General features: G+C 37.2%; 5 protein-coding genes across 6 annotated transcripts; 3 read left to right on the top strand and 2 right to left on the bottom strand.

Annotated features, from left to right (window-relative positions):
- Window positions 1–5564: 5564 nt before the first annotated feature.
- LOC137729972 (uncharacterized) lies at window positions 5565–11432 on the bottom strand. The gene is made up of 11 exons (XM_068469023.1): window positions 11303–11432; window positions 10998–11110; window positions 9803–9908; window positions 9057–9155; window positions 8881–8946; window positions 8621–8737; window positions 7775–7849; window positions 7199–7301; window positions 6812–6859; window positions 6012–6133; window positions 5565–5912 (listed from the first exon to the last, which is right to left on the bottom strand). Exons 1-11 carry the CDS (start codon window positions 11384–11386, stop codon window positions 5814–5816), a joined length of 1032 nt encoding a protein of 343 aa, XP_068325124.1. The 5' UTR covers window positions 11387–11432; the 3' UTR covers window positions 5565–5813.
- Window positions 11433–26107: 14675 nt separating this feature from the next.
- On the top strand, window positions 26108–27602 carry LOC137727294 (B-box zinc finger protein 20-like). Its single transcript, XM_068466157.1, has 2 exons — window positions 26108–26620; window positions 26928–27602. Exons 1-2 carry the CDS (start codon window positions 26435–26437, stop codon window positions 27414–27416), a joined length of 675 nt encoding a protein of 224 aa, XP_068322258.1. The 5' UTR covers window positions 26108–26434; the 3' UTR covers window positions 27417–27602.
- Window positions 27603–29849: 2247 nt separating this feature from the next.
- LOC137728719 (kinesin-like protein KIN-7D, mitochondrial) lies at window positions 29850–41178 on the bottom strand. 2 transcript variants are annotated; one of them, XM_068467467.1, is made up of 25 exons: window positions 40499–41178; window positions 40262–40359; window positions 40006–40095; window positions 39732–39784; window positions 38234–38299; window positions 37605–37658; window positions 37204–37263; window positions 36961–37039; window positions 36790–36857; window positions 36287–36343; window positions 36090–36194; window positions 35660–35764; window positions 35388–35495; window positions 35147–35281; window positions 34876–35055; window positions 34268–34483; window positions 33472–33612; window positions 32933–33052; window positions 32798–32848; window positions 32584–32631; window positions 32291–32437; window positions 31181–31894; window positions 30500–30629; window positions 30299–30409; window positions 29850–30174 (listed from the first exon to the last, which is right to left on the bottom strand). In XM_068467467.1, the coding sequence occupies exons 1-24, from the start codon at window positions 40837–40839 to the stop codon at window positions 30324–30326; spliced, it is 3252 nt and encodes a 1083-aa protein (XP_068323568.1). In that variant the 5' UTR covers window positions 40840–41178; the 3' UTR covers window positions 29850–30174; window positions 30299–30323. The 2 variants fall into 2 exon arrangements, with proteins under 2 accessions (XP_068323568.1, XP_068323569.1); XM_068467468.1 differs by having other exon boundaries at window positions 35147–35278.
- Window positions 41179–54232: 13054 nt separating this feature from the next.
- Window positions 54233–58027, top strand: LOC137729654 (D-ribulose kinase). The gene is made up of 9 exons (XM_068468651.1): window positions 54233–54347; window positions 54455–54723; window positions 55329–55468; window positions 55550–55802; window positions 55909–56041; window positions 56227–56315; window positions 56666–56943; window positions 57468–57537; window positions 57659–58027. The coding sequence occupies exons 1-9, from the start codon at window positions 54260–54262 to the stop codon at window positions 57854–57856; spliced, it is 1518 nt and encodes a 505-aa protein (XP_068324752.1). The 5' UTR covers window positions 54233–54259; the 3' UTR covers window positions 57857–58027.
- Window positions 58028–58862: 835 nt separating this feature from the next.
- LOC137728115 (signaling mucin MSB2-like) lies at window positions 58863–64220 on the top strand. Its single transcript, XM_068466996.1, has 2 exons — window positions 58863–61061; window positions 61716–64220. Exons 1-2 carry the CDS (start codon window positions 58863–58865, stop codon window positions 64218–64220), a joined length of 4704 nt encoding a protein of 1567 aa, XP_068323097.1.
- Window positions 64221–72089: the final 7869 nt, after the last annotated feature.

The following is a 72089-nucleotide window of genomic DNA, read 5'->3' as shown; positions in this document are numbered from 1 at the left end:
AAACTACCCATAAAGTTTAGGGACCATAATTACAATTAAGCCTTCTTGTTTTAATAACATCACATGTAGAGGTAAAAAGGTCTTTCCACTGTTTTATGTTATTTAAAAATTAAAAAAAATTAAAAATAAAAAATAAAATAACCCCTCTTGGCCCTGTCATCCATGCCACCCACCACCTCCTCCTCTTGGAGAGATATTTCAGGGTGGCCGAAATATAAGACAGCATGTCATATGTCATTATATAATTAGAGGAACTTTTTTTTTCAAGTCTCTCCAGTTATATAATGACATGTGGTGTACCATCCCGTATTCCGATTGTACTAAAAAAATCTCTCATTCTCTGGAGCCCCCAACTTCTACAAATCCTAACATTTGCTTCCTACCCAATTATTTGCTAGGGGACGAACAGGTGCCATGAACGTACGAGGAATTCAAGCGATTTAAGGTCCTCCTAAAAGTAAAGAGAAATACTATTATACTTTTATTATCCACAATAAGGGGTTAGGAAGTAGATTAAGCCTCATAATGGACTAGCTATATAATTTGGGTCGAATTCTTCTTCGATGAGAATCAAACATAAGACCTCTCACTTACAACTGGAGAAAAGTACTAGTAAGTGACCTCAAGTCTGTATTGAATATACTTAGGCTTGGAGTCAAACAAAGTCCATTAAACTCTATATACAATATACACCTCTAAGGTATGCAGTGGATTTGCGGTGTGGTTATTGGCACTCCAAAATAGTTAACATGTACTCTTCCCGTAGACAAATTTAGGAGAAAAATAACATTAAAAGAGTGCAGAATGACTTTTTAATAGTGTCAATAACAGCTAAAAAAAAGAGAGAACTTGTGATGTACAATTCAAATGAAGCTTTTATGGAAACCCCAAATTATCCAATTCAAAATTAATGAAGCTTATTATTTGTCATTCTTCTCTTATGACCACGATTATTTACATGAAATTGCTAATTCCTTTTCCGTGACAAATCATTTTAAATAGGTATATAAGAGCAACTCCAGCGTGACAAAGGCCGATAAGGCAACTTACAATTGAATCCCCCAGTGAACAGTAACTACCTTTAATGAACAGTAACTGCGTTTTGTATCTCCACCTCTAAACTGAATATTCATGGCAATAGGCAATAAAATATTAGTATTTTTTATTTTATAAAATAATACAAAATAATTTTATTTGTAATTTAGATAAAATTTTTAATCGTTCTCGTTGCTCCACCTGTCATTATCCGAAAAGACAATTTTTGATGATAGATTTCGATAAGATTTTATCCAATGCCGTCGTGCCACTTGTCGTTACCTTTTCAGAATTGTTGAGGATAGATTTCCGATATGATTTTTAACTAATCACGTCACGCCACGTGTCACAATCTGTTTATAATCTTTGATGATAAATTTCGATTAGATTTTTAATGAATGACGGTATGCCACGTGGCATTATCTACAATTTAATCCTTTTTTTTTTCCTCCATATAACCCACCATCCATCCTAAGAAATCACACACCAAAATCAAAATCTCTATCATTATTCATAGTTTCTACTTCCTTCTTACAATGTCTCATTCAAGGATGTTGTGGGAAATCAATGAGTAAGAGAAATAATTGTTTAAGCAAGGGGAAGAAATGTTCAATCTCCAGGTGTGCGAATATGAGATGGATAAGGAATAGGATGAGGAGCGTAGAAGGAGAGATAACAAAACAAAAAGCCAAAGAGCCTCACATTGTCGAGTCATCCAAGATGTGGTTCAAATCTCCAGGCTCAGCCGTTCCACAAACATTGATAGAAGTAAGCAACGACGAGGTACGGATCTCTTGGATGATTATTTTGTCTGTAACAGTGCATTCCCTGATACGTACTTTAGACGTCGTTTTAGAATGGAACAACATTTGATCAACAAAATCATGATTGCTGTTTGCAATCATGATTCTTACTTTGTGCAAAAGAATGATGCTTTTGGTGTTATGGGTCTCATTTCTAAGCAAAAAATTAGTGATGCCTTGCGGATGTTTGCATATGGAGCATCTGCAGACCAAGTGGATGAGATAACGAGGATGGAGAAATCAACCATTCTTGAGTCCCTGATGAGGTTTTGCTCCGCAATCGAGTCTATCTACACCACAAAGTACTTTCGGAGACCTACTAAGATAGACTTGCAAAGGTTTCTGAAGAAGGGCGAGATGTGAGGTTTTCCTAGGATGATTAGAAGTATCGACTGTATGCACTGGACCTGGAAAAATTGTCCAAGTGCATGGCAAGAAACTTATGGGGACAGAAAATGAGCAAAAAGTATCATTTTGGAGGTGGTGATATCATTTGATACATGGATTTGGCATGCCTTTTTTCGTGTTCCGGGAGCACAAAATGACCTCAATGTCCTTACCCAATCCCTAGTGTTCAACAATGTCCTGCAAGGAAAAAGACCAAGAGTCACGTACTGGGTCAACGGACATAAGTACCATGGGCCATACTACCTAGCAGACGACATTTACCCAAGGTGGTCATCGTTTGTCAAAACAGTGCCACGTCCGCAAAGTGCAAAGGAAAAACACTTTGCAAGCTGTCAATAGGGGTGTAGGAAGGATGTGGAGTGTTGTTTTGGTATCCTCCAAGCTCGTTGGGCCATTGTTAAAGGTGTTGCCAGAATGTTTGATTTAGAGTCGCTTCGATCCATCATGATGACATGCATCATTCTTCACAACATGATTGTGAAAGATGAGTACGATTATAATGTCGTTGATGAATATGAGCTAAACACGATGAACAATTCCATAACACAAATATATTGTGCTCATGACGCCATCGAAGAACCTGTGCAACACGAGCCATTACAAAGGGATGGACGTTACAATGAAAGGCTCATTCAACGATATACTTCACTTTAGGACCCATATATGCACAATGCCCGGCAAATTGACTTGATAGAGCACCAGTGGGAATTGAAACAAGCTCAAGAAACTTAAGTTCATTTAGTGTGTTTGTTTTTATTTGGTGTATTTATTTAATTTTATTTGGTCTGTTTTTGAAGTTCATTTAGTGAGTTTTTATTTATTTGGTGTGTTTGTAATTTTATTTGGTATGTTTATATAATTTTATTTGGTATCCTTTGAATAAAGATTCTCTTAGTTTAAATAAATTACCAAATCAAATAAATATACTCTTAGTTTAAATAAAGTACTAAATTCAATAAATTGGAAACAACATAAAATACTCTATTCAAAAAATAAGAAATTTCAACCCAAAGTGATTGGAAAATTATGGGCTCCTATTAAACACAAATTCCCTAGTCCCTCGTGAATGGAAAATCATCACCTAACCAATTTGTGGTGCTAGGATCATCTCCTCTTGTGGCACTAGGACCATCTCATCTTGCTCTCGCTTCTCTTGCACGCCTCCTTCGCACCACGTCCGCTTTTTTCGAATTCCAAAAATATTTAGAATTTGGAGACATCACCTCTACAGGCTCATTCATAAAGTCACGATTTTGTTGAGCCCTTCTTTCTTCTTTAAGCTCTTCCCTTTCTTGCCTAAGTAGCTCTCTTTCTCTCTCATTAGCTTGAAATAATCTCTCAATAGCTGCAGTTTTTGCCTCCTCTCTATCCTTATCAGGCTTAAATTTAGCCATTTCCTATGCCAAAGTAAATTCACTTTGGCAAGCAAGTTCTTCCATATATTTTGCATAATCATTCTTAAAAGCACTCCCCTTTTCTCTTTGAAGTCTTCTTACCTTGAGGCCTAATTGGATAACAGGTCGACCCCGACCCTTGTTTAAGGGGCGTTTCCGGCACTTCTTCTGTGTCGATTTCATGAACATGTGAGGCACGATCATGCGTAGAGTGTAGAGGGGTGCTGTTCATGACAACTTCTGGACCGACATGCACAACTCTAAATTTAGGACAATCTTTGACAATATTCCAACATTCCCACCAGGTGAATGATTTGTTTTTGTTTTTGGTTTTGGCATTATACCAAGCTTGTGCTTCAAGTGTCTACAAAATGCTGGAGAAGAAATAATTATAATCAAAGTAGCTAATGTAAATATGGGTATAGTACAAACAAACAAATAATATATTGTTACCTGATCCACTAAATTTTCCCCACTTCGAAGATTACTACTAGCTTGTGCCAAGGCGTCTCTCCAAATACTAAACGATTGGCTGAGTATTCTCCAATGACTGGACATTGATTCTTTCGTTCTTTTCCCATCAATTTTCTCAAGAAAAAGGGTATGAATAAGCCTCCACACTTCTCGCAACTGCATCTCATTACCCGTAATCAAATCATGAGTAGCTTCAACCCAGCAAGAACACAACGTAACATCTTCAAATAAGCGTCCAATTCGTACTTGCATCATTAGTCATTTTGTTGGAAACCAATTGGATTGAAACTTTGAGAGAAAGATTGGAATGTGGTTGAAAGTATTTGAGAAAATATGAAATTGTGGTGTAAGGTAGAAGATAATGAGAAGGTATTTATAGAAAAGTAAAATCAATTTTTTTTTTAATTTTTAATTTTTTTTTCTGATTTGTTATTATTTTTTTATTAATTTATTATTAACTTAATTCATTTCTGCCGTTGGATTAAAAAAAATTGAAAGCCAAGCCTCCAGATTGTGCCACATGGCACAATGGTAACATATATGAATTTTTTTAATGTGAATTCTATTTTTTTTTTAATTTTTAAAAGCGAAGAACGTGGATCGTTAATCTCAAATCCAACGGCTGATATTGCGGAAGGTTTCAAAAAAAATTTGGCCGTTGGAAATCCAACGGTCCAAAAAAAGTAACCATTGAAATTCAACGGACGAGAACGTGCCACATGGCCACCAACAGTAACTTTTCAGCCGTCTGCATCGCGGGCCCCATAGCTTGAAAAGTTGTTGGGGATGCGCCCCCACGCAAGCGTGTTATGCACTCACCTGATGCAAATTTTTTTAAATCATGGCTGATGTCAGCCTGACATCACATGACCCTCAGGCTCTCAGGCCACCGATTCAAGTCGGGCCTCTCACTCAGGCCCCACCTCAACCCAATCGCCCGCATGAGCTGGAGCAAGGAGCAAGGAGCAAGGAGCTGGGGCTAGTGGGTCCTATTCAGTTGCCGGTCCATCGGGGCCATCACCTCTCGATGAGGTGATATTTCTCTCCCTATCCCATCTACCACACCCAACACCCCTTATCAACCTCTCAGTCAAACGTGGCTGATTGTATTCCCCCTTCGTAAATGTTTGTTACTTCGATTTCATTAATCACAATATGTGTACAATATAAGTGATATACAAAAGTGTAAATGTGGTAGGATTCATTACAAATGTGAAACTTAATGCACAAGTTATATAATTTCAAATAACACTACCTATAAAGATTTGAAGGTATGACTAAGATCAATGTGCTGCTTGTGGGCAAATAAAACAATCTTAGAATTTATCTACTACTTGAACAACATAGCTTCTCATGTTTTAAAGGAAAAAGATTTTTAAACTGGACATATGTTGATATTATATATTGCACCAAATCTACCGTCTGATTCTGTTAAATTTCATGATAAAAGCATTCATAATTGTATCCATTGGATTCTTGCCAGACAGAAAAAGTGCTAAATTGGATAAAATTTCTTTAACATAGAAAGATACTTAGTAGAACAAGTATTGTGACCATTATGTAAGCATTAGATCATTACCTGAGAAGGTATTCACATCTAACTTAATTGTTCATCTTAACTTTGGGGATGTAGCATACCAGTAATCCCTTGTGATGCCCAAACTTCAAGTTCATACTTTCAAATCATGAACATGTACTACTACAGATTGCCCTGAAGTACTTGGACAATTTGCTCTGCTCTGGATTGGATTCCGTTCAAATACTCCGTAAGAATACGCTGCTGGTATGAACCACCCTCCTGAAGAAGAGAAAAGAACCAAAAAGGAAAACAATCAACATCTGGAAAATAGAAATTGAAACGTTGACAGGTTATCCAATGACCAAGGTTGTTTCTCACTGTTCGGATCAGAGTCCGCTCAACCCTTTTCTTAATGACAGCATAGAGTTCCTGCGGAGAAACTTCCCCTTTGCCAATTGTCAATCCATTGATCAGCAGCCTGTTCCATTCTTCCTCAGGAGCTGCAACAAATGAAATGTCCATGAATGAGACAGATCTACCAGACATGAGATCGAAATAAGTAGGTTTCTGAGTTAACTGTTTATAAATTTAACAGAAAGGTCAACCAACCTCCCCATGCTTAGTTTAAATGATCAAAATGCACAGAGAAAGTAATGTTCACAGCTCTGAGGCATATATAAGTTAAGCTGACAACCGATTGTATAAATAATTGACGACAAAATTCCAGCACAAATACTAAAAATTCTAACAGCTAATTCTTCCAATTACCCTTGTAAGATGATTAGGATAAAACAAACGTTGGGTGCCCTCAATGGCCTTGAATCCTATACTGAAGCCCTATATGTCTCTATTACACGGGATTCTCAATCACTTCTTTCAACATTATGATCCCACATTCAGGATATTCAACATACTAGAGTCACAAATATGTTGCAAAACCCTAAATATATTCCTTTAGACGACAACAGCTAGAGACACAGATTCGCCAAGGCCAAGGAAACATCATCAATTTATAATGCAACAAATTCTTAAAGATAAAGTAACTACTACTGCAGAAAACATACTAGTAAGTAGTAAACACTGAAGGTTAGGAGAACAATCTCTTTCTTAAGAACAAGTAAGCTTTCAACAACCATATATATAATGACAATTTTTCTTTTATAAATGATGGCAGACACCTTTGATTATGATTTCAAGAAGCTTCTCGGGCTTCAGAATTTCATCCCCTGCAAATAGTACTGTTATTCAGAAATCCGAACTCTAAGATAAAACAAGCACAATGCAATGTATTAAAAATATAAATATTGTTTGCTCTAGTTCTATCATGTATAGCAAAATTTGGTTTGCTACCTTTGCAAAAGTGTCCCCCCTGGGGGCGGCTCTAAGCCCTCCCTCTTTCCCCCTCCTCCTTTTCTTTTTGTTTGGACAACGTGCATAGGATTGGAAATAGAGACACACATAAATTATACGACTGAAAATGCATGTTTATGAGATGACACATTATTTGGTTTTATGCATCCAGCAAATGATATCATGTGCAAAGGCGATGTGGCCATTGTAATTACCTTTCTTTGCATAGCTACGTTTGGATAGAACAGTAGAAGCATAGAGCTGCAAAACCTTTTGTAACATAGCCTCAAACCCTGGCTTATCCCCATCTCCTTTCGCCTGAAAATAACTAACAAAATACATCACAAATTGAATCATACATGAAAATCTTCATGACCAAGAAAAAAACAAATCATAGCATCCAAGCAGAATTCCAAAATAGGTTTGAATTTGAATTCTGAAGTTTTGTATGGAACTTTATAAATTAGCATGTCTCAAGCATCAAATGGAAGAAATTGTTCATGAAAACAAGATATCAAGGACAACACTGTGGAGCTGAGTATATTCTAGTAGCATCACTTTAAGTTAAAATGGATGAAGAAGAAGAATATGTGAATGAAAATACTGAAGATAACTTCTTATGCAATATAAAAATGCAAAGCAAAAACCCACAATTCAAATTGTCAAGAAACTACAATTCGAGGGCAAGGTGAGAACATACTAGCACATTACTACTACAAGGATGAAAGATCCTATGGTTTGAAGAAGAGTATATTCAGGCAGTAGCAATTTAAGTATTAAAACATACTCACTTGTCGTAGTTGCGCATTAACTTCTGCAAGAAAGCCTTCATCTAGTTGCCCTTCTTGCTCCCTTTGGAATATTTCCTGATAATCAAAAAGGAAAAAGATTGAACAAATTGAACAAACAATATAATGAAGAAGAAAAAAAAAACAACTTCAGATTACAATTTGTTTTTGATGGAGCATTGAATCCCAACCAATTTGGTAACGGAGGAGAGATCCACAACTTTGCATATTGATGTTTAAATACCTAAAGCGGGGTGGGGGTGGTATCGATTTTCAACACGCCCCCTCATGTGTGACTAGAGAGAGCCAAAGACATAGAACAATTTTATTAATCCAATAAATTTTGACATGGATGAATTGCCCACTCCAGTACCATGTTAGAGTTGCAGCACAAAATGAAACTAATTGATTCCAGGTGAAATGGAGATGCCAAAGATTTTTAAATGAAGATGCAACCCCATGTGCCTTTTTTATATTCACAATAGAATTGATGAAACATGATTTGAAACTAAATCAATGACCTAACAATAGCAATTTCAGAAAATGCAGGGAACAAATTTAAACAGGCAGGAAGGCTTGTTTAGTTCTCAAAAACATCTTCTACATATGGCAAAAGTGTAAACATCTATACAATCATTATCAAACCAAAGCAGTAATGCAAGAGAAGCAAGTAAAAATAAAGCTAAAATAAGTTGATAAAAAAACTTACTCCAAAGGTACATAAAATGATGAAAAAATAAAACAAATTCAAATTCTGCCAACCAAATTGCATATATTCAACAGTGAGTACCAACCCAAAAGAAAAACACTGCAATAAATTAAAACAAAACAGAAGAAAGAAAGACGCACTTTCTCCATTAACTTAAGAGCCTCAGGATCTCTAGGAGGCCATTGAATTTCTTCTACAACATCCACTACAGGTTTCAGAACTCCTTTGAGGACATCAGTAGCTGAATCTATCTTTTCCTACAAGGAAAGGAAAACTAGGATATAAACTTGTATTGTACTTGAAACACTTGGGAATACAATTTAACATGAACCCAAAACAAGAACAATCCCCCTTGAATTATGAGGTGTAGAGAGAGAGAGAGAGAGAGAGAGAAAGTTACATTAGTCTTATGGACAAGGCGATCCACTATGCTCATAATAGATATTGCCAACTCCTCGTAGTCTTTCTGAAAGAACGGAAAAGATTAAGCCTTCTTTCACAAACTAGAAAAGGAAGCAGACAAAAAACAAAAATATCATTAAAAAAAAATAGAATTAACCAAGTTCAAAACCGTGCTTTATCATCCTCCGATTTACAGGTATCAGTTCTTGCCGCAAGCCGTATCCAAAAACCCTCGTTAAAAGCCAATACATTTTGAACAACAAGCTTCTGAAGCTGTTCACAAATCATAACAAGCAATAAAAATTTCAGTGATAAGTTTACGGGTGGAAGTCAATGAAAGCTGCGTTGAAGTCTCAAGTAAAGAAATCCATAATCAAACAACGCATATCCCAAAACCCCCTTTTCCCCACATGCTCCATATTATTGAAACTTTATATTATCATACATCAAATGAAAACTAGAAACTCTATTGCAAAGAAATTCAAATATTTTAGCATTCACAGGGCTTACTTTTTTCGTATCATAATCATATACAAACAATTCATTAATTACATACCCTAGGCCTTCACAGGCACTACCAGAAAAAGCCTATTGAAAGAATTGCCTTTACAGTCTTATCTGACGAATCTTAAAAATTTGAAACCAATTGAAACAAAGACCTGTTCTTACTACTGCCATTGGTGCGTTTAAAATTATAATATTAACTTGGTCTCATCCCATGTCTCTTCAAATTTTCAGATAAAGTAATACTCTTTACTACTAGTATTACTTAAGATGATGATAGAATAACTTCTATAACTAGTTTAAAAGTCTCATTACCAGAGACAAGACAACGTCAAGTAAACAAATCCAAATCAGTTTAATTCGTTTCTAAAAAGGAAATAATTGGTGGAAGTAATGTCAATCAGACATCTACATACTTCAATTGGATTTGAATCCCTCAGTTTGTCTATCAGCCTATCCACTTCTACAGTCTTTTTGAATGCTTCTTCGGCATCTTGATTTGCTGCACAGATCAAAGTTCTCCTGTTTTATTAGATCGAAACACACAAGTTTACTATTGAGTATTGTCAACTCCATCAGCCAGATTCATGGACAGTGGAACCATAAAATGGAACAAAACATGTTAGAATATAGAGGCATATAGACCATGGAAATGAACTTTCCAACAATAAACCAATAACACACAACATAACATTTGAAGAGAAAAATCCATAAAACCGAAAATAGAACACACTTGTAAAAGTAGTCCTCCAGAGTCCCTCTAGCTAGATGAGCATTCCTGATTCTCTTTTTCTTTTCTGATACTTAACATGAATAAATGACCATTCTTGATTTTCTTTGTCTTTCTTTATAAAAAGGCGAACAATTATTTATTAACAGCTTTAACTGACCATACTAATCAACTTTTCCCAACTGAAAAACAATGATAAAGAAAATAAAATAAAATAGAAAACAACAGGCAAGAATCATTATTTTAACTAACTAAATGACAACTCTTGGGTTTTTTTTCTATCTTAATATAATAATAATAGTAGACCAAGAGTAGAAAGAGTACGAAAATGGGGATGTATGTAAGCTCCTTCCTTTCATTCCTGAACACTGTCATACCCACCTAGTGATCCCCTAAAAGATATTACTTCAATGTCATATTTCTGAAGTGAGAGACAGAAAGAGAGTATGAGCTCTTTAGTTACCTTTCCTTGCAGGCGTTGTATCATAGGACCATTATATTTGGTTTTGGATAGGGCAGTTTTTTTTTCCCCATTTTTGCTACTTGTGAAGGTATGCCAAAGCTACCACAAAGATAGGATGGGGCTAATATCAGGTTATTAAACCAGTATCTCTAAAGCGGGGACGATGAGGACATCAGATATCAAAGTGTGGAGGTTATCAATTATCAACATCTTACAAATGTCCCACATTATAAAATCAATTATCATCTCACAAATGTCCCACATTGAGAAAATAGAACATCTTCGCATAAGTACTATAAATTATTGAACATCCTTTGCAAAGACTATTTTGTAATGGCAAGTTCTAATGGAAATGGAATGATGGAAAACCAAAGGAAAAGGAAAATCATTACTGAAAGCCAGGAGAAAAAGTAATTACCTTTTCTTCCAATCCATATGATTGTTCGAGCCGAACGGCTTTGGCCTCCACAACATCCCCGCAACATCCCATTTCTTGAGAAATGACGTTGTTAAACCAATGCAGGAAAGCACCTACTCAGAATAGTACAGAAAAAGAAAACCCACAAACTGTCATCAAATATTGACAGAGAAATTACCAAAAACAACAAAAATTACCAAAAACATTCAGAGGTCAGTTTTCATGTTTTCTTTGTACTACATTTTCTCAGAGCTTCATTAGCTTCTATATACGGACATTAAAGAAGAATTGTATCAGGAAGGAACCTGGTGGGAGTGAGAATGTGAAGAGAAGCACCGGCGAACTTGTACGGACAGAGGCGCGGGCGTGTGTAATGATGAGGAAGCCATTGGAGGGAAGCTCGTAGGTACGGGCTGTGGCGGGTGAGAGAGAGGAGGGACCAGTAGTAATGGGTGTTCAAGTTTGTAGATCAAGAGTTTTCTTCTGTTATCGCTTTTGTGAGGATGAATGGATGAGAAGCTTTTGGGCCTATACCATCAAAGAATGCTTTATTTACCGGCCCTTTCATAAAGCCCTAGCTTTGGAAAAGGGCCCGTGCCAAGGTATCCAAACCAACAATTTTCCCAAAAAAAACTACGGTGGTGGTTTAGTGATATTCTTCAATATTTGTAAGTGGAAAGTTTAGTAGGTTCGACTTCCACAAAGTTTTCAAATGCAACTTCTTTTAATTCTGATTATTGATATTGTAAGTGGAAGTTTAGTAGGATCGACTCCCGTAGAGTTTTCGAATGCACCTTCTTAATTCTGTTTATTGATTTTCTCTTAGTTTATTCAATGTGACTCGAAAAAAAAAAAAGTGTTTATTCTTAAAATCGTTGTAGTCACATAATAAGGAATGCCAAAGGAATAATGGTGGGTGGGGAAATTATAATTCTTTTAGAAATTTCACAGGTGATGGGAAAGGTTTGATTCTCCCCAACCCTTTAAACTTGTATCAACAAAACAAATTCATAGAGGATGTCAACATAAGACGGATGAAAAAAATTGGACAAGTGCGTAATAGTAAGGGTCAGTGTGGGATTGATATGCTTTTTTCAAAAAAACTTTTTCTGTTGTGCTTTAAGTATAATCAGCTTCAAAATAAAGTAAAGCTAGTATCTAAACTCTTGAAGGTGTTTTCAATGATGACAAATAGTGGTGCTCGGCACCCAAAGTTGACATCATAACATATGCCCATTTTTAAGAGCATTTAAATATGTGTAATATCTGTCACTTAGTACTACGATCCAGCGGTATTTCTTTTCATTTATAATTGAGAGGTCTTATGTTCGATATTCGCTAAATGCGAATTTAAACCACATTATTTCTAGCCTACTCCCCTCTTAGTGTAGATAATATAATTTGTTAAAAAAAAAAAGGGTTAAGTGTAATACCTATTTTATCTATAGCAAATGACCACTTAGAGTATCTCCAGTTATTTTATCTATTTTATGAAGAAATTTTAACTTATAGGAATATGACTGTATAGGATATGACAATATATAGGGCTATATTAATTCTATTTAGGTAAGAACCCTAAAGTAGTTACAACCGGAACATTCCTATAATACATGCAATAATTACAATGACGATTCAGATTAAGTTTCTCTAACATAACACCATCACCACCTCCGCTGCCACCATTTTGGAAAACTAGACGAGTCTGATCGCACGAGTTTGAAACAAAGTTGATGATGACGAGGCTAATGGAACTTTGGTGAGAAGACAACATGTTAATCAATGGATGAGATGTCACATTTCCTTTGATTATCAGGGGCCACCTTTTCACAGACAAAGTGATAGTCAAGTTCAATATGTTGAGTATGAGCATAATGAACAATTTGAGAGATAGACGGCAACAATTAATGAAGTGGGGAAAAAGAAAAAACATGTGAGGACTTAATTGAGGACGAATTGGTGATGGTATCATGGAGTCATGGTCATTAGGATAATCACACAACTCACATTTTTTTCAACTTTGTCACCCATGAATCGTATGATCGTATTGACTATAATTATCAAATTGGATGGCTTTTGGTCTCTGTCACTCCTACACATGAAATCACCCTCGGCATATAAGTTTCTCAGTACAGCTAGAACAATATATACCTAGCTACTTTATGTGTCAATATTGAAAAGAAAAACTCGGATTTGAGATCTCTTCTAACATTGTATAGAATAATATGACCAGATTAATATAACAGTTTTTTTATTTACTTCATCACGATGCTCTACCAACTAAATCTATTACACATACATATCATGGCGTCCATACTTCATAATTAGAAGGTATTTGATCTAGAACCTTGTCATTTAAATTTTTGCAGCTCTTATTCTCATTTTATATAGTTGCAAGATAATTTAGATGGTCTATTTTCTAAGAAACTTTTAAGGGAGTTTTAACGAAAAGTCCGCGGTATTGTTCACTTTAACGAAAAACCACATTTTTACACTAAAAAGTCAAACCTGATACTATTCACTTTACTCTTTATTTTGTCCTTATTGTTAAAACTTAAAGTTTTCAAACCATTTTAATTAGTTTTTCTAACTTTTAAACAATTTTTAATCTAATTATTATACAACATTGCAAGACGATGAAAAAGTCAAAAAAAAAAATAAATAAATAAAAGGAGAAGGTTCGAGATAAACTGTCGATATCATAAAATGTCGACAGCACCCAACTTTGAGCTGAAAAGATTGAACCTGATTAGCATTCGTATACCGTCACCGTGCTCCTCATCACCAAAATACTTCGTATTTTTAAGGATAAAAACCTAAACTGACGGCACGCCAACCCAAATAGACAATTTGCATAGAAGACTGTTTTAGGAGATCCATAAAGTTTGTACTCAACTTCAAACACTTTGGATGTGTTTGGTTGCCATCACTAGCTTTCATTGGATTAGACTAGACTAAAACTTAAAGCAATACCGTGTTTGTTACACGGTGGGACTACCAGGGACTTGCCTTGACAAAGGACGTCGCCAGACGGTCTTAGCGAGTACCATCGAAAATCATTGGATTGCAAAGACCTTCGCTGCTTCACTTCATCAGCTTCTCTTCGTCCACTTCTCTCCCTTGCTCTATCTATTTGCTTCATCTGCTTCTCTCTCCCTTGCCCTATCTATCTGCTTCTCTCTCTCCCGCCATTCATCAAGCCGGTCGAGAGCGGCGTCCCTCTCAATTGCTTCCTGAAAGCCAGAGCCATTGAGCACGTTCGAGTCTTGGCCCAAGAGATCGACGACCACCATGTGAGCTCACTTTTCATTGCCCTCACTGCATTTTCTCCCTTTTTTGTCCAAATTGAAAGAAAAAATTTGGGATTTTTCGCTGGGTTTGATTTGAATTCCCCATTGTAATTGCTATTGGAGAGATTGGGAACAATGTTTTGTTTTGGGTTGAGGTGTGAAATCCTGTCCCAGGAATTTCACTATTCATTATGTATCTCGTAATTTAAATTCATATTTCATGTTTACATTATTTTTATTACTTAATTTTAATTCCGTAAAATTTTGGGAATTAAATCGAATAGTTATCGGGTTTGAATTTTCATAATTAATCTTTAAGATTCGTTGACCTTTCGAGGTCACAAGTAACGTTTTTGAATAGATCTCGAAACCATGAGCACATAGGTGGAAGCCGTTTGGGAGTCCGGGTTTTAACGGTATAGTTACGGACATTTAAAGTTGTTACTAAATTATAGATTTTAAATTTATTTTGAAACTCCCACCTTCTAGGAAAGGGACCGATGAGATAAGAGAGTGAGGGGCCAATTAGAAATGGGAGAGAAAAGGAGAACGAATCAGGAACGAAGGAAAAAAATAAATAAATAAAGGGACTGGATGCTGCCAGGTGGCAGCAGGAGAGAGAAGAAGATGACGGTGCGGGAGAGAAAAGGGAGGGAAGAGTGACCAATGGGAGGACAGTAAGGAGGGAAAATGAGAGACCCAAAAATGGGTCATTTTTCACCCGCGAACCACCATTTTGACCTGGCCATATCTTCTTCATCCGACTTTTGTTTTGGATAATCTTGGTGTCCATAAAAAGCTCTTGACGAGTCCTGCATCCCTGTAATGTTAGATTTCCATTTTTCCTTTCCATTTTTCTAGGTCGAAGCCATAAAGTGCCGAGGGTTTTCCTGCTAGTTTTCTCATTTTACGGTGATTCCGACAATGATTACCGTCAATCATCACTACCAATAAACTCCCCTCAACCCCTGGAGCAAGGCCCAAGCATTGGATGAGGTGTCGGAGTTTGTTTTGGCGATGAATTGAGGAACACCCATTTCAAGGGTCTCCGGCGGGTTTGGATGAAATTGAGACACTTCCCTGCCGAATTGAACTTGGCCACAGGAATAAAAATTGCTCCCCTCACTGAGATATACTTGCCTATAAAATTTGGTAATTTTTGGAAATTGTTGAATTTGCTGGCGAGTCGGGGCGGCCAATCGCCACCGGCGACGGTGTGGGCAGCGGCGCTTTGGCCAGTGGGCCAACGATACCTTTCTAAGTTCAATTGGATGTCCTGAATTTGTATTTGATATTCGTATGACGTGGTTTGATCGTTTAAACCTAATTTCATTATGATACATTACTTGATCAAAATATGAATCGACGATCCGACCGTCAGATCATGATGAAATTTTAGTCTGTTGTTCAAGAGGCATAATGTGGATTTTAGAAAATTACGGATCCAAAATCCGATGTGCAGATCTTCCGGATCAAATTACGTAGGGATGTGGACCCGACTGTTGATCGAAAGTTGACTTTTGGTCAATAGGTATTGAATCATTTAAATTAGTAGAATTAGTATTGCTAGAGACTCAGCGAAGCTTTGCGGACTTGTCTTGGTGAGTGACTTTAATATATGTGATATGGTTATTACCCTATTTTCTTATATCAGTAGCCTTTTTAGATATGACTTGGTTTTATAAATGTGTTTTCTGTTTTAATATATGTGATATGGTTATTACCCTGTTTTCTTATATTAGTAGCCTTTTTAGATATGACTTGGTTTTATAAATGTGTTTTCTGTTAAAATGTGATTTTATAATTGGCCATCGATCTATTTTTATTAAATGTGATTTGATTCATGGATTGGAAATATTTGTGAAAAGGTGATTTGAAGTGCATATTGAAATGTTTATGAATTGTGTTATAAATATACATTTGAAATGTTGAGAAATGCGAGGGCTAGTAGCGAACCATTACCTTAGAGTCACGGGGTTAGGTGACACCGAATATGCACCATGTAGTAATGGTACATGGATGGTCCTGCTTGGTTAATCTGCAATGGGGGACCATATTATTTATGGATCGCGCTTGGTTAATCCGCGATGGGCGAGCCTTATGGCCATATACTTAGGAGTGATCATGCTTGACTAATCTGCAATGGGTGATCACTGCCTAATAGTTCTGTAGGTGTGACTCTGCTTGGTTAATCAGCAATGGGGGGTCACTACCTACTTGGTTAATCCGCGATAGAGGGTCACTAGTGGTCCTGCTTGGTTAATCCGTGATGGGGGACCATATTATTTATGGATTGTGCTTGGTTAATCCGCGATGGGTGATCCTTATGGCCATACATACTTAGGGGCATACTTGGTTAATCCGCGAAGAGTATCACTGTCTAACAAATTCGTGGGAGTGACTCTGCTTGGTTAATCTGCGATAGGGGGTCACTATCTACATGGTTACACAAGGGTGGCTCTACTTGGTTAATCCGCTATAGGGGGTCACTACATACATCGTTGGATGTCTAGGTGACTCTTTCGAAGTTGTTAGAGACTTGACTATGTTTTCATATTTATGAACTTATATTTGAGGTTTATAAATTGTGATTGATGGTCTTTCTTTTTATTGATTATCACATACTTGTATTATTGTCACTCACCCGAGCTCCGTAGGTTATCCGAATTCTGTTTGGCCGGTGCACCACTCTCATGATGTAGGCATTAATTTTACATATGACAGGCCTGGGTAGATTATGAGAAATCACTTGATATTTTGGTTCCGTTGAGTGGTCCGGAACCCGATGTTGTTGGATTCCGTTGAGTGGTCCGGAATCTTTGCTCATGCTCATTCCCATAAGGTTAGTTTAGAACCCTAGATTCGAGTGAATGAGAATTACCCACAATAGACCTTGTGAAAATAAAATAGATTTACCATATTATTGGTCATAATCCAAGTAGGAAATTATATAGAGTTCCTTGGTTAAATTCGTGAAATGATATGTTATCGCATTGTTTGATTAATGTAATTAATTGCTAAGATCATGTATCTTTGATTCATGAATTGATTGATTGATGGGATTGTGGAATGACCTTGGTTATGGTTGTTATTATTATGATTATTTTGGTTTATCAATGGGCTTGAGAATAATATGTGCTTCGTTGGTTATTTGATATGTTATATGCTGTGGATGGAAGTATTGTGCTGAAAACATGGAATTTATATGATGGATGAAATCAGAATCTTGAATAGCATGTTGGTTTGTTTTGTAGCCTGTACTTGGTAATGTCATGCATGTCAAGCTCTAATAATTGATTACAGAATGCTATGTATTCCTGTTAGAACGCACCAGAATAAATGTCTAAATTAGTGAACGACGAAGTACGAATAGCGTGATCCCTAATGAGGTTACGTAGACAGTCTAACGAGGAGGTTAGATGCAGCCATAAAGTATACGAAAAATTACTATGCGATTCGATTCTCGAATTGTGATTGGCCACATCCCGAAGGCGGGATATATTGAGATACGGGTATTTGGTGATGTCACGTGTCGATCATGGACGTATGTCAGGATTAGGGCGTGACATGAGGTACTTATTCGTAATTTCCTAATTTGTTGATAGGAAGGGCATCCTGGCTTGACGGAGGTTGCTCAATGCATTACAGGGCAATTGGAAATGATAAAGTTGACATTGGAGAGATTGGGTACAATGTTTTGTTTTGGGTTGAGGTACTTATTCGCAATATCATAATTTGTTGATAGGAAGGGCATCCTGGCTTGATGGAGATTGCTCCATACATTACAGGGCAATTGGAAATGATAAAGTTTATCTTCCATTGATTCATTACTTGGTGTATTCTGTATTTTGATTGCATGTGTTTGTTTTTGCATTGGGTTTTGTCTGTTTGGTTTATTGTGTTGTTTTTGCTTCAAATATTGATGGATTTTTGACCGATATTGTTATATGTGGGTCTTTTTACACCCGGTGTTGATTATATGCTTGTGATAATAGGCATTTTTGTGCTGCTTTATGGATTTTCTGGTTTTTTGTTATGGTGAAACTCGAATCACATGAATGTAGCTGTTGTTATTGTTTAAATTGATGGTCTGTGATAAGTTCTTGTTGTATATATGCAGAAAATCCTTCGTGATTGTTAATTCGTGCCGGTGTCGGAGATGCTAGCTGGTGGCTCTAGCTGGTGGCTCTTGACTGTAAATTTGGCCATTGGCGGTGTCAGTGAATTGGGAATGCCATTTATCAATTATATACATCAGAATACAACTGTTGACTTTAGTGAGTAGGTGGTTAGTCTTACTTTGCATGTTTGTGAATTCTATAACATAATATCCTTTAGTTCTTCACGAATGCTAACCAATGACAAATACTTGTTACTGGGATTTTGTTGTTCCTGTTCTTGTGGCCACTCAAGAATGATTTCTTATAGGCTTATGTAAAACATGTGTTAGCTCTAGTGGGAGAATGTAAACTTAATTAGAGCTCATCACTTGTTTTACACGTGCTTAAGGGATTGAAGTCATAAGAGTTTAGGACGAACTATACTTGTAAAGCTATCAGGGAATGTATTTGGATTGATACACAACTATAAGTAGTCTCAGTTTTCATTAAGTTAACTATTTTGATATGATAACTTTGGTTTGTAGTGATAAGGATATTTGTTTATATGATTTTATTAGGATTACATGATGGGAAGTAACCTAATCAAATACCACCACTAAGGATTTATAATAGGGGTCCTGCATTCACATTAATTACGCAAAAGAACAAGCCCCATTATTTATTAATTGCATACAGTAGTGTCGAGTGTAGAAAAGCTCCATTTTCTTAAGCTGCAATGGTTTCACATGGTTAGTGGTTAATTGTATTTGTGTTCATGTTTGTTTCCGCAATAATAATCTTATACTTGATATATTAGTGTAACTTTAGGTTCATAAATGCAATGCATTGTTCTTGTGAGCCCAGAAGTTTCAGATGTCAGCAGCAAGCTTGGTTCTTTTTCTCATGAGTTTACATATTCTGAACACTTCGTAGACTGCGCTGTTGCAATTCAAGCACTCAAGATGTAGACAAGCGGTTGAAGGGCACTGAAGAATATGTGAAGGAACTCAAGTTTAAGCCTTAAGTAGTTGCAATTTGTAAATGTATTGGTGGCTGACAATGATGAAAAAAATATGTAGACTTTCATGTAAAGCAAATGAATGGTATTCTGAATGAAGCATCTTCTCTTGAAAAAAGTTTTTTTTGACAAGAAAGTGGAAGTTTTCATAATTAAAAATAAAAAATATATTTTAGTTTGGGCTAATCCGGCACTGCACTAAATATTTCACAATTCTAGTACTGCTTAGTCCATGCCAAGCCAATCCAGCTTAATCTCTAAAGTTAGTCCAGCCCGAGATAGTTTGGTGCAACACCCTTTATGTCATCACGAAACTAGTAGTGCACTCAAAGTGAGCAAAAAGTTCATCAATGTATTATTTTACTTGATTAGTACTAGATAGATCATCTATTTAAATTGTATTTTGTAAACCACATTATGTAGCGATCGATGACTGTATTTCTTAATTAAATCATTAAAAAAGGTTGTAGCCATGTAAATTTTGGTGAAATAAATACTCACCAACACATTAAAATTTCGACATGTCAAGGCTTATATGGCATATGTCATGTGTCCTCTAAATTGTACACATGACATGCGACTCTCAAAACCGGACAAGTCACCAAGGATGTCACGCTTGGACATTTGGCTGAGTGTAATTAAAGAGTTATCTTTTTTAATTTTTTTTAATTAGTTTTAATGTAAACCAAACAAATTAATTGATTTAAATTTAAAAGAAATGAAAATGTCAAATCGGGAAGATTGGCCAAATTAAGGATGCCAAATTAAGGACGAAAATGTGATTGATTTATTTGAATTAAATTAAAGATTATTTGATCAAATCAAAGATTCTTTGATGAAGTCAAATCACAACCAAATCCAAAAGACTTGGAGAGTTTATAAATTCGAGGATCCATCTAGACAAATAAAGCTCTCTGGAAGACACATACATCCTCACACTCCCGAACACTTTACACACCCAAAAGATTCAGAAAGCTCTTTGCATTCTTTCACACTTTACATTTGCGAAGAATTATCAAGCACCACTAAATGTGTCAGTTCCTCCATCACCACAAGCCAAATTCTTGTGGCGTTCGTAGATTTGAGATCAAGTCACTATGACCCTCAGATCAACAACCTTGCACATACACTTTGCAACCCAGTGATCGAATCAGAGCATTCACACTTTGCAATAGCGATTGTAACCCTAAACCTTTACATTAGTATAAAAGTTAGGGGCTTTTAGATTCAGGTCCAAAAACATAAATGGTTTTTAGGAGTGAGTCCAATTACCTAATTATATGTATTTATTTATTTTTAATGCTCATTTTATATTTTCTAAAAATATTAAAAATCAATTAAAATCTTCTAATATTATGCATTTTCACCCCCAAAAAAATATAATTAATATCTTATAACAATATATATATATATATATATTGACATAAATCTATCAGCAAATCATTATATCCTAACTCAAGTAACAAATATATGAATGTATATCATACCTATAAGTAAGATATTAAACCTAACTAAAAGGTAGAAAAAAACATAATATATCTACAAGCAAAACATATGAATCTTACTTGATTATAAAAAAGAATCTGTCATATAGGTAGATAAATATAATTAACTTGTAATATAGGTTGATTATAAAAATAAAAACTAAAATCTATAAATAGGGTTTAAAACGAGATAAAGAACAAGAAAGAACAAAAAAAAACAAAAAAATAATAATAATCAAAGAGATAATTAGGAAGAAATTTGATTTTTATAATAAATCTTATCATTGAAGAGATAATTATTGATAATAAAATAATAAGATTTAAGGAATTGGACTTATTTTAATAAATTGGACTATTTCTACTATTGGCTCAAAAAATTGGACCTATATCAAGTTTTCCCTAAAAGGTTATTCCATACATGTGTTCTTCTATTATTTGTTGTATAAAATTCACGTTTGCAAAGAAAACTAACTATCACCCAACACACTACGCGATTTACAAAATATAATCTAAAAAGATAATATCTCTAACATTTTTCATTTTATAGTGCAAAACCATAAAAGTGCCTAATTATGATATTAAAAAATTTGTGACAAGCAGACATTGAGTAGTGGGTAAGTGAGCACTTTTTCACATGGTCTGTCATACAAAAACAGGTACGCATTCTGTCATTCACCCACTCTCTTCAGTGGGGAAAACCTTAAAAACAATTTTGTAAAACAAGGCATCTCCTTATTTATGCTCCAAAATACTATCCATGTGAGGAGGTGCAACCAAATAATAATAATTATATTCAATTATCAAAATGATAAGAATAATTATACAGAAATCTTGTCTTCATCACATGTTGATAAAAAATGAATTGCATTCGTTGTTGATATAAAATGTAGAATAAATGAATGCATGCACTTTTCTCAGATTTTGAATATAAATTCAACAATGAATGATTCTTTGGAGTTTGGCTACAATAATATGTCTTACTCAGTAATATAAATTTTATGCAATCTAATCGTTGTATAGATACATTAGATCTTTATGCATGATGTCACATTCCGCCTCCACTGTAACAAGATATTGTCTGCTTTGGACCACGTCCTCATAGATTTCTTCTTGGGCTTCCACCCAAAACGCGTCATGCTAGGAAGATATGGGTATGTACATATAAGGCCATGGACTAACCCTCACCCGGATCTTACAATCCACCGCTCTTAGGGAGACCTACGTCATTGTCGGCACATCCGAGCGAACGGTGAGTCTAGTATTGATACCAAACAGTCACATTCTGCCTCCGCCGTAGCAAGATATTGTTCTCTTTGAGCCACGCCCTCACAGATTTGTTCTTGGGCTTCCACCAAAAACGCGTCATGCTAGGAAGAGATGAGCATGTACATATAAGACGACTAACCCTCACCCCACCGATGTGGGATCTTACACATGACCTAACTGTTAAGCTACATATTGGTACGTAACAAAAAAAATAGTTAAAATATTGGGTGATGCAATCTACATACTTTTGTTTGCCTTTCACACGTACTTCTTAAATTTCAGCTATTAGATCAAATGAATCAAAGATGATCAAAAAATAAAAATTAACATAAAATGTGTAAAATATATATATATATATATATATATATATATATATATATATAAACAATACAACCTATAATTTTTTGCAATCAGACAATCAAGAAAACGAGACTCGATAATTATAATAACCAAAGATACGATGGAGATGTTTGATCTCTCTCTTATCTCCTTCAACCTTTTTGACGCTTACATACAAGTTGCGTATCTTTTGGTGATATAGAGGACTACGAGTCGTGCATGTCTTTCACGTTAATGATTCAGTCAAGATCATCATATCCAACCCTGAAAAAGTGTTGTTTTGTCATTTACTGATTTTCCCATTTCTTTATTTATTTGGGTTTTTTTTTTCTTGCTTTCCCATTATGCTATAGCGTGCGTATGGAATTCGGATTCTCTTTGTAAGTATCTTGAAAATTTGTGAATTATGTTCATTCATCGTATATAGTGCGATAAAAAATTATTAAATATTTTTATTTAAAATTACAAACAAATTGTATCTGACAAAGATTAACTGCATAATGTATAATAAATACACGATTCATGAATTTCCATGATTCTCATAAAAAAATTACAAGAGGATCATGTTGGGTGCATATGGTCAATGCATGATGGGCGTGGGAGTGGGGGTGGTGGGGTAGCTGCCAACCATCACTACGCTTTGTTTTATTTAATTTTTAACGGGAACTATTACTAGCACTTTAAAAAGTTTATTTTGTATTCCTCATAAGTGCATTTTAGAAAATTTAAAGTGTTAAATGAGATTTTTAGAGTGCTAATAATAATTTTTATTTTTTAACAATTTGGAGGAGTGCTAAGCTTCACAATGGACTGACAATAATATGATTCAAATTTACTTTTGATGAAAATTCAATATAAACCCTATTTCCTTTTTTAATTTCACTTCTTTGAGTCTTCACTCCCTAAAGTTTTAGTTGAAACTCTAACAAAGTCACATTAGTCAATCTTGTTAGATCATCTCATTTGGGAGTTCATCCAACATGTTAAGTTCAACAATGTGTGTTTAGAACTTTGTTTTTAGAACGCAAGTCAAGAGAGAGGTAAACCTAATTTATCTTACCGTTCAAGCATTAATTAATTTCACCCATCAAATGAGTGAGGCAACATGTGAGGCAATTTCCTTTTGTGTTTTTTTTTTGGGGGGGGGGGGGGGGGGGGGTTTGGTGGGGGGAGGGAGCATAAGTCAAAATTCTAAAACGCAACTAATTCGTATTGTATTGTTTTCTAGGCATTTTCCTAATATAATTAGGGTATTATTTAGAGATGCTCATAATACAGAAGGCAAAGGTCTCTTTTTCATTATTTGAAGTTTTGAATGAGAAAGTTTACACTTAATCACTAAGGAGTTTCTATGTGTAAAAAGGGTTGATTTCTTTTTTTTTTCTTTTCTTTTTTCTATTTTATTTAACTAGAAAAGTTATTTTTAGTCTAATTGTCATGATCATTTATCACTCTTAAATAATAGTATGAATTTTGAGACATTTTTAACAAAAATAGCTTTCATCAACTCTTCAAGGCTTCTTCGTATGCATAATGCTTCCCATTGATTGATGACTTAGAAATCCTACTGTATCAAAAACTTGGATTTTATGTATAAATGTGTTTACTTTTTTAGAGGTTTATAGTTTTATTGGTGAGTTTTTTGAGTTTTTTTTTTTTTTTAAGTCATTTCATTACAAGGGATCAACCTTTCAACATATTCTAGTTCTAAGAGTCTCAGTCATCTTGCCACTTAGTATTACTGTTTAGTGGTGTTCCTCTTTACTTGTAAGTGTGAGATTTTAGGTTCGATTCTCACCAAAAGCGAGTTTGAACCACATTATTGCTAGCTCATTGTGAGGTTTAGCCTACTCCCCCACTTCTTTGGTATAAATAATATCGTTTGTTCAAAAAAAAAAAAAAATGGTTCACTCATCTCATTCCCTATGCTACTAGAGGTAGGGTACATTAATATATGTAAGTCTCATATCTATTAGAAAGATAGTACAAATAGATGGTTGGAATAATAGTTTTTTTTTTTTTCTAATGATTTGGCACCATTTAAAAAAAACAGCCTTCTTCTTTCTCCTTGTGTTTGCAAAACCTTCACTACGATCTGCAACCATGGCTACTCCTTACAGTCAATTATCCGAGCTTCTGAATAATCTCGAGACCACCCAGGTCTCTTAATAGATCCTCCTCTGCTCATCTCATTCCCTATGCTGATAGAAAAATAAAACAAAAACTAGGCTTCTATTTTGCTTAAAAGTAGGCCTTAATAATTAATGTGTCGAAGAAAATATCATTTCCCTTCTAGTTTGGTATGCCTTTTCGTTTTCCAATCTTTTTTCATTCCTTGACGGTTGACATAACTATTTGGAAGGTTGCAGCTGGTGTGGTGTGACTGCCGACAATGACATAATGCTGCTAATCCAAAGCTTTTATTAGCCCTTCATCAATTGATTGAATGCTACTTGCCAAATTGCGCATCTATATCCTATATAATATTGCGTCTTTATGCTCTCTTTTCCCCTTTGCACTTTTTGCTGATATAAAATGAAAAATACTTGTATTTTGCACTTAATACTTGTGTTAAGGACCTACTTGTCGAGAAAATTTCAGTATGCTAGAAACAAAAGTAGTACATCGTATGTTATTATATAAATAGAGAAAAATTTTATTTTCAAGCAATTAATTTTTTAATATAAGCATCTCATCACTTATATAAAGATACGTAATGTACAAGTCTCCCCTATATTTCTACTTGTTCATAAACTTATTATCGACGTCATAATCAAAATTGTCCATATTCCTACTTTAATAAAAAGACCAAATGATGATTTCCAACCTTGATATTTTTTTTAAGAGTTGATTGTTAGACGACGATAACGAATATGAATGGCTCTTATCGTAGCATAAGTACTTTGAAATAAATTAAGGAAAATGCTAAAGAGTTGATCTTCCTAGATTATATTTTATAAATCACATGATGACATGGTTGATGGTTAAGCTCTTTTCTTTAATAATTTAAAGAATGAATCTAACCATGAACTCTCATATTATGTGATTTATAAAATATGATTTAAAGAGAGAGTCTCTATAGCATCACCCAAATGAAAAACACACACCATTTTTATTCTCCTACTCATTTAGCTTAATCATGTCTTTTGTTATCATTGTATTTATTTAATTTGACGACCATGAATAAAAAATAATGCTTGAAAGGCTAAAAAATGTGTGTGAAAATTATCTCCATAAACAAATTACAAGTGAGTAAACAAGTAGGTACACCCATTAAATATTAAATCTAATCAAGAATACAAAATTGTAATTGACGCTCTAAATAGTGCTTATACACATAATTAATTGTTCATGCATGTAAGTCCTACCTTGAATTATACAAGCGTCAAAAGTTGACAATTGTCTACGCGTGATTAACAAGTATGAAAAGCAACCCTCTAACTAACTGATAATTAATTTGTGATCTGGTCTCCCATGAGCTAATAATATTGCTCCATCCACATCACCTCTCCCTCTCTTTTCTTGTATATCATATTCTTTGGAGATAAAGGGAGGGATTAACCCCTCACTCTCTCTCTCTCTCTCTCTCTCTCTCATTCTACTATATTAGGAGAAAGGCTGGGATCAATATTTGTCAAGCCTCCCCTCCCCTCCCATCTTCAAAGACAATACAGTGGAGAGAGAGACATCATCCATCCAATATGAACCCATCCGCCCGCAGTTTTTGTGGAACAAGTTGTTCTTAGCTGTTATCTGACTTTCTCTGGTCCCTCCCTCATCGGCCAAATGCCCAAAACCCCATACTTGTTCTTTGTCTCCATTCATTATCTCCCATAACATTTCCTTCCCAACCCCATCACCAACTCAGTTAAAACAACTGCTACTTGAACACACAGCTATATCCTGCAGCTGCACTTCCAGAGAAAATTATTTTAAAGAGATCATGAAGATCCGGTGCGACGTTTGTGACAAAGAAGAGGCAACTGTCTTCTGCTCTGCCGATGAAGCCGCTCTTTGTGACGTCTGCGATCGCCAAATTCACCACGCAAACAAGCTTGCCAGCAAACACAAGCGCTTCTCTCTTCTCCACCCAACTTTCAAGGACTCCCCTCTTTGTGATATCTGTCAGGTTAGTACTAGATGCATTCTTTCTCTATGATATTATTGATGATAAAATTACAGGAAAGTGATTTTCGCCCTCCCATTTCCCTCCATGCACTCCTTATCTTTTAGCCTTTGAATTGAATATTCCAAAGATAATAAAGGAACTGTACAAGGAGGAGCGCAGTTGGAGAAAACGAGCCTGAAAATCACTGTATAATTCCAAATTATATTTCGGCGACAAGAAAGTGTTGTAGCTAGTTAATAATTTTTGGTGAAGAAGATACCAATTCTTAGCTCCTTGAGTCCTAAATTTTTTGTGTTGGGTTTTGTAGGAAAGGCGAGCATTTCTCTTTTGTCAAGAAGATAGAGCAATTCTCTGTAGGGAATGTGACCTTTCGATTCACAAATCGAACGAACACACACAGAAACACAGCAGGTTTCTGCTCCCCGGTGTTAAGCTTTCTGCGGCTTCTTCTTTGTATCCATCTTCATCAGCCTGCTCCAACTTCTCCAAAGTTATGACCGCAAAAACTAATGATGCAAGAGCCTCAAAGTCATCCACAATAAGACAGAGAACAGTTTCGTCGAACGAAATCTTGAGTTCTTCTTCTCCTTCGTTAATGGAACAAACAATGTCATCTTCGTCATACAAGAAGATAGAAGAGAATTATTGTGTCAGTGACAATGGTTCGGGTTCGACAAGCAGCATATCGGAGTACTTGATGGAGACGCTGCCCGGGTGGCATGTGGAAGACCTTCTTGATTTTTCATATGATCATTCCAATGCTTTCTGTGAGGTTGGAAGTGCACATTACCTCTAGAGGGGTTTTTTTTCTTCCTCTTTTTTTTTTTTTGTTTGAAAAAAGCAATAGAAGGCCATTTTGTTGGTGATGTGTATACTTGGCAATTATCAAGGCCACTTTTGCTTATGTTACTTGTGGGATTTGCTGCCCTTAGTGAAGCAAGATCTTCCGAACAACATAAGGTTTTTTTTCCTCATCAAATGATTTGGCCATCTGGGCACTTGAAGTTTCACTTGTGTTATTGGGAACTTTTTTTTCAATGGTTTTACTTTGTTAAGGACCTAAGTTAATGAGGGCGAGGTCTTCCTCTTCCCTACTAATCTGAGGGCTTAAAGCATGTTTAATTTGACCTCTACATGAGGTGATAATGAATTTTTCATCCACTTGACTTATTCTCTTCGTGCAACCATTTGACCTCTAATTTTCAGTTTTAATGTCATGTTTAGTATGTTTAGTTACAAACTCATGCAACCATACATATTTCAAATGGATTCACTTAGAGGCTGTTTGATAACAATTTTGTTTTCAGTTTTCGTTTTTTTTTTAAACTGAAAATTTGTTCGGTAACTACTTTCAGTTTTCGATTTTCACTAAAAACTAAAAATTGAAAACTGAAAATGCTAAAAATGCTAAACTGAAAATGATGACATGGTTATCAAATGGCACCTTAATTGTTCATAATCTGCATACCATTTCTTTGGGTTAAAAACCTTTGTGGTCATTGTGTTTATACCTAAAATCAATTTTTGTCACAATGTTTTCAATTTAGCTAATTTAGTCACTGTATTTTACAAAGTCTGCAATCTTAGTCACTTTCGTTAATTTTCTTTAAAATATATTAAAATATTAATATACCAATAAAAATTACTTAAGAATTTTATTTTATTTTTTGGTCGGAATTACTTGAGAATTTTATTTTATTTCTTGAGTACTCCTTATTTTGTTATGGCAATATTGATGCTTTGCTTATGCAATTTAAGAAGAGTAATTTTTAATTCACATGGATGGTGTGGCCAAAAATAAATACAAGGATGATGAGTCCCATAAGATAGGGAAGTTAATAAGAGAGAGCATTTTGATGAAAGATATTGGCTTCCAAGTCCAACGCAGCCTTAACTTCGCCATACCTAATACCGTGTGTGAGGTAGAGAGACAAAAATAGACACACAACAAATTATCTCTCCAACCCTTGGTATGTCATTGAGTGGAGATTAACTTATGTAATCAGAAACGAAAACTCACACGACATAAGAGATATCGTCACGATGGTGTTATGTGTAATGTATCAACGTTGTATAAAGAAAAACTTATACATTATGTTGTATTGTTAGCATGGGATACAATACCCAAACTACGAAAGTATGAGCTTTCTCTCATGAGCATCAAAAGATAATCAAGAACAGTTAAGTTTTAACTAAATAAGCTCACTCATAAATAATGATGTGTTGGAGAGAATCATGCCTGAAGGTCCTCCATCTCCTAAGACCTAGGTGTGAGAAATTGATTGCGTACTTAAAATTTACTTTTAGTTACAAGCAGTATTACTATATTAAGCTATCGTTTAACAATTTAATCAAAAGCTATTATTTGTCAACGAAAAAAATTACAAGCAGTGTTGGAACCAAATTCGTGCACCGCCATGAATCGGAATTTGGTCCTAACAAGCGATATTACTATATTAAGCTAGAATAAGATGTGAGAAAATTTCGACTCAAAATACAGTAGATTGAAGAGGAGGACCTTATCAAAGCATCCACCAATTGCAGATCTAAAAAATACTTCACCAGCTCAACTTTTGTAACAAAAATAAAGATGTTGCTTAATAAATAATAACCCATGAAAAATGATAATTGTCGTTCGCACTTTCTCGGGCAGTGTTCAATACACTCGAAGCAATTCAAAGCTTATTCTTTACCAAAAAAAATAATTATGCTTGTGCTTTCACAAGGATTGGCGCAGACAACACAACGACCCTATATGAAGTTATGAACCCCTATTGTTTTCTCCCTCAACACTCTTATTAAATCTTATCCATTATTTTTATTTGATTTATTGAATTTTGATATCAAAAAATTAAGAGAAACATGTAAGAAAAAGAAAAAAGTATAATTATACCTATTTCTTTTCTCAACCTATGTGATACTTGCATCCACACTACATCATTGCCTCAAAAAGCCAACTAACCGTGTCTAGAGAATCAATGTAATACGGATTTTGTTAGGGACAATCACCAACCGTGCCACCCTACTGACAGATTCACGGTCTCTGTAGCGTCCCACACCACTGGCATAATACCATGTGTCAAACCATCTCCACTTGGGCTTGTATTAATGGTCTGGAACGCCACTGTAGCGGCAAAAGGGAAAAGAAAAGTCTTGGAACTGCGGTATGCCCAAAATTCAGTAGAAAAAAAACAGTGAAAAAATGAAGGAAACATTTGCGCAGGTGGAAGAATAATGCTTCTTAAGCATACATTGTTTTCTATACACGGCAAAGAAATGTTCTATATATGATAGGAACCCTCAAAGCTCAATCACAACATTTTGCTGCATACTTTAAAAAAACAAAGCAACATCATCCCCTCTGCATCTCAAACTCCCAAATGTGCACATCTCTTTTTTCCCCATCTTTGTCCTTTGTTATTTTACAGGACTCAAATGGAGAGCGACACAAACAACATATCGATATACTCTTTTACACAGTTACTTACATACGACCAAACTAATTAAAGAATCGCACCCGCCATGTCACATAAAACAGAATGTTCATAAAAGCCCTGCAAAATAGAAAAGAAGAAAAGAAAATGAGGATCGCCCTCATGAAAAATGACTGATTACACATCGAATACTGCAAATTGATCCATGCAACTAATTGATCTAAGAATAAGAAAATTGTAGTACCTTTGTTTGGGGGCATAAAAGAGTGTCACGAAGTAAATGCAAAAAGCCTATCTAAAATCTTTGTACGACAAATTGGGCACTCAGAACATGCAAGTGAACAAGATTTACACACTGCAAAAGGTACACCAGAGTTACTGCTAGAAATGATGAGCATATAGGGTTGAATTTACACTTTTGTTACGCAACTTCAGAATGACTTACAGCAAAAATGCCGGCAAGGGAGAAGAATTGCTGCAGTTGGTGATTCAAAACATACTTTACACAAATGGGAATTGGCATCTCCGTTTCCCTGGTGTTTGAGCTCTTTCTCCTTCATCTCTTTCATTCGAGCCTGGAAACATAAAAGTGGGTATGTTACACATAGCTTTCAATGACAACATTGGTAGGATTACAAAAAGACTCCTCTACTTCAAACCACACTACTTGACCATAATTCATTAATCTTTAAATCTTTATCTTCTTAAGTGTCCACATGTTTTTCACGAAAAGAAAAATGGTTGACCCCTCACACAAATAAGTATATGATAACATCTTGAATTCATTGAAAGATCTGTAGATAGTATAGCCAAGCATGTGGTGAGAATAGAACCATTTGGATTGAGCCAAGCTTTTTAAGTGGACACAATCTCTATGCAAATATGTTTGTAAACCAAACCTATCACCTAAGAAACTCAATGCCGCAAAAATTATACTACTTGACTCTTCTTTTTCATGTCTTCAAAGCCAAACATAACTGAGCTTTTGTCTCGTTGGTTTTACAAAACTAAATGAACCTTAAAACAGAACCGATTACCTTTTAACGTCTCCAATCCAAATCGTAGAGGAATACCAAAACAATCCTAGAACATTTATGTTAAAAGAGAATACAGGTAATCAGGTTACCTTAAGGCGAAGAACAAGAGGTTCTTCCTTACGACTTTCATCATCAGCAGATTTTGGAGCATCCAAAACTTGTCTCTCTATGTGGGCACTCTCATTCATAGTTGCTTTTAGACCATTACTATTTTCCATCACATCATTGGGCCTTTCTTCTGTGTGTGTCTCAGGGATAGACCCGCCCTCTTTCTTTAATTTTGCGACCAACACCCACATGTTTGCTAAATCATTCTCTAGAGCTTCCTCCCTTTTCTTTGCATCTTCAACCTTCCTCCTGTACTCCTCTTCTATAAATTCCTTTTCAGCAAGGGCAGCCTCAAGAGCTGTCTCTCGCTGTTTCCTTGCTTGGAGTTCCATCTTTAAATCATCCGAATCATGATTCCATGCCTCAAAGTCATCAGAACGACCAGATAGCCTCCCTTTCCTCCCACCTCTTGGTCCATCATTGTACTTCCGGTTAATGCCATTAACGGGTTGCATGGCAGAACTTCTAGAATTGGCTAACTCCCGAGCAGCCAACAATTCTTTTTCTAGTTTTGCATTCTGCAATGAGAGCTTTGTCACTTCACCAGCCAAATTCTTCAACTCAACAGCAGCAGCAGAAGCCAGTTCCTTTGCATAAGAAGCTTCTTCGGCCAGTTTTTGATTCTGCACATGTAACCCACTACTCTCCTCCGAGAAACGCACGTGCTCCAGCTTTAGTTTTTCATTCTCAATCTCCTATGAGAAGGAACAAAAGCATCAATTAGTTAGATGTATAGCATGAAAGCAACATCTTACATTGCCACAACAATATTCAAGCACACAAGAAAGAAAAATCTTAATACTAACCAATTCTTTTTTCGGTACAAATAGTAACCAATTCATAAGAAAGTTAAAGAAGAAAATATAACTAAACAAAGCTAAGGATTTCGCCATTCTAAATAATAAATAGATATAAATTCCACTGTCAAGTAATGACGACAGAGAAACTATAACTTCTATAAAAGCTGACATGAACTAAGAACAATAAACTAAAACAAAAGAGGGAGCTAGTCAAGAGTATGGCAATATACTTGAAACTAAGGTACTCGCTAGCATTTATGGATTGATAAGGCAGAAAGTTTCAGTAATCACCTGAGACTGAATTTTCTTTTGCAACTCCTCAACATACTCTTCAGATGCACAGTGCTCGGAAGATGGTGATGATCTTTCACCAGATACTGAAGCCAAACGCCGCTCTAACTGATCCACTTTTTCTTGCAACTCCATGTTCTCTGCACACTGCAAATACACAGAAAGCTCAGCAATATACCAAAGGATATAAAATCCTGTCCTGATACAAAACAAAGCTTAAAAGGAATCAGCTGAATGGAAGAAAAAGTTAATGAAAGATAATTCTCCAAAGGAACTAGGGAAGGCATTCTAACCTTATTTTGCAATTGCTCCTGGAGAATACGATTGTCTGCTGATTTTATCTGCATGAAAGGTACACTTCAAAGATGAGTTCCATGACAATTAGAATGTACTGAGCAAATGTTCCAGCCCCAAACACAGATAATAGCTAAAGCAATAGAACTTTAGAAATCAAACAATGCCCATTTTGTGTCCATGAAAAAACAGATACATAAAGCATGCACTCACTTCCAACTCAAATCCCTTCTCATTGCACTGGGTCGTCAGTCTCTTAACCGTCTGTTGCAGAAATTATAAGTAATTAAAACAAAATTATACTACTTTTGAACAATAATAATTAAGATGATGAGAACGCAAAACTACCTGCTGCATCTCAACCATAGATGCATTAGCAATTGAAGCCTCACCACTTTCGTTAATGCGCTGTTCCAAAATCCTCATTTGCCTTCTCTTTTCATGGATATCACGTTCCAAGTTCTCAATCTGTAAGCATGGATTGTTAATCAGGATCATTTTAAGTAAGCATACTTCAGCTGCTGCTCAAATGAATCTGTAAACTGTTAAAACTATTTAGGATTTTGAGTGCTAAATGGAGTTCATGAACTAGACAGGCCTGTAAATTTTACATTATTGCTTGTAAAAACAGATCAGATTCAAATGAACATGATCTCATTTATCGCCAGAATACCACAAGATGGATCCAAATGACAAACTCCACTGATATGTTCAATTAGTTCCAAATGTCAATTAATATTGTGTTAAATACGCCCCATCCAACATTCAACTAACAAGTGCAAGCCACTGTCTCTTCTTTTTTGTTAACCAAGCTTTCACAACATTCTGGAGACAAAATTAGGACTTCTAAATATGCAGAATATGATTAATAAGAATAGAATTTATACTTGAGTTTTTGAGCTTTCAGGGTCATCTACAGACTGCTCCACCAATCGTTTCAAGGAGCTGGTGCCAAGTGCAATCTCTCCAGCAAGCATCTTAACTTGCTCAACCAGCAGGTCTATGTGATCTGACATTGTCATCCCTCCCTAAAGTATATTAAAATAAGCAATCATAATTACATCATAATATTGAAGGATAAATACTTTAATGAAAAAATTAATATTTGAGCCAACAAATGAATTCATACTGAAGTGTCTATGTAAATTATATATAGAACTTGCCCAAAGGCAATTATTACTTACCACAAGTCTGTTAATAAGAAATAATAGTCATTATGTGGCAAAATCAAATAATAGATACAAGAAACTTCATGGCACATCCTGACTTGATAAATGAATGAGTGAGTTCTGAACAAGAAAAGTATTTGAAGGAAGAATGGAAAGAACTCAGGAAAATAGACAAGATATATCCTCATGGATCCTATTTGCAACTTCCTATAAGTGTATGCTTTTATAAGCATGCATAAGCCCATATACATATATTTGCTGCACGCAAGCTCGAACATGTGGGAAAGAAGCAAGCAAGTTCCACTTCCCTCTTCCTCAGACAGTTGGCACAAGAAATGTTTTGCAAAATTAATTTAGCCAAAAAACTAAACTTCTCCCTCATACTGATTTCAAAATATTATTACCAAGACTTGAAATAGAAATCAAATGTATTTGTGATTGTTCGACAAATGAATCCAAGCTTTATACGCTGAAATGGAAGTGGAACAGATAAATATATACTAAAATTATTTACCATCGGAACTCTTGAACCACTGATAAGTTCACCCGCTTGAGTTGAATCTGTAATTGTACTGCCAGCTGGGGAGAGCTCTTCATTCCTCCTGCTGGAAGACCTCTTGTGTCTAAAATCATAAGCCATATCTGATGGACCAGCAGATGCAGACGATGGTGACTCCTTTTGGTTCTCACCTTCTAGAAGCAAGGGTCCATCTCGCACTACTTCCATTTTCTGCCATGAAAAAGCCACAACAAAATGTAAACATTGTACTATGCTTTCCACACCAGAAAACAAGTACGAAAGATCAAATTTGACAAAACTATAAAACTTTTAGAGAATATTAAGTAGAAAGGGAAAAAACATAAAGTTAACATTAAAAGTTAAGTGATCGGAAATGAAGTCCTTTTTTTCTGTGCTAAAGCTAAGCAACCAAACAGTTATATGAAACATACATCCTTGTCTGCATAACTTGCAAAACAAAAATAATTTCTCAAACTTTCAAGTTTTCAACGGAGTTTCTCCTCATAGTGACTTGTCAACATTCAAGCTCAAACAACTAACGGCAAAGAAAGGAGACGAAAACAGCACAGACCATATACAACTTAAATGAGTAAGGAACTCACGTCATCCTCACCAACAGAAAAACTGCGTTGGTGGCTGGGAATATCACCCAATCCAGGAATTGTATTTTTTGAAGAAACAAGAATAAGCTTCGTCAGCCTCTGGATTCTACTCATAAGAGCAGCCTTCGCTTCCTCTTCTTCCTCCAATCTTGATTGCATTTTAAATTGACCTTCTTCCAACTATTTCCAAACCAAAACAATCATATGTAAGTCTTATTAGTATAAACTCATTACCAAGCCAAAATAATTTATTTCAGTTTAGGAACAAAACCTTTTGCTTTAAGCTGATAATCTCCTCATGACTTATGCCAACAAGCATCCCCTTCCTTAGCTGATCAAGTTCTGTTTTCAGGACCGAAATCTCTCTTTGATACTTCTTAATCAATGACTTTTCATCAATAATCTGCTAGAAATAATTTCAAAGAAAAGCCAAAGGGCAGAATAGTGAGCCTTAAGTGTTTAATGTTGAGTAGTGCCTTAAAACTGTATTCATGCCATGTGTTGTTGCACACCTTATTACGTGATGCATAGATTTCTACTCGCTTTGCCCTGCTTGCAAACTTCAATGTATTATGAGTTTCCTCCATGCTACTTGATGCAGGAGTCACTGTGCAAATAAGCTGGGAAAACATGTGCAAGGAAAGAAAAAAAAGCAAATAAATAAATATAAAAAGCAAAGTTATGATAGTTTTAACTTTTTAAACCGCACAATTTTTTTCAAACTAATTGATTCAAAAGCAAATTTCACAGAAAATGGCCAAACAATTGTAGTGTTGCTACTTACCGAAACATGTCCATGCCCACCTAACGAGGATTGTAAAAGGCGGGTAAGCTTAGAATCTCGATATGGAACATGGGATGCCTTTCCCTCACTCAGCTTTCCAATTACCTTCATTGCAACCATAACATCAAGTTAAGAACTAAATATCAAATCACTTTTCTGTTCATTAGAAACTTCAACACGATTTATAAAAATTATAGCCACTTTGTTTCCTAAAACAAAATAGAGTGACCACTAAACAAAAAAGAAATATGAAGCTCCGTTCAGCTAAAAGTGAAAAGTGCATCGGCATCATGTTGCAGAAAAAGTTGTCACCATATAAATTCTTTCGTATGGCTAGAACAGTGTGCATTAAGGCTTTGCTTAGGCTTAGGAACATAGATAACACTAATTATGCAGTTAATGTTATTTAATCAAATTGTAAGGCACTTACAGTTCCAAGAGTTAGAAGACTCTTGTTTATGTATGATCCTTCCTTTCTTCGTAGTCCAGTTGTTTCGGTTTTCGAGCTCTCAGATCCAGCTAGATCAATTAAATTCTAAAGAAAACAAACAAAATATTAATAAGTGAAAAATTATGTATGAAACTAAAGAATCTAATAGTTGGGAGGACAATTCATTTGAACCATACAAGTTGAGAGAAGATCACTCCGTCATACTCATCACCATGGGCACTGCTTTCAATCATCTGCAAATGCATCCGAGTTTAAATATGATTAGCAGGAATGTTTGGCAAAAGTCAGAATTTCATGTCCTTACATAAATAAACAGAAAAATACAGACACGAAGAAATTTGACAAAGAAAAATAGGAAATAACAAAAACAACAGTCTAAATATTTACACATTTTTCTCAAAGCCTTGTACTGCCCAGGCAAATATTATATTGACAAATGAGCTTGAAAAAAATTGTGCTGCGTTCCATAAGGAATACCAAGGCTGAAACAAGTAACAACATACCTCTACATTTCATTTTATTTTAAAATTGACTTAAATGTTGCAGTGTTTAATTGATGCATATCTAAGTGTGTTCAGAATTTGGTCCCTCAATATTGATAAAAGATAGAACATTGCATACAGATTGAGTAATTAGAAACTTAACAAAATCAAGGAAGTGTGTTCTAAAGAAGGTTTACCAGTGTAAATATGGTGTGACTTCGACTACTCAACAGATTAAAATTGTTTGATCCAACATGACGATGCTCTGCCATTGCCATGCATCGGTTAAAAATGCAGTCAATAAATCATTTTTAACCTAATAAAACTGGCAGAAACAGAAAAGCTAAATATGTCATCCCTGCAAGTACCTTCTCCAGCAGCAATAAAAGAAAGTGCATGCCCAGGAGACAAAACAACTTCTTCTTTTATACCCTCAACATAAGTACCCTGAAATTTCAAGGATACGAACTAAATGTGCTTTATACAAGATAAAAATATTACATATATTATTCCCCTAAAACAATATAAGTAGGAATCTTTCAGAGGCCCTAAAAATAAAACAAAATAGATACAGTTAAATCAGGAAGGCCATTAAAAGATGAATTACAAACCTGTGAATCTTCTCTAACACGCAAATTTTGACCTGTTGGATCAAGCAAGTCATTTATCACCTGATACCAGATGCAGAAATAGCACCTTATATCAATACAAATAAGAATATTGAATATAAAAGAAAAAAAAACTTTCACTCAGACAACGATAGCTTCCAGGGTAAGGATAAAGACAAAAACTAAACGGGATATCAAGAAACATCTGTCATGTAAAAACTTAAGATCATGAAGATGAAAATATATACATAAATGATGGTGGAAAGAAATTCCAGAGTTTAAAATATTAGGAAATATCTTCAAAACACAGAGGAATGAAAGATGCATTATACCAAGGAAAAACTGAGCTAACATATAATCTCTAACCCTAAAATGTGACTGCCAATACATATAGCTCTACTGACCTCGTTGTAGATCTCAAGATATGAAACGCGGAGTAAAAATTCCCTTCCTGGGGTCTGAAATGTGAATGCAGCTATGAGTTAGTCATCAAACAGGAAACTCAAGTCTTTTCTTGTGTTTGTACAACAGAAACAGAAAATATAGCTTCCATGAGTATGCAAGGAAAAGCATGTATGCTATTGGCAAGGTAAGATACAATATGTTCTAAATTAGTTCCAGAAAGTAGTATATAGAACTCTGGTCCGTTAAGTACTACATCAGTGCAATAAATATACACCTTGATGCTGAAAGACAGACAGGATATGCAATAATAAGTACTTAGAAGTAAATTATAACATTGCTGAAGAAAACATATCACATCTGGACTAGTATGTTTAAAATCCAATTATTAAAATAGATGCAACATCCATGTGATTCACAAGGTAATACTAAGAAACCAGTGTGGGAATGAAGGGAGGGATTGGATTAGTGGCTGTACAAAAATAAATTTTTACTCTAGGTGAATGTACAAGAGAAAAAATGGCAAGATATATCCTGGCATAATGTTAAACTGAAGGAAGGGGGAGGAATAAAGAAAAACTAACATTTAAGTGTCATACTTCAGAACTACGAAATTCTTAGGGGCACTTACATCTTGGATAATACTGAAGACATCCTTTATTGCCAATGGTATGATACCTGGAGCGTTTTGATCACCCTGTGTAGATTAGAAACGAGTCAACACAACACTAAGGGAACACAAACAAGCAATACCAAGTATAGCAAAAAACTTCATAAAGAACAAAGTAGGGTAAAACACAAACATATGATGAAAATTATGGATGAACAAAACGAAGTTCAAAAGATCGTGTTCTGGCAGAATCTATAGTGATCTTGCCAGACAGAACCTATGATTAGGGACTTAGGAAACATAACAATGTTCCAGAGTAAACAAGTTAAGCATAACTGTATGTCAGTGCATGAAAAGTTGTTCATCTACATTTTGGCTAAGCACAAACCAAACTTAGGACTTACCCAACTGCACCTTAAAAACTTTAATCGTTTATGGCTTCATTAAATCGTTAATAGCTTCCTTAAACTAGACATTGGTAGTTATTAGATGGGTGCCACCAAGGGTGTTTGGGCTTGCACAAATAAATAGATCAAAATGACTCTGGATAACTTGATGATCAATCAAATCGTGCCTGAGAGTGCATCTTTTTATATATTTGTAAGAACGCAGAAAGGAATCTAAGTCATCTACCTATACTCTGTCCGTCTATCGTGTAGCACGGGAGCTTTGGGGGGTTTGGAGTCAATTAGGTATGTCAGGCCCAGGTCTTGTTTTGAGGTACTATATGGTAGAAATGTAAAAAACAATAAAGCTGTTTGGAGACGGGCTCCTTTAAGTTTTATGTGGTTGTTGTGACTTGAGACATGAAGAGCTTCTGAGGGAGTGGAGCGCTCCATGATGAAGCTTAGGCTCCATTATTTAGATGGCTTTTTGAGTGATCCGCTTGTCATTTTATTTTACCAGATATGCATTTATGTTAAATTTCTGTCCTTCAGCCCTTTAACAAAGTTTTACATTATGTATTAATGTGTGTTGAATCTAAAGGGGCAGAGGGGATACAAGTTCTGGTGCAGGATTCTTTTTGGAATTAAACTCATGACCACTCTTGTGCTTCCCACTAACAATCTACAAGCAAATACAAGGTTTTCCAGGTATGTAACTCCTTTATCGTGAACAACTAGAATCAATCTTAGATAGGTGCTAACAAGGTCTGTGTAGACGTTGGATTAATGACCACATGGCCATCAAATTCCAACATCAAAAAATCCTTATAATGGAGAAAGAAAACAGATAAAACATTCACGTTGAAAACAACCGCTTGCATTATGGCGTAATAAGTTCAATAAAAGCAGTTTCTCATTAATCTTTAGACATTTATATTGTCAGGGCCATGGAAGGCAAGCTTAAATCCAGTCTCCTAGTGTGGAATCAAAGAGACAGAGTGTAAACATTGGTCATTATAACCTTTTCTGCGCAACTCACAAACGGAGCTTTACTGAAAAACCAAGCCAACATGATTTTTCGATATGCTTAAACTTTGAGTAGCAAAATCCCAAGAAAAGAAAGTGGAACTTACATGCATAGTGTGTGTCTTTCCACTACTTGTCACACCATAAGCAAAAACAGTACCTGCATTTTCAATACTCAAGCCGTAAGAAATGGAAAATTAACAAGAGAATTGAATGTAACTTACTTAATTTATCTGTTTTCAACTACAGCTACTAGAATTTTCACCACCATCGACCTTTCATTATATAAGTTATACATATTCTTACAGAAACAATATCAACTTTTCTCGTTAGGCATTAACGAATTCTCCATTTGTAGTCTACAAGAGAAGTATGTCATACCATTGACACCTTCCATGGCAGCTTTGACAACAGGTTTAGCGGCAACTTCGTACACCTCTTGCGAATTGGCATGCTGTCCAAAAACTCTATCTGCCACAACAAAACCATCCCCAAATCCAATCAGTTTTCAAAACCCTGTAACTACGTTAAATGCAGATTAATTCCAACACATTTTCTTTTGCATTTTCCATAAACTAACCGAAATCAAAATTAACTCCAAATTCAAAATAACTATATATACTAACTAATATATTACCAAATGCATATGCTGTAGCTGGATTATACTCATTCCTCACAATCTTATCGCCGTCTGCGTACCAAGTGACCTCATCCCCTCTCTGAAACTCCCTCTCGCTGCAACAAAAACCCCCAAAAAACGAAATAAATTCAATCACATTACCTCAAAACCAACCCTAGAATCCAACATTTCAAAATCCTCCAATCCGATGGCTCATAGATCTGATCCAATACGCTCAGATCTACCATCATTTACCTCAGCGGCCGAAACCGAATCGTCACCGATATGCTATCCCCACCCTTGGGCGCCTCGAGCATCTCCGCCAAAAGCTCCTCGGACGCGAACCCGACCGGCGAGCGAGCACTGTAACCCCCCGAACCGTACTGCATTGAATCAGAGGGGCCGTGACTCGGCGTCACGGATCGGGACCCGAGCCCACCTCCAGAGTTGTAGAACGACGAGGCCGAGGTCGAGCAGGAGCGCGGAATCATCCGACCGTTGATCAACGAAGAAGATGAAGAGGTCGAGGAGTAGGGACTGGATGGCTTCCGGTAGGAGAAAGGCGAGCTGCTGCGGGCTCGTGAGGATGAGGCCATCCAGCTGAGTCAACTCGGACAGTGACTCGGTGAGAGAGATTTGAAAAAATGTAGCGAATAAAAAAACCAAAAAAATGGGAGAAGCAAGAAGGAGAAGTAAAAGAAGAGCAAAGAGGAAGAGAATATGTCAGAGCGGTCACATGGCTCGCGAACCGAAAGCGACGAGCATTGTTTTCCCCTTTTTTATTTATTTAATAATTATTTAAAATGAATCAAATATTTCTGCTACTATTTTTCTCCAGTGTGCGACTAGAGAGAGAAACAATGGGAGCTAGAGAGAGAGTTTCTTCTTCTTAAAGGCAAAGTGAGAGTTGCAGAGAGAGAGAGAGGGACGACTAACCGGTGAGAGGTGAGAGGTGAGAGGTGAGAACGACGGTAGTGGATGAAAAAACATAAAATTTGAAAAAAAATAGATAATTAATTACTGTGGTGACGTGGCGAGGTGGTTTAAATTAGCAGGAGGGTAGCCGCGCGTATTAAAAACGGGACTTTGAAAAATAAAATACGCTGCGAATGAGCGGGAAAATAACAGCGGCCCGCCGATTAGGACAAGTTTATATAGAGGCCAAAATTAATATTATTGTTAATTATTTTGTTTTTGTCTGTTTATAATTGCGATGTAAATAAATTATGAGGGCGTCATTTAGTTCTATGGTTTACTAGTATTCTTTTTTATTTGTAAGTGAAAGGTCTTAGGTTGGATTCTCATCAAAAAGGAATTTGAACCTCGTTCGTTCAAGAAAAATATATTATTAGGGCATCTCTAATAAAAGATGTAAAATGTCTTAATATTAACGCTCATATTTATGACTGGCTAGAAAACACTCCATGGCAGAATGTAAAATATTCTTCTTCGCCAGAAAAATTATAATAAAAATACAAATTTGCTTCTTTTTTTACATTTTTTGGAGGTGGCTTGCGCAATCAAAGACAACAATAAATGGAATCCTAAATTTATATCTCTCCTATTGGAATAGAATTAACATTTATACCTCCCGAAAATGTAAAATAATATATAAACTTTATATTTCTCAATTGAAGATGTTCTTATAACTTTAGGAGATGAAGGTTGAACTCCAGTGCAAAGAGATGGACACTGCTCTGACCAATTCGTCAAACTTACATGCACATGTGGGTCTTTAAAATTTTGTTACCATGTGGGTTTTTTTTTTTTCCCTTTTTTTGAGAAGAAGTTACCATATAGGTTCTTAACTTCATGTTATTGTGTGAGTTTTTAGCTTTGCGTTAGTTGTGAGAGAAGTGAATATTCTTTTTATCTTTATATTGAATTCAATGATTTGTGCTAGCTTGTGCAACATGTATGTGTTTGGTGTTATTGTAGTCGTTAATGTTCAATGGCTTCAAGAGTCAATTATTACGACGTAGCATGAGTTTTAGTACAAATAAACGATAAGTGAGGCATCTGCAATTATTAGCAAGTTATAATAAGTACGCAAAATTGGTGCCAGCACAATCCTTTTATGTTTAGCGTCAATCTTTTAACAAAATATTAGCAGCGGGATATAATAAGTTAATTTAGGTAGTTGAACGAACATGGGTCAATGCCTAATCTTTTCTATTTAATTAATTTAATTGGTTTTTTGGTGTAATTATTTTTACTAAACTAGATGGTTAATGTGAGTGGTTGTAACTAATGTTTGCCATATTTGACTCTAATAAAAATATGCATGCAGAGAAATTTAAATATAAATTTAAAATGAATTGAATGTTAAGTTGACTATCTAGCTAGATTTAATGGGGGTTTGTAGTTATACTCCATGAAAGCTAAAACTTGTGGCCAAATTAAAAGGTTTAAAAAATTAGGCGTGGGGAATTTAGGTATCGTTTGGTATGCAGACGGGACGGGACGGAACGGAACAGAACGGGACGTGACGGAAAGGAACGGAGCGGGAGCAAAGATGCCCTCGGATGGAAACAAGAAGGAAGAAGAGGGAGATGGAGAGGTTATAATTTTGTGTTCCACGGATGTGGAACGAGTCGTTCCAAGGGGTGAGGTGAAACGAAAATTCATCCAAAACTCGTCCCGTGGAACAGCTCGTTCCACCCGTTTTAAGCGCACCAAACATCCGTCCCGTCCACGTACCAAACGGTAGGTAAAACGACGTGTTTCAGTGTATATACTTACGCTTGACAACAATGCCTTAAAAACAACATAAAAGATGTTTTAATGCCGTCCTCTATTATTTTCCTCTTTTTTATTTTATTTTTTATGCATTGAATTACTTAAATATGAAAAATCAGACTTGTTCTGCAAAGATTCAAGTTTCTCCGACCAACACCAATCATAGTGGAGATATCTAACAAAAAATTGTAGTTGGAGTTAAAAATAAATAAATAAAAATAAAATAAATAAATAAATAAAAACTTTGTAGAATCATTTATTTATTAGAGGATTGATTTTGCACATCTTTTTTGGTTTATCAGACGCTTCTTTTTTTTTTTTTTCTTTTCAAAAGATAGAAATTTTGTTAGACTTAAATATGAACTATTACATGTGCATCTTCTGCTAAAATATTAAAAAGAAACTCTGATCCTAACTCATCCCAGCCAAATATTCCGCCATACTTAACCATGTACGTCGCTATCGAATGGGTTGCATGATTACAATGACGAGGGGTAAAGTAAAACCTCACCAACTGAAATGAGCTTGCCATTCTCCAAATATCTTGGAGGTAAATCTCGAGAGTCACATCAACAGCGATCTCCTTATTGATCATCTAAATCAATCCCTTAGAGTCCGATTCAACCACTAACCTAGAACTAGCCCCCATATCACTCCCCACAAACCACCTCCAACCCCTGACGAACTGCCTCTGCCTCCACCATAATTGCAGTCTCAAACCGCCCCCTCCTTCCCCTCCCGCAAGCTTTCGAAGCCTAGCAAAATCCTGAAGCACCCAATCAACCCCTCCATCCTTCATGTCTTTCCTCCATGCCGCATCACAGTTCAATTTCAACACTCCAAATACCGGTTCCTGCCATTCCCCCACTCTCTACCCAATCTCCATCCCCATCTGCTGCCTCTCCCAAATCCCCATGCCTTCCCCATGACCCTCCCCTAGACACCTCCTCACCCCAGACGTCCTAGCCCTTCTATGTTCCTCTCCCTCCCCCACCGTGTCCCCCATGGCATCCCTAAATTCAACCATTTGCCGCTGCCATAAATCAACAGCCACATGTGGTAAAATCCACAGCCCCTTGACAACCACCTCATTCCTGCATTTCCAAATACGCCAAAATCCAAACACCGTCTGCTACATCATCACCTCGGCATCCACCTCATTCTCCATTCGCTGCACGATCCGCTGCCATCCCTCTAAGAACTCATTGTCCCCCATTGCCACCATATTAATTTGTAATGACGTCCCAAACCAAAATGCACCGCTAAATTCATAATCAAAGAAAAATGAGCCTCTGTTTCATCACCCGCGCCGCATAAATCACATTTATTCACCACACTAATCCGTCGACACTCCAAATTGTGCCTAACCGCCAAAGCCTTCCTACACGCCTTCCAAATAAAGAAACGGAGTTTATTCGTTTATCACACACTTTTCTTTATTTAAGACCATCAGTGTAAACAAGTCAAACAGAATCAACAATTGAAATAACAAGAGAGTTTAAGAGGTTAAAAAGAGAGTGTAAAAATCACTTTCCTTTATTAGGTTATAAATAATTAAAGGTTAAGAACTTAAGGGTGTGTTTGTTGCACCGGACTATCTCGGACTGGACTAGCTTCAGGGACTAAGCTGGACTAGCTTAGACTAGACTAAGCTGGATTAGCTTAGTGAAGTGTTTGGTGCAATATCGGACTAAGAAGCAGGATAAAAATTAATTTTCCTTTTTTTTTTTTTTCCAAAAACAAAGAACTCTATATGTCTTTTCCTTTTCTTAGGTCAAACTATCTCTCCTCTTTTTTTCTCCATCTCTTCCATTTTCCTTTCCCGTCCAACTGCTTTTTCCTTTTCTTCTCAATCACAAATATACACAGTTCACATGCAAACCAATTTTCCATCAAACCAAACAAAACCCATCACCTGCCTCATCAATCCAACAAAATTCCCAAACTTTCCCACCCTAAAATTTGACAATTCCATTCAAATTAAACAAAAGTTAGAGCTGAAAAACTGAGGAAAGAAAGAGAGAGAGAGAGAGAGAGAGAGAGAAAGAAAGAGAGAGGGAGGGAGGGAGAGTAAACGGGCCACCAATAGTAAGAGGCAGCGACGCCATATAGCTTGAGGACAAGCAGTAGCATAAAGGAGAAGAGGAGGTTATGGGCCGCTAAGGCCTGCACGGACTTCAACACTCTCTGCCAGTTCATCATCACTGTAAAATGACATCGTCCGCTGCGAGAGTCGAGACTTCAGATTGTGAGAAATCCCAGGAGGAGGTTGCTGTTTCAGTATGCGTCATTGAAACGAAAAAGGCAAGAAATATTCTCTTTCTCCTTCTTCTTTTTCGTCGTTCGGGTTGACCCAGATGGCAAAAGATCCCAAAGCACCGACCCAGATGCCAAAAGGGCGATGGATTTGCAGGACAATGGAGATCGGCGACAACCGTTTCTGGTTTGGTCACTAGAGAATAGGGGCTGATGCTACTCATGTGGGTTCGTAGGATGCTGCTCGTAGACAAGGGAGATGGGATTAGCAATCCCGTTGTTTTTTTTTGGGGGGGGGGGGGGGGGGGGGCTCGCTAAGACCTCTTAGTGAGGGATTTAGTCGAGGCAAGTCCTCCTTTGTCCCATTTAACTTAGTCCCGCCAGTGACCAAACACGGATTGCACTAACTTTTAACCTAAGTCAATCCAGTGAGAGCTAAAGAAGGCAAACAAACACCCCCTAAGAGAACAAATCAGTTTTATATGTTATCGATGAATAAATTGAGAAATGAAATGAGCTAGGCAGGTTAAAAAATAGTAGACTTGATATGAGTTAAATTTTGTGAGTCATTATTGGGTTTAGTCTAGTTTGTTGGGTCAAGTCCATTCACTAATTGTTGACATTAGTTTTTTTCATTTTCTATTTATTAAATTATGATAAATGTCATTCCTTATTTATAGGTTCATCTTTTACTCAATTTTAGGATTAAATATAAAAATTAAATATTGTGTCTCTTTTTTCTTACTTCTAATCACAAGTTAACTGCGTTAACTAATTTATGTTGCAGGTATTATATATGTCAAAATATATACTATTATGAATTTATATATGTATGGAAGATGAAATTTCGTTGAACTATTTTCATGGATTTTTTTTTTTTTTTTATGAAGAAGAAATTTATTAAAACTTAAAACCTCTAATACAACTGTTACCCATACAATCAAAATTAAAAGCCTCCATAGCCGAAGTTGGTAGACAAAAATCCCAAAAATGTGGGTTGGCAATAGTGAGGCCCACATAAGCTAATGCGTCCGCCACGAAATTAGCCTCCCTATAAATATGCTTCCAACTAATATGTTGAAATTCAGAAGCCAACCATTTGATGTCCTCTATGATAGGTTTAAGATGCTAATGGGGCATCCAAACATCTTGCACCATCTGGATGACAAGCTTAGAATCCCCTTCCACGATCAACTTCTTCACACCTCCGCTCCTAGCAAACAAAAGCCCTTCCTTTAAAGTAACGGCCTCAGCAACCGAAATGGTTGGGCCATCAAGGTTCAATGCCCCCGCACCAACAGGTTGCCCCTCCTCATTTCTAAGAAGAAAAGCAGCTGCAAAGTGATCCAAACTAATTAACCCATCAAAGTTTAATTTCATAAAGCCATGTGGAGGAGGACGCCATCAAATAGGGTGTTGGTGGCAATGATCACCCCTAGAGATCTTCTTACAATTAACCTTAAAAAAAGATAAGCCTACACTTGCGGCAATGCAGATACTCCTAACCGGATTAGGAATCATACTTCTAAAAACTTTATTATTTATTTCATTCCATATTTGCCAACAATGCAAAATAGCCTTACTAAGATCACTCAAATCATTGCATTCAACATTGTCAATTAGTTCCATCCAATCTAACACATTATTAAACTGAGTCAATTTATTCTTCCAAAGACTTACCGGAGAGAGATTCCACATTTCTTTAGCATGCTCACAATTAAGAAAAAGATGATTTTGAGTCTCATCCTCATTGCCACTCATAGGGCACAATTTGTCAATATTTTGAATAAATTTACTCAATCTCATCCTAGTATAAAGTTTTTCATGAGTAAAAAGCCATGCAAAAATTTTTTACCTTCAGAGGTCATTAACTTCCATATCTTCTTAAAGAGCTTCTGCCTTTTAACTTCTTGATTATTGTTACTCTAAATCCAAGTCGCTGACTTGATTGAGAACTCACCAGTAGAGGAGTGCTCCCACACGAAATTGTCACTTTTATTTTGAAGGGAAATAAGAACCATACAAATTTTCTTCACAACATCCAGGTCTAACACTTAGGAGAGACGAACTCTATCCCAACTTTTATTATCAATAAACTCACTCACTTTAATGTCCCAATTCATGTTCTGTCTTTGATTTTCAGGAATTAGCTGGAACAATGGATAAGGAAAAACCCAATGATGGGTCCAAAAAAAAATATCCTCACCATTACCCACAACCCATCTAATTTCCCTGTGAATAACATGTCTACTATTCAAAAATCCTTTCCAAGCCAAAGAGTGGTTCTGTTTGACTTTGCAACTAAAAAAATCATCATTCTTTAAGTACCTTCTTTTAACAATTTGCACCCACCAATTATTTTCATCCTTTAAAACTTTTCATCCTATCTTAGCCAAACATGCATTATTATAATGATCCACTCTTCTTACACCCAACCCCCTAGTCCTTAGAAGTACACACTTTTTTCCAAGCCATAGCTTTTAACTTCCTATCTCTCCCCCAAAAGAAGTCCCTACACTCATTGTTTAAGCTCGAATATGACATTTAAAGCAAAACATGATATGGTTCAGCATACCAGATAAGTTGGACTTAATGAGGGTTAGTCTTCCTACCTTAGAGAGAGTATTAGCCTTCCACCCAGCAAGCTTTTGCTTAACTCTTTTGATTAATTCGCATTCATTCATTGGATCATTCCAAAACAAAATATTATGAATGCCCAGATATTTGCCGATGGTAGTGATAGGAGCATATTTAGGCGACTTACTTAGCTTGTTTTCGTGCATCTATGTTGTTAATTCATAGTTGTTTTAGTAGTTTAAGCCATTTTCGTGTGTTTTTAGGTTCATATGGCTAAGGAAGCAAAAAGATGCATTTTGGAGCATTTTGGAGCAAAATTGGGCTTGGAATGGATAGCATATGCTTGGAGCCAAAGTGTTGGACGAATTTGAAAGCCTTGTATGCACTTTGGACATAAAACAAAGGGCCTAGCCCAATCAAACAATCCTTTGAGCCATGCAAAACCTCTAGCCCAATCAACAACCCTTAGCCACATGCATTTCCACCTTCCTACTTCATCATTTCATCATTGCACCACCATTCACACACACATGCACTTACTCTTTCATCATTGCACCACCATTCATCATTGCACCACCATTCACACACACATGCACTTACTCTTTCATCATTGCATCACAAATTCAACACATGCATTCACACACCAACAACCTAGCTCTTTTTCCATCATTATTTCATCCACATGCACTCTCAATCATAACAACCACATTCACTCTTAAACAATCACCCACATATTCTCCCATTCCCCCTATAAAAACCCATGCATTCATACACAAAAATCACATCTCATTTTCATACACAACACACCACAAACACATCCAATCTTCCCTTATAATCCAAACACCACTCCTCATCCATTTCCATAATTCCCCAATCCATGCAACACACCAACAACATCCCTTAGACTTTGTGCTACGACGAAGAGGAAGATAAGAGGGCCTAAACGTTCATACAATTCAAGTTTGAGTTGTTGGAATGTTTAGGTGTTTCTTTGATTCTCTTTGTTTTGTACCATGAGGAACTTCCTCTTTCGACATCAGTTTTGCTTCAAGGGTTCTTTCTTCTTAATCCTATGTTCACTCATGTTATATATTTTTATGTCAAACCTTTTGTAAACATGAAGTGTAACTAATCTCTCTCTAGGGATTCGATGTAGCCTTGCAAGAGTGCCATGTAGTTAATTCAGAATTCTCATTTAATCTATCTATTTCTTGTTTCATTCTCCGATTTAATTGTGACTTAGTGTGTTAATTTTAGTGCTTGATCATCATTTGAATTAACCACATGTTGTTTAGCCAAGATTAAAGCACACATCATGCATAATCTTGGTGGATATGTGAATGAATGAAGGGAATGTTTTGCAAACATCCTGCCGAGTGTTCCCTTTGGTTTTGTGAAAGTTTCTTATGAACTACATATTCTTGATTAGGAACCAAAGTTGCACATCACAATTAGGTTCATGATTAGGGACATTTGATCAAGTCCACACATCATATGGCTGATCATATCTAAGTAAAACAAACCCAAGAAATAAGTAGAGGGATGAGTATAATCTGACTTAACAAGCATGGACTTGGGCTTAGCAATGGTGAAATCGAATCTCTAGCTACATCTCTATTTGTGCTATCTCATTTCATTAGTTGTTGATTCATTTATTTGTGTCTACTTTATTTTCTTGTGCTTTCAAGTTACAACAACAAATCTGCCTAAATTGATTAGTTTTATTTCTCTTATAGAGTTTTTGCAAAACAAGTAGTTGTTTAGGTCCAATTAGTCCATGTGGATTCGACACCCTTATTTGTGCCATTATACTAAAAATATTCTAGCACGAAGAAGGAAAACTTCAACACCATTTCATCAATTTCATATTTACATTCTGTCTTAGTGTTTTAACGTTTAGTTTCGCATTCTTTGAGTCTAGTTTAGTGTTTTATATTGTTTTTACGTTTTTGAGTCAAATCCAAGTGATTAACAATCCCTCCTAATCCCCGGTCCAGAACGATCCCTACTTACATACTTACTACAATTGTCAAAAAGAGGGTTTAATTTGTGTGCGTATAATTCTCGCATCAGGTAGTTTTATGTTGAATATGTAAAACATTCACAATATCGTTTCTAGTTTGAGCATTAGTATTTTTTGAAAAATAAAATGAGGATTTGTTGAAACTTTTAGACTTTTTTGTTACGTAAATTTCTCACATGCTCCTAGCCACTGAACTTTTTAAAAAAGTATTTGATTAGCCCTGGAAGAAAGGATACGATGGTGGAAAATTTTGAAACCATGACGAATGGAACGCCCTATGTTCAAGGATACAGATCGGAGGACGGAGACCAAGTGGAGCAAAAAATAACCACAAAAATCCACAAGGCGACACATAGACTTTTGCCTGAGAAAGACAAGATTGCCCTCATTACATGGGCAAACTTCTCAGATACTCCCACACACAACTCATCATCCTTGGAAGTTCAAGCAACTAACTATGACTACTCAAAGCTACCCTTCTCATGGCAAGGAAAAGTCAAAGACATTAGATATAGAATTAATTACTAAATCCTACATTTAATACACTCACAATTGAAGACAAACCCTATAAAGTAAGCAGTCTCAATCACATTTATTCTGGAATATCTTCACAATTATTCCAAGATTTATTTACACAATATCTTGTGAATATTCTCACCAAAACCTACACTAAAAATCGGCTACTCTCCCTATAAATACCCTAATTCTCCACAAAAAAACAAGTGAAACTTTTCTATACATAGATTACGCTAAACACCCACTCTTTTCAGAGAGACTAACTTAGCATTAGAGATCCATTTGTCAAACCCTCAACTCATCATGGGTGCGTGAGGCTTTTGATCCTTAATCAAAAGTGTTGATTGTTTTGCAAGTGCATTTTTGTTGACATTGAAAACGGTGGAAATTTGTATCGACAACCATAACATGACCCCATGCCGCTGCTCCTCGCGGCTCAACGCAACGGCCGGACGAACCTTACCGCTGCAGTCATTGTAGCGGTCCAGCCCGAGGAGTGAGCATATGTCATTTTCATTAGTTTACTAGTTTTTTATTGTATATTTAGGTTTTTCAAATCATTAATCATGTAAGTTCTGTTAACAAAAACAAATGCTAGAAAGAATACATTTGGATGCTACCTGTATTGTGGGGTTATCTAATCTTTGGTTTTGGAATTATATAGTTAATATTTTGTTGTTGTTATTTGAAGTTAAGTTTGGTACGTAGAATGATTAGTGGACGACTATGTTTATTGAATAATTAACAAACGAATGAGTTTTCAAATAGCTTTTAATTTAGTCATACTTGTCTTTCAATATGTTGAAACATAAGATGTCTCGTGTATCAATCCTCAAACTCCAAGGGGTTGGTCTAGTGGAAAGCAAACAAATGTTTGGAAGTCTCAACCCGAATTTGAACTCACACTGGGTTTTCGGTTCTGCTTTGATGTACCATTTTAGAGCCAAAGCACATTACCGCCTCATGTGGTGTCGGGCTACATGAGGAGGGGATTAGTCTACCATCAACGTGTGGGTGTTGGAGTTGTGTCTTAAAGCCATTTTTGTACTATTGAATATTATATAACAACTTTATATTAATTAAATAATAAAATGGTAAGTTTTATACATTCCTGAGTTTGACTTGCTATTATAGAGATGATATACAATTGATAACCTCGACTATTGTTTAACTATTGGCAGAAAAACAAAAAGACTATGATGTAATTTAAATAAAAAGCTTATTCTTTTAGCATGGCACACTCTTTATTCTCGATTGAAAAAAAAAAAAAGATGAATAAACTAAGAACAAATAAAAACATGTTAAACTTGGCTAAACACAATTTTCATTTTTTTTATACCGAAAAGTTTCGAACCATAACATACTTCTGCACATTCTCATACCCATCTTTCACCACTAGGCTAACACCAATGACTTAACACTTCAAAATAGTTGTCTTGCACTTTACATTTCATTAATTGTTTTGTCATGAAAGAATACAAGAATACTATTTTAAGTGTCTTTTGCTAGTGTTAGTGGTTCATGTGCATTTATAGTATAGTATTACAAAACATAATTGACAATGGTGGAACTACCATTCTTCATTTGGGTGGAGTCGCATTTTTATTTTGTTATTCAAAAATAGTCGTTTGAGGTAAACAATGGATTGTCCTAGTGGTCAAAGTTTTTCTCTTTAATTCAGTGCGCACTGGGTTTTAACCCCTCTTAGACCTACTCCAACTCCTGGAGTAAAACTTAAATTTTAGGTTTTAAACCTACTCCAACTTGTTTCAACCATTGGACCAAATATGAGTTTTAACTCAAAATTCATTTCTGGGGCAAATTTAGCCTATAATTTCCCCTTGGGTTAGTGCGCTGACCCACACCATATACGTGTACTTTTTTTTAGTTTTATATTTATAAATTCATTGAATTCAACGATTAATAATTTAAAAAAAATTAAACTCAGAAGACTTGGAGAAGAAAAAACTGTTTTTGAATCAAAACCTAAATTTTCTGGATTAAAGATATTATATTTTAATTCAAGAGTTGAAGATAGTTTTAATATAAAATATCACTCTTACTAAAAAAGAAAAAAAAAGAGACAATTCAATAAAAAGGTCTTGTGCTTCTTTCATTCTCTGGCTCAGGTTAAATCATACATTTTCGGGTACGATGCAAGAATACAAATAATTTGGCACTCATTTGTTCTTGGAGGGCTTGAAATTTGCCAAAACCAATATAAATATAATGCATTTGCAAAATCTTTTTGTTTCTGGTGTTTGTGTGGTCCCGTTTTTAGAGGTGTTTGAGTGGAGTGACCTTGAGGAAAAGAGAAGCTATCTAAACTCAGCTGTCCTGTCGCCCTCACCCTCACCTTTCCCCACTTTTTTCTCTGACGTTCTTCAAATACCCTCCTCACTCACGTGCAGTTGGGGCCTTTTGCTCACGTGGGCTCCATTGTTTCTTATTTTCTTCTCCTTTTTGTTGTTTTCACTTTTCAGCGTAAAATTATCAATCTAAATCGGATCAATATATAGCTTAAACAAGAAGAGTGTGATTCTCTCACATCCTAATCTTTCTTCTTTTTTATTTATTTTTATTTAAACTGTTGCGATTACGTTACGTCTATATTTTGTTTTGAATTTTTTATATAGAGAATAAGATAAAAAGAAAAATGTGAAAGGAAGGGATGGAAGATGATGATAATAGGAAGGGAGAGAATCATACTCCGAAACAAGAAGATCCCCACGTTCAATCTCATTTGTGTCATGTCATCAAATCCTATACAAGATAATTGTACTTACTAAATCGAAGATCTTTCATTTTAAATTATTAAAAATATATTAAGTATTGCTTCAATGATCCATACTTTGTTTTTTGTATATTTTTTTATTTTTGTGATCTGTCACATGAGAATTCTTTGCTTCATTTGGTATAATAATTGGATTGAAATAGATAATTTACTAGATTTTATATGAAACGAGGAGAAAGGGGATGTCTATCTATTTATTTATGTGATGGATGTATTAATCATGAAGAACACGTATGACTCACTGAGCCAAGATCACTAACTAATACTAATCTAGTACTAATGAAAATGCTAATGTAATAGAAAATAATAGTCTTTTCTATATACTTTCCCTAGTTCCGTTGCTACTATGGGCTTTACGCAATCGATCGAATCATATAGATATCCCTTTAACACATACGTCATTGAAAGGATCTTGGAGACCCACCAAAGCACAAAAGCGGGGATCTTTCAGAAAATGGATTCTTATTCGAAGAGTGCATAATTGCAAGAACTTATATAATCTGTACCATAGGCCTTCTCCACACAAGTAACGGAGAATGTACAACAATTTTAGAATTTTATTTTTGGGCACTAGAGCCAAAACCCATTCTTACCACGAATTCCTCACCTAGCTATTCTAGGTTGGGGTTGGTCCGGGTGGGGAAGTTCTAGACACTTTTCCATACTTTTTGTTTGGAATGCTTCACTTAATCCCTTCAAAATCCCTAAAAAATGGGAGGATTGAAATCATAAGTTTTCTTTATGAAAATTCATCATCTCATTTCAATTTGCACAAAGTCTAGAAGCTGACATTCGTTTCTCATTCAAAATAAATTGAATTTTGTGAGTTATATATTACAATTCGTTTCTTGACATTGGAACGATACCTTTGCGTTTCTCTTCACGTTATGCTTAAAAATGGTGTGTATTTATTATTTTCCTTAAGACAAAATGATATGAGAAAAAGTGAAAAACAAAACGATTTAACAAGGAGAACCAAAGGCCCAAAAAGGGGACCGAAAAATAGGCCCAAGTTCATTCATGTGAGTCCCAATTGAAAGGCTGCTCCTTCTGTCCCCTCATCACTTATCCCAGTAGAGCTAAAAGCACAGAGCACCACAATTGCAAGAGCATGCTGCTTGCTTCTCTCTACAATCCTGCAACTGCAACCTCCTTCCTGTTTCCATGGTCAACATCCCCGACACATACACATACACATGGTCTCTCTCTCTCTCTCTCTCTCTCTCTCTCTCTCTCTCATCACCAACACCAAGTAGTTATAGTATTTGTGCATCAAGTTCAAGCTGTTAAGTGTTTGATGCTTCAGGGATGTTCAGTCCACGGACGGAATTTTCAAGAAATGGGCTGTGTAATGGCGTGAATAACAAGCAAGCAAGACCGAGATGGCAGCCAAGAGGTCCAACAGTACCAATGGCTGTTGGAAGCAATAATGATGAAGCTCAGGTTGGCGTTTCAGTTGGCAAGGAGCGGCTTTATCTCGGAATGGACTTCGGTACTTCCGGGGCGAGGTTTGCCCTCATCGACAAGCGAGGGACTATTCATGCTGATGGAAAGAGAGAGTACCCTCTTTTTATGGTATTACGCAGCTGATCATTTCTCTCAAACTTTAGTTTTTTGAGCAACGCTATTTCGACACACAAAACTGACCACATTGCTGACACGCTCTCTAATATCCGGTCAGTCCGCATATAGTGAGGTTCTTAATAGAGCATGTCCATGTGGTCAATTTTGTTTGACTAAAATGCTTGAAACCATTTTCGAAATCATTTCTTCTGATGACTAATACAGGGAGTGTAGTGTATGCGTTAAAAATTGGTACAATGCTTGTGCTTGAACTAGAGTTGTTGAATGGTACTGTAATGGGGTTGTGGTGGTTTCTTGATACTTGATTTTCTCATATAGAACGGTTGAGGAGGGAGTGAATTATTAAATTTTCAGTCAGAAGTTGTTTGTTAAAAATTTCGACCAAGGAAGAAAAAGTTGTCCATATCGTACATTGGTGAAGCTACGTGGAATTGGTGGTTTTCGTGTATAATTTGATAGGTCAGAGGTCAAAATTAGATTTCGTTATGGCGGATCTTATAACTATTAAGAAGAATGAACTGGTTTCCGTTTCCTAAGTTACTGCATCATATTTTATAGTCCAAGTATTTGATATCTTCTTTACATTGTCTAGAAAGAGTCAAGAAAAAGTGGATTGGGCACGTTCATGGAAAGCGACGCTCTTCTCGCTGCTTGAAGACGTTCCATCCCATCTCCGTGAGCTTATTGCTTCCATTTCCATTGATGGGACTTCGGCAACTACTCTCATTGTAGACAGGTGGTTAGCTTAGAGATTTGATGCTTATGCTTGTTTTTGTATAATCGCATTTGAAGTAGGCTTTTGAATTTGAATATGCAGCAGTACAGGGGAACCGTTATGTAGACCTTTCCTCTATAATGAGAGTTGCCCTGACGCTTTACCGACAGTAAAGTCTATTGCTCCTCTGAATCATACAGTCTGCTCTGGTTCCTCCACTCTGTGCAAGCTTGTCTCGTGGTGGGAGAATGACAATTCAAACAAAAAATCTGCACTTTTGTTACATCAAGCAGATTGGCTGTTGTGGCTTCTTCATGGAAAGCTTGGAGTGTCTGATTATAATAATGCTCTGAAGGTAGTTTTTCAGCAATCCGTTTTTAGGTTTCTTTTTTACATCTTCTGCCAACAAATGATTAATTATCTACTTTTAGATAACACGATTTTATTTGTACATGTCTTAGGTGGGTTATGATCCTGAGCTTGAGTCCTATCCACCTTGGCTTCTCTCTCAGCCATATTCGCAACTTTTACCATCGGTGAGAGCTCCTGGAACTTCAATTGGTCGTTTGAAAGATGACATAAGATCAGATCTCGGTATGTGTTCTTGCAACTTGGCCGGCAGTGGACACATCATTTTATACATTTATGTACTTATAACTTTTTACCGCTTGTTTACTCAGGTTTAGAGTGAATGGTGAAGAGATACTGCAAGTTATGCAGTACATGTCTTAGCATCTTTCTGCACTGTTATCCTGACAATATATAAAATGTCCTTGCAGGTTTCCCAAATGATTGTGTTGTATGCACAGGAACCACTGATAGTATAGCAGCGTTTCTAGCAGCTCGTGCAACACAACCTGGGAAAGCTGTGCGAGTTCTCTGTGTTCCTTCTTACTCACTCAAAATTAGTTGTATTATACGTATCTCTTGATGTGAAAATTTTCTTTGGGATAGCCGTAGCCATACTGGCAGACTCACATCGCTGAGTCTTAAATTTCTATTCACATCGCACTTTGTTCTTTTTTCCACCATAATTTACACCCCAGCACTTCAAATATTTTGCAAACCCTATCTTGCTGCATTCTTTGAATTTGATAGTGCTGTTTTTCACATATACAGATGATGCATTTATTAGTTTCCTGAGATTTTGTCGATTCTCAATGCACTCGAGCACTATTGATCCTTATGTTTTGAACTGTAAGTAGTTTTTGTATATAGGTCACTTCTTTAGGTTCTACACTCGCAATAAAACTTCTGAGCACCACTAGGATTGAAGATGCGCGGTTTGGAGTGTATAGTCATCGCCTTGATGATAAGTGGCTTGTTGGAGGCGCATCAAATACCGGTGGAGCTGTTCTTAGACAAATTTTTACTGATGAGCAACTAGAGAAATTGAGCGAGCAAATTAATCCCATGGAAACCTCTTTTCTAGACTACTACCCTCTGCAAACAGTTGGCGAGAGGTTTCCAGTTGCAGATCCAAATTTGGCTCCTAGGTACGTTGTACTGTCTGTACTTTTTGAGATAAATTAGAAATGGATCTTGTTATGATAGATATTTGATAGTATCATCCAATTTATCCTGGTCTTTTTGCATATAAGCTTGGACCTTAATGTGCAGAAACTTGGTCATTTGTTTGCGCAATAAAAGTAGTGCACGATAACATGGTTTCTCTAGAAACATTACATGTTCGCATTAGTTTATTCACTGGAAGCAGAGCACAATGAATGCACCAAGTTCATGGTATATACGTTAGCATTTTAAGCTTCATCGGGCTTAACAATGTTCATAGGATCATGTTCCACAGCTTGGTCATTTGACACTACAATGAACATTTTATGGAAGCATAATCTGCCTGAAGAAAAAAATGTAGCTCAAAACAGACATCTCATGTATTTTTATTGTGAGTAACTATACACGAAGACACATTCACACGTGCTTTTATGCACATGTATGCGTCTTTGCGAACAAACTCACCAGTGTATTTTGGATGGTAGATTAGTTTTTGTTCTTTGTGCAGGTTACATCCACGCCCAGAAAGTGAGGTGGAGTTTCTGCATGGGATTCTTGAATCCATTGCGCGTATAGAGGTACGGAGATTTCCTTCCCTCTAATCAAGCTTGATAAACAAACACCATGGAAATATGAGAGACATAATAAACAAAATCAGAGGCTGATGACACTGAAACCTTCACTTGTGAACTGAAACAGGCGAAAGCTTACAGCTTACTGAAGGATCTAGGAGCAACTCAAGTTGATCAAGTGTTCACAGCTGGAGGTGGTGCCAAGAACGAGAAATGGACCAAGATAAGAGAGAGGGTACTCGGTCTGCCGGTGAGTCGTGCAACTCAAACGGAGGCTGCTTATGGAGCTGCATTATTGGCATTGAAGGGAGCCGGTGAAAAATGAATGTATTAGGTACTATGCTGGTTGAAGGTGGTGAACAAAGCAAAATCTTTTAATGGTGTTAATTGTATACTTGTCCAATATCCTTATAACTCTCTCTGTGGAAAAGTTGCACGACTCGCACGTGATCTTTTTGAAAGATATTGTGACTTCTGAAATACTAATACGCATTCGTTTTGAAATATTATGTGCGAATCACATGCAACTTTATAAATAGAAAAATTGACGAAGTTAATCGTAATCACTCAAAAATCTGGTCAAAGCCCATATAGGTTCAATACCAATGTTGAATCTGAAAAAGCACCTTTTACGTGAATAGCATCCGTTGTTTGAGGCGGTGAGACTTTGAACTTCCGACCAAACCCAAAACAAAACAAAATAATCAAAATAAATAAATAAAAAATGGATATTCAATTGCCGTCGTCCATGGTTCGCAGTGATCATCCCTTCCACTCACATTACCCATCAAACATTCTTAATTCAGGCATAATTTTATCAGCAAATATAATTAATTAATCAGAGAATGCATTGCAAAATTGCAATTGCATGGCTACCAATAACAAAATGCAAGTTTCTCTGATATTTGCAGTGCCATTTTCTTCTTCTGGTGAGTCCTTTCATTTTCTCTCCAACCACTTTTCATTTCCATTTTTTTCTTCTTTTTTCCAAAAGCCTCAACTTTTATTTCAATTTCTTGCTTCCAGGTATTGGGTCCATCTTCATCTAATTTTCTTGGAATTTTCATTTGGTTCAACTTCTGAGGTGGTATGTTTTGTTATTTTTTTCATAATTTCCTGCTTTTAATTTTAATTTATTGGGTACTCAAATGACTGTTTTGTCTAATTAATTATATATATATATATTCATGCAGATTGGAGCTTAAAATTATAATTCAGCGGAAGTAATCATGGGATTAGTGTTAAAAATTGGAGTTAAGATCATGAAATATGTGAGCATTTCAATCAGAACATGTTATATATCAGTTTGCAATCATCCATTTCTTGCGGGAATGCTGCTTTTCTTGTTATTTCTGCATGGAGAATTTCCTTTTGTGTTTTCTCTTTTGGTGTATGCATTCCCTGTGTTTGTCTGCTCCGTTGTTCTTCTTGGGACCCTTTTGATTTTTGGCCAGTCCGACATACCCAAAACCGAAAAGGAACAGAAGATTAGTCGTGCCATTGCTTCTCTTAGAACTCAAGTTTCGAGGGAGGACATTTTTGTTGAGACAGAGGCGAGCTTTCCCACTGGAAGGCGTTCGCGAAAGTCTAGGGACACTGCAGAAAGTAGTGAGGTTGATGATTATGAAGGTTCAGTTGGATATATGCCACTTATTAATGAGAGCTTGCAGAACATTCTGAGTGGGAAGAGATTGACCGAGGTGGGTAGAGAATTAGATAGTAAGGAGTTGGAAAGCCGGCGAAATGTTGAAAAGGAGAAAGCGAGGCATGAAGGCATGACAAGGGAAGTGAGAATTGATGAGAAGCGGCATTCTTTGGTTCAAAAGGTAGGAGATGAGAACCGAGATTCGGTTAATGCTCACAAGGGTGATCACTACTTGGAGCTTAGTGGTGGTGATGTTGATGCTAACGATGATGAGGCTTCAGATTATGGGTTAGAGAAGGCAGAGAGTTCATCACCAGATGGATCAATCGCTGACATTTTTCCAATCCTTGATGAGCTATGCCCTCTTTTAGACTTAGAAGCTCCACAGCTTGCTGATGATGAGTCTGATTCTAAGTCTGATAGAAGTAACAATGGCAGTAATGAGTCGAATGAGGATATTCGAAACAAGGGTGGAGAAGTAGAAGATGACGGGGTTGATGATAATGATGGTGATGAAGAAGAAGCACATGGTGGAAAGGAAGATGAATTTGCAATCAAATGGACAGATGATGACCAAAAGAATCTCATGGATTTAGGGAATTTGGAGCTTGAAAGGAACCAACGCCTAGAGACTATTGTGAGGAGAAGAGCAATGAAAAGCTTCAGTTTACCAGCCGAGAAGAATCTAATTGATTTAGATAGTTCTGAAAATCCCTTTAATGTTACACCAATATCGACAACAAGGCACAACCCGTTTGATCCTCAATATGATAGTTCATATGATAACATGGGTTTACCACCTATTCCTGGTTCTGCTCCATCGATTTTGTTGCCAAGAAAAAACCCATTTCATTTTCCTTATGAGTTAAATGAAAATAAGCCTGATCATGCCAAGGGAGACCATTTTCAACAATACTTTATGACATCTCAACCCAAGGAAGCATTTTTTCATAGGCATGAAAGCTTCAATTTAGGACCGTTAAGCATAAGGGATGCTAAGCAAGAGAGGCAAGAGTTTAAGTGGAGGCCTTTTTTTGTACTAGAACAGTTAGCTCCAGAAGGAGCAAACTGTTCCTCATTACAAAGACAATCAAGCGGTGCTAGTGATTTGAAGTTGAGTTCTAGTTATGATACTGAATCAGTTAGTTCTGCAGCAAATATGGATGACAGGAAGTTCAGTGAGCAAGACTTTGCTAAAGAAGTAGAAGTGATCTCCAACATTTACCAATCTTATGATCTTGTTGGCCATGGAAGTCAATCATCCGAAGATGTAGATTATCTGGAAATAATGGAACATGATGAAAAAATGACTGTTCAACATGGTGAACTAGAGATAAAATTGGGCAAAGTGGAAAATTCGAAACCAAGCTTGTTGGGTACAGGAGGGTATGCTACTCATATGGAAATGAATGATGAGTTAAGCTTGTCATCATTGTCAAAAGTGGATGAAAAGATTTCAGATGGGAGGAAAGGTGGATCATCAAGTTCCAAATCAAGAAGTGATCTCGTTATGAAGGTTACAGTTTCACCACAACCTCCACTTGGGGATTCAGAAGTCCACTTTACGAGCGGTATGGTGGATGACAATCAACATAAAGAGCCAATCTATGATCCAATCTATGACTCAAGCCCTTCAGCATCTGAAAATGCCCTTTCCTTTGACTCCATTTCTTCAGACATTCGAGCAGACATATCTAAACTGATATCAAATTCAAACTCGGATACCAATCGCTTTAAGAATTTGGACGAGAATGAAGCTTCTTCAAATTCTAGTTATCAATATGTTTCTTCCAAAGAAAATCCACCATTAGAACAAGAGAAACACCTATCCTGGTCAGATAAATCAATGGTTGAACCGCATTTTGATGATCACAAGCCACTTACTGTAAGTTACCTAAGCACTATGTGTTAGAGAATGTTTAAACTTGTTTCCTTAATCAACTTTTGTAGGTTTGTATGTCTTTTGATCACATGGTTTACTTAAGTACCTTTTGAATGATCTACAACATGCCATTATTGTTGTCAAACGCCAAATTTTTCCTTTGACATCAAGTTGCCCTGTTCTTTTTTAGTGCTATCAAAGTGAAAGTTCTAAGCAAAATGTCTCTGTAAACCACCTAATTGTGCATGAGGGCAACGTCAAGCCGTGCATATCGATATATTTTTTTTCTTTCTATTTTTCTCAATTTAATTGATATGCATGTCCAAGTAATTTTCTTCACATGCGGCATACATAATGCTCTCATGGAATTTGTATTGTTGATTTATCAATATTAAGAGATTCTGGATATATGCATGTCTCACTACATGATATGTTTATGCACCTTCCATGGTTTGTTGCATCCACATTTTGTAGTGCAAGCATATTTGACTATCTATGCATCTGAAAATTCTTATATCAACCAATTATTTTGGTTTGGTCATATCATTTAGTTTGACATTCATGTGAAGTCACAATTATACTCGATTTTGGAAATTTATACTGAAAACTATATAAATCTATATAAGATTCTAAATCATGGCTTCTTTGATATTTTAGGAACCAGCTTCCATCTTGTTGGTATCCAAAGAGGATTCAAGTACAATTCAGGATGTGAAAATACGGGAAGTTAATGATGTTCAAGACCCTAGTTTGACAGATTTATCTTCAGTGCCTTCTAAATCTGCATTAAGCAATATAGAATCTGGTGTTCAAGAACCTACCACTACTTATACTGCTTCGAAGCAAGTTTGTGAAGTTAATGTTGGTGAGCTTCCAAAACCATTTGATTCGAATGATGGGTTAACAAAAGTAGAAACTAATGATATGGGTTCTACCAAGGAGATTGCATCAAGAAATATGAGATCTAGTGCTCAAGAAAATTTAACTACTCAATCTAGTTTGAAGTTAGTCTCCATGGGTAATGTTAGTGAGCTACCAAAACAATCAAATGCGAATGATGCAGTAGGTTCTAAAAAAGAGACTGCATCAAGATATATAGGGTCTGGTGTTCAAGAAGCTGTTACTACTAAATCTAGTTTAAAGATGGTATCCGTAGGTAATGTGAGTGAGCTACCAAAACAATCAAATGCGAATGATGCAGTGGGTTTTAAAAATGAGACTACATCAAGTTACACAGGATTTGGTGCTCAAGAAGTTGTCACTACGAATAGTGCATCAAAGAAAATTTCAGAAGGTAATGTGGATGAACTGCCAAAATCACCGAATTCAAAGAACAGATCAGAAAAAATGGAAATTAATGCAATGGAATCTACCAAGCAGATTTCATCAAACAATACAAGATCTAGTGTCCAAGAAACTACCATTGATATTGCTATGAAGCCAGTGTCAGAAAGGAATGCTGGTAATATTACAGAACCATCAAATGCAAAGGATGGATTTGCAGAAGTAAGAACAAATATAGTGGGTTTTACCAAAGAGGTTGCATCAAGTAATATAGGATCTGGTGTTCAAGAAACTATCACTACTCATATGACTTTGAAGCAAGTCTCAGAAGGTAATGTTGGTGAGCTTCGAAAACCGTCAGATTCAGAGGATGGATCGACTAAAGTAGGAACTAATGCAGTTAGGTCTACCAAGGAGGTAGCATCAAACAATACAAGATCTGGTGTTCAAGAAACTATGATTACTCATACGGGTTTGAAGCAAGTGTCAGAAGGAAATGCTAGTGGGCTGTCAAAATCATCAAATTCAAAGGATGAACCCAAAAAAAGGGGAATCAATGTAATAAATTCTATCAAGGAAGTTGTATCAACCAATTCAGAATGTGGTGATCACAAAGCTATCACTACTAATACTGGTTCGAAGCAAGTCCCAGAAGGTAATGTTGGCGAGCTTCCAAAAGAATTAGATTTAAAGAATGGACTGACGAAAATAGAAACCATTGTAGCGAGTTCTTCCAAGGAGCTTGCATCAAGCAATGCAGAACTTGGAGTTCAAGAACCTATCACTGCTCATTCTTTGAAGCAAGTTTCAAAAGCTAATGTTGGTGAGTTACTAAAACCATCAACTTCGAAGGACGGACCAGACAAAGTAAAGACTAATGCATTGGGTTCTACCAAGGAGATTTCATCAACTAATACAAGATCTAGCAACGCGGAACCTATCACTACTAATACTGCTTTGAAACAAGTCTTAGATGGTAGTGTTGGTAAGCTACCAAAAGCATTGGATTTGAAGGATGGATCGACAAAACTTGGAGCGAATGCATTGGGTTCTACCAAGGAGATCACATTAAGTAATCCAGATTTTGGTATTCAAGAAACCATAACTATTGATACTTTTTTAAAACAAGTCTCAGAAGGTAAAGTTGGTGAGCTACCAAAACAATCGGATTTGAATGATGAATTGACAAAAGTAGAAAGTAATGTTGTGGGTTCTGCCAAGGACATTGCATCAAACAATACAAAAGTTGGTGTTCAAGATACTATCATTATTCGTACTTCTGTGAACCAAGTCTCAGAAAATGTGAGTGAGATTCCAAAACCACCGATTTCAAAGGACGAATCTGCAAAAGTAGGAACTAATGCAGCGGGTTCTACAAAAGGGGTTACATCAAGCAATGCAGGGCCTGGTGTTCAAGAATTTATTGCTACTCATATGGCTTTGAAGCAAATATTAGAAGGTAATATTGGCAAGCTAACAAAATTGTCAGAGGATGGATATGAAAAACTAGGAATTGATGTAGTGAGTCAAACTATCACTACTTATACAGCGTCAAAACAAGTTTCAGAAAAGAATATTGTTGAGCTATCAAAACCATTGGATTCAAAGGATGGATCAACAAAAGTAGGAACTAATGCAATGAGTTCTAATCCCGAGACTAAATCAAGCAACTCAAGGTCTGTTCCAGAAACTATCACTACTGATGCTGCACTAAAGCAAGTTTCAGAAGGTAATATTCATGAGCTTCTAAAACCATTAAATGCAAATGATGGATTAACAGAAGTAGAAACTAATGTAGCAGGTTCTTCCAAAGAGATTGAATCAAGCAATACAAAATCTGGTGTTCTAGATGTTATTTGGAAAACTAGATTTTGGTGAGCTGCAAAAACCTTCAAATTCAACAGACGAATCAGAAAACGTAGGAACCAAGTTTCTAAATTTTGTAAACAAATTTCCTTAAATGCATCATTAGTTTCTAAAAATCGTCTTATTTGTCTCGAAAGATATGTTTGTAATTGGATGTGAATGACACTACAAGTTCTTTACTTTCATTCATTAAACGCATTGATTACTTTCATTCAAATAAAATTCAGCGGAGTAATTGTTGAACACAGCAAAGCAATTGCAACATTATTCCAGCCACCCCCTCAATTATTGCATATGCTTGACTAACACAACTAGCTTTTACCCCTCAGTTATTGCATATAAGCACTATCGCCTCTGGCAGCTCGCAGCCCTTGGTGGCGAGTTGGTCTTTGGAAGCACCGTTTATGGTTTCTTGGGTCCCTCTCTAGTTGACTTTTTAATGTAAAAATTAAGGATTGTTATTTTTATTTGATTTGTACCATCCATTAGTGATGTCCTTTAGGAAAAGTTGCTGCTACTTAAACAAATCTTCCACAGCAATGAATTGGAACCCTACAATTTTTTAACATTTAATTACATAATTACAAGGTTAAATTAATCTTTATATTTGTTTTAAAAAAAATGTATAATATTCATTAAGATAATATATAATTTTCTTTTTTATCTTGAGTTAATTTGTCTCTTATGTAATAATAAAATATGTTAGACAAAGGACCCATGCAGTTTATCTCTTATGTAATAATAAAATATGTTAGAAAAAGGACCCATGCTGAGTTTTTAGGGCTCGCCCTTTATGAATTTGTTGCAGGGTTTCAACCGGAAGTTTAGTCCGTGGTCCAGAAACTTCAAGATCTTCTTGTAAATGTTTACACTTGGCCTTGTGAAAAAAAAATAAGTTGAGAATGTGTTGTTTCTTTTCCTTTACTTTTCTTGTAATGGTACCATGCAATTTACTTTTGTTTGAATCAAAGTTTCTCTCTGGATTTTTTCCCATCTAGTTTTCCTTGAGCTGTAGTTTTTATTTTTTTTATTTTTTTCACACCCTTAAGCGAAAAAGGAAGATTGAAAATCGGGGTGTGACAAGTTGGTATCAAGGTTGCCATTCTAGCGACGTTTCAAGTGGTTCACACAAACAATATATGATTAGTTTGAAAAACCATTACATGGCAACCCTTTCTACTCAAATCCTTCTCTAGTCTTGAAGGCAAATGAAAATCACCAACGCAAATGATATGTAGTACGTAGATTGCAACAAAAACATTGACGACGCACGAAAAAGTGAACTGATACAAAAACGAGTAATCGACAAAAACAAACTATGAACATCAAATTAGTTGCATAATCAAACCAAACGAAATTAATATAGTAAATTGCCGGGTTGTAAATGTTCCTTAAACAAACAACTAAGAGAATACTCTTTATTCTATAACATATATAAGTCAAGAGGAACTTCAATTTTGTGTTGAACAGTACTGATGAACTTCATAACGAGAAAAAAGAGGAATTTAAAGAGAGATGCATGGTTTATAACTCGATGTCAAAGTTTGGGAGGGAATAAGATAACTAACAAATGGAAGAAACTAAAAAAAGCTTTTATTTATAAAAAGCGGTGCTATCCACAAACCTATTTTTACTTTTCATACACACTATATTAATTTTTGTTATTTAATCAATTCAATTCAACAGGCGAAATTGAGAGTAATGTGTAGCATGTAATAATGGGTGTCTGGATAGTACCACCCTTTGTTATATAACATTAAGCTGAAATATATGCGGTTTGGTTTGATAACCAAACTTAATATGACGCGGTTGATTCAGTTTCGTTCAAAATCAAATTACTTTAGCATATAAACCTAACCCAAGTTCTTGAATTGGTTTCATCCCGGTCCAATCGGCTTTTTGCTCACCTAACAAGTAAGCTAGAGAAAAAAAATACATAAATAAAGCTAGAGTGTGACATCCCACATCGTCCCGGGAAGTGATCCGCCCCGGGCCTGGATGTGACAAATTGGTATCAGAGCCAATCCCTGGCCGGAAGTGTGCCGACGAGGACGTCGGGCCCCTAAGGGGGGTGGATTGTGACATCTCACATCGTCCCGGGAAGTGATCTGCCCCAGACCGGGATGTGACATAGAGGGAAAAATAAACAAATAAATAAAGGATGCATAATATGCATAGAATAGTTCGGAAGGAAAGAGATCCCCTCCGGATCTCTCCCTCCAAAATCCAAGGATCAAGTGATCCAGGCCTTTAAAATTTCATTAAACGACTAAAAATTATTATAGCTTTTAAAAGTTTTTACTTCATCTGTTTTTAGCTGTTTGATCAAATTTTAAAGGCTTGGATCACTTGATCCCTAGACTTTGGAGGGAGAGATCTGGAGAGGATCTCTTTCCTTGATCCAGCCTCGTGATTCTGGGTTTAGCTTTGCAAGATCCATCAAAATTCAATAGGGAAATGATAAACACACACCAGTTTTAGCCTTTTGCAAATATTTGCTTAATTTTGGCCGTTTATTCTATTTAACATTTTCAATCTGATAACCAGAAACAAAAAGAAATGTGTGAGAAGTTAATAAAAAAAAGTGTGAAAGTCACTTCCCAATTCAATACGGTCTAGCTAATATTCGGTTTTGTTTTAATTTTAATTTTCCATATGACATTGTGCAAAACCGGACAACTAGATAGGTAAGGTACTGTATTTAGTTTTCCAATCTGAAAATCTTAGTAGGGTGAAAATGAGTACAATATTTTCGAGTATTTATTTGTTATAAACTATTAGCACGTACTTAATATATTGTAGTATTGTCACTTAGCACTAAGATCTAGTGATATTCTTCTTCACTTGTAAGTGAGAGGTCTTAGTTCGATTATTGCCAAAAATGAATTTGAACCACATTATTGCTAGCCTATTTTGAGGCTTAGCCCACTCTCTCACTGCCTTAATGTAGATAATATCGTTAGTTAAAAAAAAATTGCAGTATTTAACTAAATCATTTGAGTGTAGCTTTAAAATGCAACTAGTATTTCTGTCAAATTATAATTAGAATATCTCATATTCAAAGTTTATAAACAAATAATTCGATTCTAAATTATTATCGGCTCATTATATAGTTTAATGGACCCTTAATCTCAATGTCATCATGTGAAAAAAAAAATATTTCATTATAATACTGTTGACCCTAAAAATTACAAAACCTACGTGGCGCGCAGGCCGAGTAACTAATAAGCTAACTACGTCCTTTGGTCGAATGCGGGGCGTGCCAACTCGTCGGCCGAGTCTGGCCGAGGAGTAAAATTTGTTGATGTAGCTTTGAGCGCGTCGCTGACTTCTTTAACTTGCGATTGCGACCGAGGAAGGAACACTCTCGGTCTCTGGGTTCTACAGCCTGAAGACAAGGCTGCTAATTCTGCGGAGTTCACAAATCGTCCGAGCCCGATTCGGTCACTGTGATTATATTCGTGAGAGTATAAGCACGTCGAATCGAGACCAAGGTGTATGGGCACAAGTACTCGAACGTGATGTATGTCTTGATGGTAAACGTAGTTCGGTCGTCGGAATGCCGAACCCTGAAACTCATTTGTGAGTATCCAATCATAAAACCACTCGGCGACCAGTACGCCGAGCAATGTAATTCGTAACACCTAACTATGCCGAGAAGGCTAGCAAGGTGACCTCTGCCAACAAAGGTTCGAAAACCTTTCTCGACCGAGACTTGGATAGATAATCGGTCGACCTCGACGCAGTGCTGTTTATCCAAGCTGAAGATGCTTCTCGGTCGGCTGATTCTGCGGCAGCAGTGCTGTTTATCCAAACTGAAGGTGCTCGCCGGGCGCTTCCACAGTGCTGTTTATCCAAACTGAAGGTGTGTCGGCAGGAAAAGAAAAGGAAAAAAATCTCAAGGTGTTGAGAGGTTTTGCGCAGGGCAATTGTATGCTGATTTTTAGGTCCTTTTCTGTTGCATGATTTCTTGTATTTATAGTGCCCCATTCCCTGAAACCGACTCCGATTTGGATTGGGAGTCCTTGTCCCAATTTGCCTCTTCCTCGAACAAACCTACTCCTACTGGGATTCTGAATTTTCCTTCTTTTCGGGGCTTCATTCCTTGCTGGTCGGGAATCCTAGTTGCACCAGGACTTCCTCGACCTTTCTATTTATCTGGACTACTTATGATAAGATTTGGCCGACCCTGTTAGCTGGCCCGGACCCTATTATTCGGCCCATAGTATTTATCATCTCATTGGGCCGAGCACATCCTGCTGCTCGGCCCAGCAATAATATTTTGGGCCCAAACATTGCCCCCTCGCTTCTGAGGTCGCCGACCGTTAACTCTTGGTCGGGCCTCGACCTTGAAGAAGCGAAAACGTTTATTGCTTTTTTGAACTTTACTTAATGACCGTTATTCCTGCGCATTTATGAGGCATGATTGCACTTTCCTCGTTGCCCCCAAAGCGTGGCCACGTGTCGATTCTCCGCCGCTCTTAAAACTTTCAATCGTGGGCCTCGAAACCGTGCACTAACTGGAACGTCTTATCCTTATTAATGCCTTAAAACTGGCGTCGCACGCAATCGTGCATCCTGGATTTTCGACTCCTCGATCCCCTCTTCGCAGGTTCCCAAAATATTCGAAATGATTGGGAACTTTTCCCGGTTAAATTTTCCCCCAATTTCGAATTCCAGTCGTTTGATATTCATTGTGAAAAGCCTATAAATACCCATATTTCTGCCATTCGCCTTTTACGCTTTCAGAAATTCTAAAATCTCAATTTCCTCATCCTTGTTCGTTCAAATCAAACCTTCTAGTTTTTCCTTCTGCAATTATTTTCTCCAGCTCTTCCAAATTTTCTCCTACCATCTCTATTAATGGCCTCCTTTATCTCGAAGCTCTCTGACGAGATTAACAAATGCAAAGATTTCATCGATCGGAATGCGATCAAAACACTACGCTTCGAGAATGACATGGCCACCACTCATCAGATCCTGGGCCCCCTCTTTAGGGATGCAGTGCCGTCGTGCATCACCAACCTCCTCAAGGAGCAGTGCCTAACACCCCTGCTTCAAGGGTTCGACTGGTCCAAATGATGCTTGGCTCGGCCTCAGGGAGCTTGGCCCTCGACCACCTCAGCCTGGGCCGCCTGGGTGGATCGAATGAGATCATTCTTCAGCGAGGAGTGGAAAGCCCTCGGCATCTATGATGCCATCCTGCTCTCGACCATGGAAATTACCATGGACAAGGAGCTGCTTATGGCGGCCTTGACCCTATGGTGTTCGGCCACCAACACCATGGTCCTTCCATTCGGACCCCTCGGCCCTACCATCCTCGACATCTCGGCCATTCTTGAGACTCCACCATCCGGTCTCCCAATCGACGCCGCTCTCTCTGGATGCCCCTCCCTCCTTGATCTGAATGCGCTTTTCGACGAGCGGGCCGTCGAAACACTCAGCCGAGGAGATCGAGAGCCTTCCAGAGAAGAAGTTCAGAAGTTTCATAAGAACTTCTTCAACTATAACACACTGATTCTCCACTTTGCCGGCCGAGGCGAGGAGAGTCTCAGGAAGGGAGAACATGAAGCCTTCCTCTTCTATTGGTACAACAAATTTATTTGTTGTACCAGGTCGAACAAGTGCCTGGTCGAGAATATGCCAGTGGCCCAGGCCCTGGCTAGTGGTCACTCTCTGGCGCTTAGCCCGGCTATTCTTGCCAACCTCTTTCGTTGCTTGGCCGAGACGACCATCAACAAGATTGACCCGCACCAGAATGGGCCCCTCTGGGTTTTCCAACTCTGGCTGCAGGTCTATTTCTCCACTCTTCGGCCTGAGGTCCCCGCTTTCCAGCGCTCGGCCGCCCTCGGCCCCCAACTGGCCTCTCGACCGGCTCCTCCCCACCGGGCTGACGAGGTCCTTAAACACTTTTTTAGCCTCGACGTTCTTTCGGACGACGAGTTCTTGGTGTGCCGGCGCCAGGAGTACCCTGCTTCAATCGGGCTTCCGACGGCAACTTGGGCCGCGATCGAAGACGCGGGCCTTCGTCAGTCCTGGGGCTCAATCGTACTGGCTCGCGACCTTCCCCTTGGTTGCGATGCCCGCCGAGCCGGTTGGGAGGTCTACCAGCCCCATTTTGTCGCCCGGCAGCTCGGCTACCTCCAAGGTTGCCCCGTACCCCTGATCGTCTCTCATTCCCTCCTGAGCCGGGGACGTCTTTCTGGTTCTTCCGAGAGGGAGTGCCGGACGATGGAGCAAGAGTTTCAGGACCGGTGCAAGAAGTTTCGTCTTCGGCCAACCGTTCCGGAATCCTTAGGCACCGACACTTTTGGGGACTGGTGGGATGAGTACACCGGTGACTTCTTCAGTGCCACGGCCGAGGACGTGGTGAGCAAAGTGTTTGGTGACCGGCCCAGACCAGTGTTCTCGACCCAACCTAAGGAGTCGGCCCAAGGTATATTGTTTACTTTGCTTTTTCAGAAAAAAAAACTTGTCCTCGTTACTAATTACTCTGCTATTTCAGGGGGTCGCGGGTCGAAGACGGTCGAGGTGGTCGCCGCGGTGGCAAGGGCGAAAAAGGCGCCTACGAAGAGAACCCTTGTCACCGAGCGTTCGGTCCCTGCCAAACGCCCCCACCGAGGGGTCGAGCTGGCGGAAGAGATCCCTCGCCCTTCTAAACGCGTCAAGAGATTGGCGAAGAAGGGAGACCAGGAAATTCATGTCGTCCCCAGTGACACTACTGGGACGCCTGCTCCTGCCGGCTCTCCAACAGTGCCGGCTGCCCCGGCGTCTCCAACCTCGAACCCTCCAGCCGTCTCCCAGGCCGATCCAATCGTCGCACCCGCTCCAGCTTCGGAGCCGGTCGTGGCGACTGCAATGGGGAAGTCGGCTGCGCCTGCCGAAGCACCCTTCTCTCCAACGGTCGTTTTGGAGGTATAATTCTGCTTTCACTTGTTTCCTTAGGTTTCTGGTCGAAATGCTAACTGTTTTCTCTTTTCGTTCAAGATGTCGAGAGCGAGAGCGACGAGGTCCCGTTGCAACGCCGCCGTCGACAAGTTAACTCTCCTCCCGTCCATCCTCCTCCGGTAATCGAGGCGACCGCTCGGCCACGTCCTACTGCGGCGGATCGTGGCAAGAGACCCATGGTCGATCCTGAGGCCACGGCCGAGTCACCGATCCACCCGCAGGACGAAGACCCTCCCATTCCTCCACAGGAAGTCTCTTCGGCCTTTGTAAGTATTGTTTCTTTTGTGTTTTGAGTTTTTTGTGACACATGTTTTTTAAAAGATATTAAATGTCAGGTGCCTGAACATTCATTTCACCGGCAATTTTACGCGCCGAGGGGCGTTGTCTATATTTCCTGGCCGCCGTCGTGGCCATCAAATGTAGATAACCTCCATCGGCCGCGTGAATTGCGTAGCGGTCTAAGGCACTGGGCTCGGCCATTAAGCTCCCTGGGTTCGAGCAATGACCCAGAGGGCATGGCCGAAGTCTCCTCTTAGCAGGTCTAAAACAATCCCCTTTTTCTTTATGCACTATATCACGTCTTACTTTCCCTCACAGTTTTCCTTTTATGTGCACAGCCATCGTGGGAAGTGGAACTTGACGCTCTGCTTCAAAGCACGACCGGTGAGGTCGGCTCCTCTGCAGCTCTGGCCGAATCGGCAGAAGCCACGCCCGCCGAAGTCTTCGTGAAGCTGCACGAAGTCCTATCTCTGACTGCTTCCCAAGCTCTCCGGTGCAAGGGCCTTGACTCTGTTGGAGAGTGTCTTAATGACCTCGCCAGCGGTGGTCACCTGAGCCCGGAGGGCATCTCTTTCCTAACCGACCTCCTGGAGCGGACTCGGCAACACTTTCTTATCTTCGAGCGTGCCCTTCAGGCCGAGGACGATTTGAAGG

The sequence above is a fragment of the Pyrus communis genome, chromosome 3 (assembly GCF_963583255.1).
Source record: "Pyrus communis chromosome 3, drPyrComm1.1, whole genome shotgun sequence".
NCBI classification, from domain to species: Eukaryota; Viridiplantae; Streptophyta; class Magnoliopsida; order Rosales; family Rosaceae; genus Pyrus; species Pyrus communis.
The sequence above is the reverse complement of the archived record's forward strand: the minus strand, read 5'-3'. Positions and strand labels throughout refer to the sequence as shown.

Bases quoted from the DNA above. Each gene is read 5' to 3' on its own strand.
- LOC137727294 (XM_068466157.1), top strand. From the start codon at position 26,435: ATGAAGATCCGGTGCGACGTTTGTGACAAAGAAGAGGCAACTGTCTTC. The intron at 26,621-26,927 runs GTTAGTACTAGA...TGGGTTTTGTAG, and splicing joins CTCTTTGTGATATCTGTCAG to GAAAGGCGAGCATTTCTCTT.
- LOC137728115 (XM_068466996.1), top strand. From the start codon at position 58,863: ATGCTGCTTTTCTTGTTATTTCTGCATGGAGAATTTCCTTTTGTGTTT. The intron at 61,062-61,715 runs GTAAGTTACCTA...TTGATATTTTAG, and splicing joins ATGATCACAAGCCACTTACT to GAACCAGCTTCCATCTTGTT.
- LOC137729972 (XM_068469023.1), bottom strand. From the start codon at position 11,386: ATGGCTTCCTCATCATTACACACGCCCGCGCCTCTGTCCGTACAAGTT. The intron at 8,947-9,056 runs GCACGGTTTTGA...CCGTTCTTTCAG, and splicing joins GTAAATCGGAGGATGATAAA to AAAGACTACGAGGAGTTGGC. The intron at 8,738-8,880 runs GTAACTTTCTCT...CTTTCCTTGTAG, and splicing joins GCCTTGTCCATAAGACTAAT to GAAAAGATAGATTCAGCTAC.
- LOC137728719 (XM_068467467.1), bottom strand. From the start codon at position 40,839: ATGGCCTCATCCTCACGAGCCCGCAGCAGCTCGCCTTTCTCCTACCGG. The intron at 37,264-37,604 runs GTCAGTAGAGCT...ATCTGGTATCAG, and splicing joins ATCTTGAGATCTACAACGAG to GTGATAAATGACTTGCTTGA. The intron at 32,438-32,583 runs GTTAGAATGCCT...GTGTATTTGCAG, and splicing joins AGGAGCAATTGCAAAATAAG to TGTGCAGAGAACATGGAGTT.
- LOC137729654 (XM_068468651.1), top strand. From the start codon at position 54,260: ATGCTGCTTGCTTCTCTCTACAATCCTGCAACTGCAACCTCCTTCCTG. The intron at 55,469-55,549 runs GTGGTTAGCTTA...TTGAATATGCAG, and splicing joins ACTACTCTCATTGTAGACAG to CAGTACAGGGGAACCGTTAT. The intron at 56,042-56,226 runs GTATGTGTTCTT...ATGTCCTTGCAG, and splicing joins TGACATAAGATCAGATCTCG to GTTTCCCAAATGATTGTGTT.